General features: G+C 39.9%; 2 protein-coding genes across 2 annotated transcripts; one reads left to right on the forward strand and one right to left on the reverse strand.

Moving 5' to 3' along the window:
- Positions 1-13,776: 13,776 nt before the first annotated feature.
- Positions 13,777-34,224, reverse strand: LOC135490808 (repetin-like). The gene is made up of 4 exons (XM_064776330.1): positions 34,069-34,224; positions 16,642-16,731; positions 16,097-16,201; positions 13,777-15,738 (listed from the first exon to the last, which is right to left on the reverse strand). Exons 1-4 carry the CDS (start codon positions 34,132-34,134, stop codon positions 14,188-14,190), a joined length of 1,812 nt encoding a protein of 603 aa, XP_064632400.1. The 5' UTR covers positions 34,135-34,224; the 3' UTR covers positions 13,777-14,187.
- Positions 34,225-35,554: 1,330 nt separating this feature from the next.
- Positions 35,555-37,552, forward strand: LOC135491628 (glutathione S-transferase-like). The gene is made up of 4 exons (XM_064777600.1): positions 35,555-35,587; positions 36,174-36,249; positions 36,754-36,818; positions 37,442-37,552. The coding sequence occupies exons 1-4, from the start codon at positions 35,555-35,557 to the stop codon at positions 37,550-37,552; spliced, it is 285 nt and encodes a 94-aa protein (XP_064633670.1).
- The last annotated feature ends 34,537 nt before the right edge of the window (positions 37,553-72,089 follow it).

The raw sequence follows: 72,089 nt of genomic DNA on the forward strand, positions 1-72,089 counted from the left end.
ATTTTCCTTTGAAATTTTTTCTTCAATGATATTTTCTAGCTGTTCTTTTTTGAATTTTCTTGGATTTAAACCTAGTCTTTGAGCTAGAACTCTTTTTTCAATTTGTGACAAGTCAGAAACTGGCTGGTCAATTTTCACTTCAACATCATTGAAACTATTTGGGATTTGTTGAAGTCCTTCAATTAACTTTTCTCTTGATAAAGATCCATAATTCTTCACCTTGTTTCTGAAGGCTAAAATTTTTAGCTCATCTGTAGAAAGTCCCTCAATTAGCGGTATGAACGTGTTCATTTATATTAGAAAAATTTTTTAGTTAAGCTCACGTTTAGGGGAATCCCCTTTTTTTTAGTTTCAGTTTCAATAAGTTATTTTATAATCATAAACATGATTATAAGATTACAAATGAACACGGTCATGCCGCTAATGATATAAAAATTGAAAGTAAAATATTTCTCAAACGAACCAGTGAAAAGACTATTGAAATCAGATCTTTTAGTGAATTTTAGATTTCTACATAATCACCACTTGGCCGAAAATGTAGAATTCAGGGCTCACCACACCCATGAGAATTTGTGAAAATCATCATGGATGAGGATTCATTTATTATATAAAGTTTTTTAAATTTCATCTTCTAAAAATTCTGCTGCTAAGGATACATTTTGATAATATAGTTCGTAATCAATTTTCTTTCCCTTTGTCATGTTTTCTTCTTTTGAGACAGGTCTCAAGTTACGCCAGTTCCAACAAAGCTTAAGTTCTTCTTCATTCAAATGATCAAAGTGTGACTTAGATAAAATGTGATCAATATGCCAATAATCACAATAGTTTTCCCATGTCATATTTTCATCAAATTGAAACTCAATCCACTTGTACAGACCATCTAGAGAACAGTCCATAACTTTCTCAAGATTAGATTTTTTCAACTTTTTATGAAGACATTTGTTTAATGTTGATGAAAGGTCAGTTGAATTTTTAAAAGATTCGTCAACTAACCTTTTGTCAGTTTTATAACTGTTTAAACATGGTTTACATCTATAACTTCTACCATATTTACATTTTTTATTCTTTTCAAAATCATCCAATAATTTCTCTTGAGAACACTTTGTACAATCTCTAACAAGGGACTCCATTTCCAATAAAATAATTTGTATTAGATATAAGATGAATATAAGTTTAGTCCAAAAGATTAAACCCATAGAATTTCTTACCTTGTTTTGTTTCCTTGACTCCTGTGAACCTTATATAATTATGAGCTGGATTTAATTTTTGTTTGATGACACTCGTCGCCCACACGGTCACTTCTTTCGATTCTGAGTCAACAAGTTCAAGGATGGTTGATTCGCCTATCTTTGTACTTATCGTTCTAAATGAGTTGATTTTGTACCATGTGTTCACTGGAAGATCTTTAAATTTTAGATAATCTGTTATGACTCTTGATTCAAGTTCTTCGTTTGACGGAAAGTTCATTTTATTTACAAGAAAATAATTTCTATTAAGTTCACGTTTTGTTATTTTTGTTATTTTTTTAAATTTTTGATAATTTTGATAATTTTGATAATTTTGATAATTTGGATGATTTGTGACTTGACTGAAGTTTGACTGGAAACTATTTAGACTAGGATTTGACTGAGACTCTTTTGAAACGTGTTGACTGGGATTTGACTTGGAGATTTTGACTGGGATTTGACTCTGAGTTAGAACTGTCATTATTACACTACTGGCTTCTTCCTTCATTTATCAAAAACTGGCGTCTTTTGCAACCGCACGATCGACGAAGTACAGTCCGAGTCACAATTGACATCCTTCCCGCTCGTTCGCACGCGCCAATGATCTCTCTATGTTTCTCTACGCGCGACTTACGCGCGACCCATGCGCTAGATAGCGAGTAAAGTCGCGCCAATGACGCAAATTAGGGTATGTCAATTGTGATTTGGGCTTTACGATGTACATCCTGTGCTTATTCATATACTCGACACGAGTAGATCATCTGTCAGACTTAGTCGTGGATTGAATTGTGTTGCAAATTCCAACGATTATCTCGCGGATAAAATGCATTTGCACATACTTCGTACTTCGTTCGAAGAGGAATCTTTTAACCCCTACTACGAACTGCAAAGATGTCATCAATGCCTGAACTGATTCATTTGCTCAACAATCGTAAATCATTTACCATATTGATCGAGTTGTACGAGGAATCGTCGTTCTTTCAAAAAAGTCATCGATAAATTACATTATTTGAATACTTTGTACTTCGTCGTTCGGAGCTCTTCGAGATGGTTGCGAAACCCACCTAAATTTCCCGGTGACATATCATACACATGTATATCGCACGATTCTTTTGTGACAATAAAAAATAAAAAATATTAACATGGGTAAATTTTAACCCTGACAAATAATCATTCATACGAAACTACTAGTTTTGTCCGGTGATTGCTTCTCTGCAAAGGAACGAATACTTTCTGTTTTGAAGATAACTCACATCGTGATTTAGTCGTTTGTTTATTCAAGTTTGTAATCGCACATTTATCAAAAGCAATGATAAACTCGCAACGTTGCGCTCTTTCATCATAAACGAATTGTGATTTGTTCTTCTTCTCTCCTTTCCAATAAGTGTATCCTTCCTTTGCACACCAAAGTTTTGATTTCGACTTGAAAGCACTAATCAACTCAGTTTCGTCGTAATTATCGTGTTTGATAAACCAAAGTCGCTCTTAGGTTTTTAAAATCATAAAATGTGTCAAGTTATGTTTATAATAATGAGAACATTTAAACCTAAGAAAGAAGTTTTATCGTAATACTGGGTCCACTCACCAATAAAATCCCAAGACCTACAATACCTGACTTCTACTACAGCCTCGATGGGTAGAGCCTAAACAAGCGGGCATAATTGTAGGCCTTTCGCAGCCATAAAAAGGATGGGATATTTTGTCTCCGTTTCTTTCAATTGGTCCTTAATTGTAATATGAAAGGTTCCGCTGTAGAGTCATGATTATTCACGACGATTACGTTGTTAGACTTTACCCGTCGAAGCGGTGTAACAAATCGGGTATTGTGTGGCTTGGGATCTTATTGGCGAGTGGACCCAGTATTTGATTAAAAAAAATAATATACAGATTTTTTTTCCTACAACAAAAAGTACATGGGATTCGTGGTGCATATACAAAGGTAGTGCACGGTGCAGGAAAAACAAATAAACAAGAAATAACCAATTTAAGGACCTAAATTACTTACATATGCATAGTGGTTTACAACATATACTATATTGCTACCTTCCACTAATTCACCCGACACACAATAAACTAATTATGTCAGTAATTTCCGATCGATTCAAGATCTCATTGCCCGCATCCCTCGTACCTAGTAACTCCCAGATGTTAACCCCCCTCCGTTCAAGCAATTCATTATGAGCATAAGGAACCAGCTGCTTTTGCATCAGATCCTGATGAACCTTCCTATCGCAACTGTATTTGTGACACACATGAGTGAAAGTATCTTCGTTCAAATTGACCCCAAAAGCCGAAAACGACAACAATACAAAAACAAATTTGTAGAAACGTTTGTTTGCTAGGCCTATTTTCCTAACAGACCACATTAGTTCAAAAGTTATCTTTTACCTACCTCCGCGTCGTGAAATGACTAAAACAAGAAGCAAATATGTATTGACTCATAACACACAAAGCGTCTAATGCGTCTACTCGATTTTTTAGGAAAAAAATGATTATTTCAAAAGTTTTGTGCTATAATTGGATTTTAGCCTTTTGCAAGCATAACTGGGCGTTTTTCTAATTTGGTGATCACATAATTCGGCAATCACCAAGCAATGGTTTGTTGCAAATTAAAAAAGTTCCGTTCTTGAATAGTTGATATACCCATTTTCCCGTTATTTCCGGCCAACGGCAGGACGTAACTTCTCGCCATTGGGGGTGGTGTCAAATTACTGATTTTTCAAAACTAGCCTGGCTGGTCAGCGTGACCGGCGATTTAAACCATTTGTCGCCCAGAGGAACGATTATAGTTGCACGTAGCAGCGAAAAAACCGCTTGTTTTTGCCACGCTTGTAGGAATACCACACTAAAAGTGCGGATTATCAATATGCTCTGCGCCGTGAAAAATCCTTTTCCAACAACGTTCATCAATGATAAACCAATTAAATGGCGAAAAAATCAGTTTAATGTACCAAGTCGTCAGAAGTCACTAGGTCGACATTTCTCGGAAGCTTCTTGATCAGGTTCACAACGAACCCAAGGCTACACGTACAGCTTTCTTTAATTCTCTTCGAGCATGCATGAGCACTGCCTGGCTGACGAGCAGTCAAACTTCGACGCAAGGTGATTTAATTTCGACAGTGTTGCACAGAAATATCTTACAAGCAGAACAAAAGTTCACCTTGAAAGAAAACATCAAGAAACTTGCAGATGATCAGTTTGCTAGTTTCGGATTGCCTGCAAGGGAGGCAGATAGACTCCGATACCTGACAAATCGATAACTACGTCCAACAATTCAATTTGACGCGCAAAATACGTCGTGTTTGCAAACTTTTTATGGGCAGGAATTGAAGAAGAAAGTAGTATTTCAGCGAGTCAGGAGTAAAAACTTTTGAAATTGAAGTAGCAAACAGTTTAGTAGAAAATTTCTCTTACTTGAATGATTTATTCAAATAGCTTTACCAGCTCTAACCAGAAAATGAACGAACGAGCGAACGAACGAACGAAAAGGAAACTCCTCTCACTGTACGTCTCCAGGTGATACCTAAGGATCCTAAGCAGACTGTTGTCTTTAGCTCTCAGGGATCGCCCGGGGTCGAAGGATGGGAGGAGCTCAGATATGTCAGCAAGTCCGTTTTTGCTTTGTAGATGAGTAGCATAGCTGCCTTGAACTCTGTACCTTTACAGATTGTAACCAGTGGAGACTTCTCAGCACGGTGGTAATGTGTTCGCGTTTAGATGTCCCTATCATTACTCTATGCTGCATGATTCTGCACCTTTTGTAGCTTGTCAATGTGCCTTCAAAGAGTTTTCGTGGATTCATCCACCTTGCAACCCCCTACCGTATAGTTCTTTAACAATTTTTGATTTCCTGCTGCCTACTATATCTAGCACTGAACTAGACGCAAGGGCCCAAAGCGCCGCGTAGCGGCAAAAAAGCGAAGCTGGCGAAACATTTATAACGGGTCACCGTCACTTATTATCTATTGGACTTATAGCGCATTTATGGGGTTGCAACTATTTTGCTTGATAGTGTCACCAGGAAAGAAAAGCATGCGACCTAACGCCGATTTATTTGTATAAAGTGATAATTGGAAGGTATATAGTAGGAAATATCAATAAAATAATCATTCCATGTCGTCGTTTGAGGGCATTTTTGATTGTAAAAAAATATATGTGTACGTCACCGGAGTCTCTGCAATGATAATTTTATCACAGCAGTCTCGCGCAAGAAGAAGTTCTTTACCTATTAGTTCCTAACTTATTAGTCTCAATGTCTGGCGCAAAGCCAGACGTTTTCCATTACGATTTCACTACGATGTTTGACAAGAAGGAGCAGTGCGCGAGATATGCTAATGAGCCGACTTCCCTCGCTTGAGTTTCAGAAGAATGTTCCATATCGCGCTAAGCTGACCACTGCTGACCATGACAGGCGTGCATTGGACTGGTACAGGTTGGAACTGAACATTGAATATGCTTGTGGTGACGCTTTCTGATGAGAAGTTGGTCGTGACTGATGCAGTATCTTTGGACTTGTCCACAGCATCGTTCAATCATTGCTCTCTGAGCTGCCTTGATTCTGTACTTACCCAAATACAGAGACCAAATGCCTGTTGACTGTGCTTTTAGAGATACTGGCGCCATGCCTAGTCTCTCTTAAAGCACAGTCAACAGACACCAACCCCCTCAGACTCAGAAACCACAAACGCCAAACCCTTCCTGCTACCTTAATACTTCTGGATCCCGAACGAGTTGGGACATGTCATGCAGAGTTTCTGAGACCGGGTGCACTATTCAATAGATTGGTATAAAGAATGAAGACATTATCGTAATAATGGCGGCGTCGGCATTCACTGGTATGGAGTGTGTGTGTCGGCCCAGTGAACAGCTGTTGCATTGTCCAGTTTTGTGTGTTTTTCCTGTTTTGAACAAAAATCAATATATTTCGAAAATGAGCTGGCTATACTTCATTTTTTGTCGCTTTCTTCTCGAGCATTGGCTATGGTGCTTCACGTGAAAATCGGTATTTTTGATTTAACTCTGAGAACATTTTTTTAAATCGCGGTTTTTAGTGATTATGGGGTCTGGTTTGAGATTTTTAGTTTGGGGTGGCCTCAAGTGCTCAGATTGAGCGTGACCCAAGGACATTTTCATCGGCACCAACAAACAGACTGTTACAGTAATCAGTCCAGTCTGGATATGACCGTTGGTGCACTAGAAGTTTTGTCGCTTCTCGAATAAGAAGCTTCGCATGCGGCTAATGTTTCGGATTTGAAATGTTGCAGACACTAGACTATATACCTTGTTAACCATGATATATATTTCATATATTATTTTCGGAAGCCAATAAAGCGTAGTCAGTTGGTTCGTCATCGTAGTGCATGCAACATAAATCTCAGTTATTTGTATATGTGTTAGAATCATCGCGAGTACTTACAATCTCGTTCATATAGCCTCTTGATCTCTTCTATTTCGAGCTTGGCACGGTAAATTGTCACTCTTGCAATTTTCCCCCCAAATTCATTATATTTGCATTGCTTTTTACGTTTCCGGCATGGACTTGAACGATAGATTTTACATCCTATTACAGTTCCAATTGCAAATCTAGCTCTTCCAACGACGACTCTACTTCGGATCAACCTCAGTGTCCTGCCATTTATTGAGGGGTTGCATGTTAAACTAGACATTTCGCATCTTAAAACGAGCAACAGCCAACTGGCAGCAAAAAGAGCCAACTCAAAATATTGTTTCCTGTTATCAGACCTGTTGCCTGTGAGACGCCGAAGACTTATATGAAGTTCAGTACCTTTTCTTATAAAAACAAATAGCGCGCCGTCTCCTTGAGTGATTTTCATTAGTCCGAAATCTGTCGCACAAACATTTGGTCGAATGTAGAGCATTATACTCATCCAACATGTCTCAAACAGTGCGACATCCGGTACTTTGACACATTGAAGGGATTTATGTTCATTGAAAGACATAACCTTCCCAAATAAAGAAGAATTGACGTATGACGCCTCCGAACTGAGCATTCTGAAAGAAAATTTGGCTTATTTTACTTGAGACCTTTTCAAATTATTGTATATAGTGGTGGATTGGCTCCATCGGGAATCCATTTGTATTCTAAAATCAAGGGACCTGTAGTCATTTCGGATTCCCCTTTGGCCAAAACTCTTTGATTTCGGTCCTAGTTTTGTCATATCCATTCAATGTTGCCTCAAGGACAGTAGGATTTTTGTGTGAGCCTAATGAAGACCACGTTTTTTCGTTTTGTACATCCAGGTTGATTTAACTTTCCATCCAATACACACAACCTATTTTCTCTTCTGTTTCCAGGTTCTATTTGGTTAAAACACTGATAGCAGTTCAAACTGATGTCTGTATAATTAGAACTCCTCAACATAAAAACAACGGTTTCAAAGATTTTAGTTGCACATACATGTATTTTCACTTTTTGAAACACCGTTCACCGACATTCGAAATCCATACTACGCGTCGATATATCTGATAGAAATATGTATTGTACGAACCTGAGATCTGGATCAGAACCATCAAACGCCCAGTTGTAATCAGCTAAAGATTAAAATGATTATATTTATCGTATACTGGGCTGTTAAAAAGATCTCTCACGCATTTAGACTCTTTCACCAGTCTCCACCATTCACTCATTACGGAGACTGGTCCTTAAAGGCATTTCACTCATCATGAACTCAATGGGAATACCAGAGCGCTCAGTATCGACAATGCATCCACTGTATGCACTGAAAATGTATGGCTCGCCTCGGGTAAATCAACGCGGCATCCTCGATCCTCCGCTGCGCGGCGGATAGGGTCGAGGTTACCTGGACTACCACGCATTGTATCTAAACTTGAAATGGACCCGTGGAGAAGTACTTGTTTGAAGAGTGTGAAAAGATGATGGATTGATCATTTACACCTGTCCTGCTGTCGCGATGAGAACAACCATGAAATGACATCCGACGACGTTAGGACCTAGGTCTTCTGCCGATAAATGTTCATCTCCTCAGGTGTATTGTAGTCAAGAACTGATTTGGTCATGTTTTTAGTTTCTGGACGTGCTCATCAAAAGTAGCTTTGGTCAGACATTCATCTCTTCATGTTGGGATACCGGGGGCAACGTATAATATCACATAGGCACGCATGGTCATTAGTGTTTGGATGCATGCCATACTCCAGCGCGGTGATAGAAGTTAAAATGTCTGCTTTGGAGCCTGATTGTATACAACTTCCTTGGGTTCAGCAGGTCAGAAGGAACAGGCTACTCTGCTGAAGTTAATATTTGAAAAGAAACAAAACGTTGCATCAGAATAACATGTGACCAACATCCGTGCCACATTTCAAGGCGATACAACGTCCCTAAGTGAGACGTAACTCGTCCCCCATCCAGTAGTATTATAATAGAAGATATACATGTATAAGGGCAACAAAGGTTCATCTTTCTGTGTGCGTGTATCTTCTTGCATGTATGCCACATACATGAACATTTTACACAGGGAAAATGTGTTTTTTAGACAAAATATCTAAAAGACATATATTTGACATCTCTGATATAAGCCTATTATAGACATCAGCCAGTTGACTCTACAAATGTATTAAACACTTGGCAGATGCAAATGTATTAGGCACCTGACGCTCTGGCAGCAGAGGGAAATATTTCGGACGTTTCATTCTAAGCCAGAAAATCAACATTACACATGATTGACAGATAATTCATGCTGGTATGCTGTAGAATTTTCGAGGGGTAAAACTTTCGTAATGTGAAATAGAGCTCTAGTGTTAGTCGCTGTATTGTAGATGCCTTATGATGTACTCAAATCAACTGTGTCACTAATCCTAGAGAACGCGAACATTGGCATTAGTTAGGTCAAACTCATTTCATTCAGTGGTGCAAAAAGTGTAAGGTGTAATTACAGTCTAAATCACAATTGACATCCTATTTTGGGTTGCGGGCCGATATGAGCTAATTGACCAGCGTATACGCGGGCAATCTAACCCCTACTCCGTATGGTTTACGATTATGAATCGAATTTGAATTCAACTTTCTGCAATACTGAGGTGTGGAATTATTGAGAAAAGCAAGAGATTTTCGCGGCAAAATATTTTCGCGAGCCTGACCTACTTGCAAAATTCGGGAGGTTCTTGACATTTTCAGAGCCTCTTGCGGTTCCATATGCGAAGCCCATACAAATTCCGTCTCCCAGGAATATGGTCCTAAATGGCCATCAAAAAGCTTACGTTTCAAAAGAGCCGTCGCCACAACTATTTGATACATGAATAAAAGCCTCATCCACGTTGTTGAACCCATTTTTAATTGAAGTTTATCCCGTTTGCTTGCAATCATTCTTAGTGCTACATCTCATCGACTATAGTCATTGATAGTTCTTGTCTTCGCGACCAGCTTCTCGCAATATCTAATTGCAGCAGATTTTGGTCTGTTTAGGAGGATTTTCTACTGTTCCCATCAGTCCAGAGTCGCGACGCAATTAGACGTTGATTTTCATGAAAAAAATGGTATTAAAATGCGGTAGATCGGAATAACGCGCCGTGATTTTCTCGTGAGAATCGCGGCATGTTGCCATCAGGAAGTTTGGATGTTCCTCTCGTCTGGTTGATTGTCTGTCCCAACGCTCGCCCGATCAGGCAACGTCTATGCATGGATTTCCCAAGGCTGCCACTCCCTCAAGATGTTAGTGTTGTTGAACTATCTCCAAAATGGTATGGAAATTGATTGGAGGGGCCGAAGATCTTGGCTTGCTCACAAGGATTTCGTGATTGGTTGTGTGAAACCCATCTTCTATTCGGCATGTCCTGAAACATGAATAGATTTTCCTCATTGCGATATATGCCCGCGCTCTCATGTCATTATCCTAGCAAATGCTGCAGAGAACAGTACTGAGCTTGTTAATACAAAATGCAAAATGCAAGTTAGAGACAATATATCATTTCTGTATCCTGTTCTCTTTGTGTTTTTTGATTTATTGATCCATTGTGAAACATTGATTCTGGTGAAATATACTAAATTAATGTGATCAGAAGTGCCCTTATCAATAACAGATCCGTCGAATACATATTTGTACAATGACAACTGAAAAAAATGCCCGAATGCACAAGTCATACATTCGTACGCCTATGTACATGTACGCCGTGGACCCAAGGCTCATTCACAACTTTCTCTAACTTTCCTAGGATTTGTGATTTCGAATGATATTATGAAATTTGTGATTTTTGATATTGTGACCTACATGTATATAACCATGGTCGGTCTGCAACACAATGAGTTGGTGACTTTGACATAGACATCTGCAACACTTCATGCCTAATCTGAAAGGAATACAAATGTATATATCTGATGCATGTTTTCGATGAAGTTCACAATTCATCAAAGCCTCTACCATGCTGGTGTGTGGATTCCCTTGCCAGTATCAATGAGTCGCCGGAATAGTTTGCGCCTGTCGAAACTGAGCGGTGAATGGATTGCATACCACCTCTCATCCCAAACTCCATATTTTCTTGATAACGAGGTTCATGCGATTCTATTATGACCCGTCTCATCACATTCATTCAATTTGCAAGATCATGAATGCTCTCTTTCACAAAACGTAAAATGAACTCTGGGATTCCTAGTCAGAGAAGGCCAAAGAGAAAATGCTGAGGGGATGAATTTTCCGATGTTATACTTTATTTTAAAACTAGTAATGAAATGTACAGATGGAAATAAAACGTATTATTTTCAGCAACAAGAGCTACTTGCCCTTGTTCCTGTATCACTTTAAAATGAAATTCAGAAATAATACTACTGAAATTAGTATTGTTTACTTTAGAAAGAAGTGATATAAAGACGAATATTCAAGAAGGAGTAAGCTTTTTTCCAAGTAAAGAATGTATAGCATACAACACCTAGTAGAAGCTAGTGTGCGGACACCTTGATCGGCCGCGTACATTCCGATACACAGTGTTTTACGCTAGCGCAAGATGTTCCGTATCATGTAGGAGCCAGTTTTCGCGGGTCTTATCACTAAGTGCAGATTTACTAGCTTCCAGCGATTCCATACACGCAAAAGCTTATTTATTACGAAATTTGAGATCAATAACGAAATATCTGGGGTGCTGCGTGGATGTTTTAAGCGTGAATTAATCTTGAAATCGCTCACTGAAAGATCGATGCAGACCAAAACAAATCCGAAGTGGCTCCCCCATTTTCGCGGGTATTGCGCATGCGCGACTGATTGTTGTGTTTCTGTGTCGTGTGCATGATCCTAGGTATTGACCCAGTGTTTTGAACGTAATTAGAGAATTGCTTGCCTGTTTAGGACGCATTTTGGGCGCTTTCTTTGCGGAACGAAATGAAAATCAAAATTCAGAAAATTTCTTCTCTGGAAACGAAGTGACGCGCGAGAAAACGGGAAAAAACGGGTTTTCGCGAAATTGGGGATGACTCGAAATTGGGGAGCAGCACCATACTAGCTGCTGTATTGCGACCTATCCCGAATGAGAATTCAATTGAACAAATCACCTCGAGATGGCATTGAGTGTTACTTCTGTATGTCATGGGATCACACAGTCACATGAACAAGAAACCACTCTCGATGGAAGCTTGGCGGCCCACAGACAATATTGCAAGTACACGCCGGAGGAAGGGAATATCATAAGATCATTGTAATCGGGCCGAGGGAAATTGGCCAAATCCAAGACTTTTTTTAAATGAAGATAATCCTAATGGATTTAATTGCAATAAAACATGTTCTATCGGGTGGGTCACACATTCAGTGATACATGAATTCCCACGGTGAGGAATTGCACTATTTTCCCTCAGACTCAAAAATAAAAAAGTATCAGGATACAGCACTGCTACATTTAATGGTGCAGTTTGATGCAGTTCATAAAAAAACTGTAAGACACTGTTGATAAATGTGTCACCAGTAGGAAGTACTTTTGTTTGAACTAAATTCATAAAATGACTGGTTTTTTTTGGTATTTTCATAAATTCGACGAACTCGCTATAAACCGGGTTCCCTCGACTACACCATGTAGAAGATTTTCCTCCGGGTTGACACTGCTATCTATAGTCAAATATCTTACCCTGATTTCTCAATGTTCCATGTTTTGACACTAACGTAGGCGTTTATTTGACGTTTTTTTCCTTTATATTGATTGGACTCAACGCCAATTTAAATTAACGCTAGCCTCAATAACAACATTTGTTTTGGACAACGGGCCGCAAGTTTTTTTTACAGGTAGGTTCGTACCATTGCGTACATTGACAGCCAGAAATTTATTATTAAAATAATTAAGTAAATGAAAAAAAAAGCAATAAAAACAAAAAGTGCATAATTTTTTGGGTCCTTCCGAGATTCGAACTCGCACCATATGTCAATGTGCATCGCTGATCTTGTTTACTGACTAACAACACGTGCGTTTCTTACTTGATGACGTCAGGCGGTTACTGAGCTCTGATTGGCTGTCAATGTACACAATGGTACGAACCTACCTTAAAAAAACTCGCCAACGGGCCCGGTTTGGCCCGGTTACGGAGACATTTGAATCAGATCAATCTACCTTGAAGTCACACTGAACATGGGGAGAACATATTTACACTAACGTGCTCGGTGCAATACGAAATCATACGTTAAAATTAATTCGACTGTACCAAAACAATTTTACTAAGTGAGACTAGATCATTGTATGACGTCAGTGGTTTTCTTCCGTAGTTTAATCAAACGTCCCAAGGACTGGATCAGTGAATGGTTTGGTTTTACCTTGACATGTCACTCACCACGTCCCTACCACCACTTGTCGAACTTGCTGATGTCATTTTATTCATAGTATCAGGATTCGTTGCTCAATGATACATACACCCAAACAGTGCCTCCGTTGTCAGAGTACGACCGGCTCGCATCGGGTTGTTATAGCAACGGTTGCCTTGACAATCGGTCGTTGACCTTATTCTCAAATTGAGCAAGCACGAACCGGTGGGTCAGCAATTCATCTCGTATTACGGTTAATCAAGAATGAGAACCCATCCTCAATTTGCGAGGAAGGTGGATACAGCACGGCATAACTTGAGGTGAGGAGTCGAGCTCGGAAACCTGGGTATAGAGAATATTGAAATATCGAGTCAGTTCGGCAACGAATAGTGCTACGAAGGAACGTCTGATTGAAAGTCCAATGATCTATATAGGTAATGTCGTTGAAGACGTCATATTAGTTTCTTTCTCACGGCCTGAAAGCTTCACAATATGAACTGTCATTCCGGGCATTATTTTATAGCAGTAAAGCTTGGCGTAATCAATTAGCAATGCACGTAATGACGATTCAGTGATGTGTAATAATGTTGACCGGTCAAAATGCTTTTTGTCATATGAATGTTGAATGAAATACATTTGTTCTACTATATAGCGTATCTTGACTGGTATTTCCCACAAAGATATCGCTGAAATCCAAGTCTTCCGATGTATTCCAAAAAACCCTATAACGAATAGACTTCTGGAGTACAATGAAAGTTATTTCTTGACTCCAGTGAAACTTGCAAGAACATTGAATGACAATTGGATAAATGCGAAATGTGAGAAAATGATTTAATGCACGAAATATTAGGTGATTCAGTGCAATATGTACAACTCCACCTCTAATCCTTTCCTCTGCGATTTTTTTTCTTCTTTAATCTTTGTCTTTTTTAAAACATAGCTTCATTTCTGTCTAAAAAACCCTCGCTCCAATCAATTTAAAACAAAACGAAGTGAAAATGGTTCACTTCTCTCGGGACTTCAGTTCCAATATATCTCACGTTTAAAGCCATATCTTCCTGCAGCATGTGACTCCCTTATTATACTGAGCAAGAAGCGTTTTACACGACCCTCCCTAGCTTTTATTTGCAACATAATCTCTCCTTCATAACTTCGTTATCCTCCTCTGGTTACTATTGACTACCACTTCAGCCTCCATTTCCTCTCCTTCCAAATGTTTACAACTTCGCCATGCTTTCTTTTCTTATCGTCTCATGTCGGAGATCTCGCTTCAGCCTTTTCACCCTCTTCAATTCTTGCTCCAGGAATTGGTTGTTATGCACGTGCTTAATATCCCTTTTCATACGATGCATTGGGCAAAGTTCGTGTGTATTATGGCGGTTCAGCAACCTCAGCATCTCTCTGACGTCAACATGCGCAGAACGGCGTTTATCAAGATGCGCAGAACGACGATGGTGATTCATCTTTCTTAGTCCCTTATCATGATCAAAGTGGACCACGTGGCTTGCACTCTTCCTGTCTCTTCTCTTCAAAGTCCTATGCTTGTCATAAATGTCCTTCTTTTCATGCGTACGCGCACTTTTATATGCAGGGACCCCACGATTTTCGTGGTGTTGCTCACGCTTCAGGGCGTTATCTTTGTGGTCACGTTTGATCTCTGCGTGTGATTTATGCTTGGTCTCTGCGTGTGACTTATGCTTGATCTCTGCGTTTGACTTATACTTGAAAGTTGCGTGCGATTGGTGTTCGTGCTCTCCGACGTCGTTTTTCTGATCCCGTTTTTCATGCTTTGCGCGTTTTTCCTTGTACTCCATTCGTTTTCCAGCAGTGTGCACTTGGTGATCTTTTGGAGCATGTTTGCGAGTTTCGTGATTGTGTTTCTCGTGTTTTTCCTTTCGCTCCACGTGATCTCGCTTCACTTGTTTTTCCTTACGATCACGGTGATCTCTCTTCTCGTGTTTTTCCTTCTGACCCACGTGATCTCTCTTTTCGTGTTTTTCCTTCTGACCCACGTGATTTCTCTTCTCTTGTTTTTGCTTGTGACCCACGTGATCTCTCTTCTCGTGTTTTTCCTTATGACCCACGTGATCTCTCTTCTCTTGTTTTTCCTCATGACCCACGTGATCTCTCTTCTCTTGTTTTTCCTTATGACCCACGTGATCTCTCTTCTCGTGTTTTTCCTTCTGACCCACGTGATCTCTCTTCTCTTGTTTTTCCTTGTGATCCACGTGATCTCTCTTCTCGTGTTTTTCCTTGTGATCCACGTGACCTCTCTTCTCGTGTTTTTCCTTCTGACCCACGTGATCTCTCTTCTCTTGTTTTTCCTTGTGATCCACGTGATCTCTCTTCTCTTGTTTTTCCTTATGACCCACGTGATCTCTCTTCTCGTATTTTTCCTTATGACCCACGTGATCTCTCTTCTCGTATTTTTCCTTCACACCCACGTGATCTCTCTTCTCTTGTTTTTCCTTATGACCCACGTGATCTCTCTTCTCTTGTTTTTCCTTCTGACCCACCTGATCTCTCTTCTCGTGTTTTTCCTTCACACCCACGTGATCTCTCTTCTCTTGTTTTTCCTTATGACCCACGTGATCTCTCTTCTCTTGTTTTTCCTTCTGACCAACGTGATCTCTCTTCTCGTGTTTTTCTTTATGATCCACGTGATCGCGTTTCTCGTGTTTTTGTTCATGGCCGTCCTTGCTTCGCTTGTCTTTTGTATCCTTTACATGAGCATCTCGATGCTTATGAACGTGGTCCGCATCTAGTTCCTGCAATGGAAAAAGCTTAAAGTAGTTCAGTGTTCAGTCGGAGTCATTCGTTTAGGTCACCTACTTAAAAAAGAACGTGCACGCATACATTTACAAAAATCACTTGGTGACCGACTTTACTTATTGGAAAAATGAATAATGTTCAATTATCATTATTATAGACAATGTACTAGTAATCTAAATATAGCCATTTCGCTAGTTTTCCAAACAGCGGAGAAAGCGAAAAGCTTCGCAGGCGAGTGAAGTGTCTCACTACATGGATACTGGTCCGTTGGCCAATTTGTAATCCTTATTATACTTCTTTTGAAGCAGCAATTGTTTCATGACATTTTCATGTTTTCAACTCTTTTCAATATACCTTATCGCTGTGTTCTTTTTCTTCCAGCCCTGTCCGTTTCACACGAAGCAGTGCACGAGCAATGTCTCGCTTCCCTCGTTTGACACGCAACAGCTCTTTCTCAAACTGCAAGAGACATGAATAATTTGCAATCAGTGATGATAGATGGTCTTTCAGGTGAAAAATCCAGATTCGATTCTCATATGACCCCTTGGCTAAGACTGTCAGTTATGGACACTTTTATGTCCGTTGCAAGATTCTTATAAAGATTCTTCATGCAAACTACACAAAACTGAATTGGCTCTTAACGAAAAACATTTTGAATCACATCTGGATTTTCGGCCTGGCAATGTAATCTCAATGATACAATGACTTACTCTGTCGTAGGCGTTATAGGTGCAAAACCTTTCTATCATTTACCTCTTTTGCAATGGAATCACGTTTGTTCCTCTGAAAGCGACCTTCTCGCTTCTTTTTACAACACGGCTTAATGCAATTTCAAGATAACACAACTTACTCATACGTAGGCGCAATAGTCAAGGGTGCTAGACCTCTCTATTATTTACCTTATTCGCAATGGAAACTCGCTTCTGTCTCTGGAGCGCTACTTCTTCGTCCCGCTTTACCCTGTGCAATGCAACCTCCTCACCCTGCACCTGAAATCATAAAACGTGATACCAGACGTCAATATTTACATCAATCCAGTTGATACGCAAATGTTTATGTTCTGTCAGATAGCGCCACGTGACCTCGTGTGTTCATTCTCTCAAAGCTGAAAATGACAAGGCTAAACACCACTAATACATTTTAAGCCATTTGTTTTAGACATCGACTGCGCATGCCATAAAATGTTTTCCTATATGTCATTCGAACCTTATATTTGCAGGGCAAACAGGCCTTACCTAGTGCATAAATTCATAGAATATTTGACACGTCATGACCGTAATGATTTAAGTCTTGGGGAGTCTGAAGTTTTTGGGGTAGATTTTGTCTTAATTTTTTCCGCTTTAAAAAAGCCCACTCGCCCATAAGCCTACCACTGCTGTCTTATCAAAGGGTCATCAGGGAAAAATCTTGATAACATCACCCCCACGAATAGCTTTCGTGGAGGTCAACCGATCAGCCTAACCGGCATCGGCAAAAGAGGTAATTAAACCCAACTTGTACTCCAACGCATGACCATTGGCGTCCAACAGGCGATCAAATGTTAACGCTGATGTATAGAACTAACTAACACATTCTTAGGGGTGCATTTAGCGTGTTATATGCTTCGTTTCAGTTCGTTTCGATGATTTCACTTTGCATTTTACAAGTAGCCACCACATCACCGTGGACGTGCCCCAAACAAATCCTACGATAATGAAAGAATCCCTATCAGTCTGTTCATGCCGAGTCTGCTTTGTGACATTTGATTGAAGCATCGACCCAGCGTCCCAGTTTAATCATCGTCCTTATCTGGCGGTTGACAGGAACGTCACTGCGTCTTATTCCTCCCGGGCTACAATACAACCACCGCTAGATGACCGCGTCATTCAACTGGATAATTAAAAGACGTATGCGATGCTGGGACGAAAATCTGATGACGTTATTAAGGATTTGTGGAGCATGATGTGTAGTGGTGTATTGGTTAAAGGAAACTAAAGGCACAAGCTATGTAGGACACATTAAGTTACACAAAATCGCCAATAGGGAGTCTCTCCTTTTGTGCATCAAAACTATTCACAATTGTACAAGGAATATATTAATCACTGAATCAAACATGACCCAGTCCTCGAAATGTGCAAATCAGTCACAGAAGACTGCGGCCATTTGATCCGATAGACAATATGGCTAGGACTAAAAGGAGACAATATGGCTACGAATTCCGAAACCAGGTCTTCTCACCAATTCTTCCAATCATGTATTGGAGCCTAGATAAACGCATTATTCTCAACCTCTGTTACTGGGGCGCTTCAGTCGCTGTGTGGTTTCTGGTATACAGCAACCCCTGTCAATATTGAGGTGAAACATGCGTTCATTGGCTTGTTGCATGCTTGTTTCTAAAGAATTGTCGATAGGGGTCGCGCCTACAAAAACCAAGTATCGACCTATTCTGGAATACATTTCATACGTGATTATCTCTGAAGACATGGTCAATACAATCGCCCCTACAAACAGCCATGTCATGAGAATGATCCTCCGCCGGTTGTTGGCCACAGCATGATGCAGTTATCCGAGTGGATATTAAAATGGCGGTCTCATGATGTGACCAAAATATGATGACTTTATGAATGCTGAGAGCACGGATTGGGAACAGCAGTAGTCTTGTTCATATTCATCTTAGGTCTTCGCATATATGCGATGTGCCTCCAAATGGTGGCAGTGTATTGAAATATCGACGACGCGTGTCCTTGTGCATGCTATGACCGTGCATGCCCAGGTGAATCACGTACACGCCCGCACTCTGCCAAATGCATCATATCGGTAGAATGTTAGAAATATTCTTGGAAGGAGTGTCCGGGGACAAAGTTTTAACAGTGCATAATAGTATCCTTTGTCCCCGGACCGCATATACCGCAAATATTAAAATCTGTGAGGTCTTTACGGTCTCATGGCATCTACAAAACAAAATACCTCCTTCTCAGTACATAGATAAGAAATGGACACTTTTTTCAGGAGGGACATTTTTGACTTCTACCCCTATATAAGTATCCTTGTCCATATGGAACTATTTCTACTGCTCTATAGAGTCATCGCCATGTTGTATTCATAAAGCAATTCTACATTTTGCTCAGAAGAATACACGAAGGCGGAAATACTATTGTTCTCCAGACGGAATATCTATTTTCACGGAATATTCTTGGCAATTTGTATCCGCAAGTTCGTGTCTTTAGTTCAGGGTAATAGCGACAAATTGCCCCAGTCTGATACACGGTGACTGCTAATGAACGGTAAGAGGAAGACTGGTGGTTAGAGGTAATGCAGGATCGGCACAAGGGACCAATTACGCCAGTTATGATCGGGAAAAACACGAGCAGAATGTCTTCCATTTGCTTCTGGCGCGATCGTAACGAGTCAAGTTAGGTTTGATATGGCCTTAGGGAACTACGGAATAATGTTGGACCTGTTGGTTCTGTTTCTACACAGGGAGCATTTTCCCGGAAACGATTGGAGGTGCGCGGAATATGTTAAATTGGCTGCTCACATTTCCGTGCATCATCCAATATATTGTAAATCGCGTGCAGTCCCCCTTGGCAATGATTATACCAGTTCGAGAGGGGAAGGTTTTCATGAAGAGGAAGCCGTTTTAAAAGTCACATATTATGTCACTTGTCAACGTGAAAACATGACAGGAGTTGACTGGAGGGTGAAAAGTGGCGTAGCACGTTCATTTGAAGGGACGTCTGTTCTAACGTCAATCACATATCGGTACGTAAACTAGCCTCGGACACATGTCTGACCCACTGCCAGTCCGAAGTATCACGGCGAAATCCCAGATGGCCCCAAGGATTCCGCCTGCAGTTCAAAACGACTTGTTTATCACGCTCAACCACGTTCTTCGCTTCTATGTCCAAAGTCAGTTACTGCTTTATTGCGAGCAAAGATTACTCCTTCCCGTTTATGTAGTAAGCTATTTATCCCAACACAGTAAATCACAGCTTTATTGAGTCCATACCAATGTAGATTGACTGTACATTGATGCATATAAGACAAACTTGTATATTGATTAAGTTTAGCGCAGGGTGGACGAACTGATGCTCCGCTTTAGGTCAAATACATGTTACTAGCATTGTACCCGTGGCGCAGGCAGGTTCAAATGGGCTATACCTTGAATAGATTGAATTGCAATGAATGCAATATCAAAGGAGCAATATCGAATAGACAAATTAAACCAACCATTTGTCCACAGACTCGGACCCTGTGGCGTGCTGTATGCGTGCATATAAAAGTAAATCAATTGGTCCGAATGAGATGATGAGGCAATGTGAATATACCTCGTTCCTTAGTCAGCAATATGCCCCTTTTTATACGGAGATGAAGGAGAACCCAGATAGGCCTTCACATGTCGGCCTCCAAATGGCTCGGACCAATTGCACTATCACTACTAAAACTTTAAAATGCGTGCTCCTCCTACATGTAGCATGATCTCGGGCAAGGCACTTAGTCGACAGGCAAGCTAGAAGTTCAGCACCGTGAGCAGCTCCTTGATAAGGCCATGCCAAGTTCAGAGTGCCTCTTCAGATACATCAAGTTTTGAAAGCTGTGGTGAGCACATTAACATACCATTGTAACCTTTAATTTGAAAATCCCTTCATAATCAAGGGCTAGCTCTGGCTAATACAGTACCAATATACGATAGACCATCAATTTGACCCCAGCTCCTTACTGCGGGAAAACCCAAGTCCAGCAACCAAAAGTATCAAAATACATTTTTGTTAACATTTGAACTGCACACATGCGTTTGTTTACAATTTCTTTCCCGCGAAATCTCGAAGATCAGGTGACCTACAATCGTGGATTGAAAATAACATTAACCTTGGTTCAGCAGGTCAACACGTGTACAGGCTGTTCCAATCATCCCCCTACAGCCAGCCGTTCAACAGGTAGTGTTAGTCACCCCACAGGGAGTGCAGGTGATTCATTAATCCCCTGCATAACTGAACAGCAATGGCTTGGCTTCCGTGAGTGATAAGGAGAATTGACCGTGTCCGATTAAAAATCCCTCATTACTGCTCCGCTGAAGTAAATTTCCGAAAATAAACATGACGTTGCATCAGGATAACATATCACCTGCAAACGTGCAAAATTCCGAGACGAAACACGACCCCCAAATGGCACTTTAGCGAGCCGCCTTATAGTATTATGATATAGATTCTTGGTCAAAGCTAACTGATCTGCACATAGACTAATGATGTACATCATTAGGTAGTGCATTGAAGTAAAGCAAATTAGTCGAGTAAGCCCTTCGTGTTGTTCTCAAAGATAAAAGTTTATGCTCACTTTATCTGTTTAGCAACCGTTTGGACCATTATAACTGATCGACATTATGTTAAAGGGATCTGACAGGGTAGACCGAATCGTTGTTGGTGTCAGTGGCAAATAGAATCCCTTGTGCAATGTGCGCAAAGCCCGTGCAGTTTCACAAAGCAGGGCTGGTGGCATGTAGGTCCCTATGCACAATTAACACAATGCTGGTGCCACCTGTCGGCTTGGGACGAACCATTTCCAAGTACTGGTGTTCTGACATATGCGACCCTTTAACAATTCAGCCCATTCATTTGTTATCACTGATTTTCATTCCAGTCCAGTGCATTATTCCATTACCTGATTACCCGCGATAGCACGACTAAACGAACCAACGCTGATTAGATTTTTATAAACATACTAGGCTATAGAGGAGTATGTTTAGCATGTTTAGCTACAAGTACCGGGAGAGTGCTGTACATTCTCTCGAAGTCATAAGAATAGTACGTATAGTCCTTACATGTAGTACAAGGCCAACAGAAGGATACTAAGCAATATCATCTATGGTTATTTCATACAAGTGTAAATGGCAAGATCGTAGCAAAATGCGGTGTAGAAAGCTATGGCGCGCGGCGTTACCTACACCGCGTTTTGCCTTTTCCCTGATTGACCGAATATTCTTAGTCGAGAGTGTTTTAGGCATGGTTGGTATCTAGAGTAAAACAAAAATAAATATTACAGGTTGCTTGCATCAAGGTAACATATCTCATATCCTTTCCATAACACTTCTATTATCATGATTATAGCCAATTAAGAAAACTAGAAATGTAATTCGAAATAATCTTATGATTTTTTTACATCGATTCAATGTTTTCGTCGACGTGGACTTTCTCTTGACCACTCTTTTGCACAAGCCAATGTCGTGACATTGCTTTCGCATATGGTGATGAAGATGGTTAGGCTGTCCGGCCGAAAGTAGATTATAGTCTTGGCAAAGACTAACACAACTTGTCATGATCGTGAAATTTTGGAGAATATTGAGAATTGACGGTAACTAACACAATTCTCTTCATAAAGCGGTGAGTTACATGTATATGTTATGATAAAGAGTGACAGACAGATATTGTTATAGAATGCGACATTTAATACAATAAGACCATCCAAATTCCCCTAGTACGATCGACATATGGCTAAGTGCTTATAGAAGGATAAAAGAGGTATAAAACACTTCGTTTTGTCCCGGAGTTATTCAGCGCATTGATCGCAGTGAACGGGTCAAGTTCGCACGAAAGTTCCCAAAGTAAAACCTGTCGCTCTCTACTCTCTCAGCGATAAAACCCTTCGCAAAATAGGACGGGAAATTCGATAATTTGTTTTCTGCTTAACCGACATCATTAACATAAAATTGTGGTTATTAATGTTTGTTCTGCAAGTAAATGTATAGAGTGCATGAAGTAGCATTTACCATGCTTCATATGAATATCAACAACACAACAATATTGGAGGCCAACTGTTCTAAATATTATTGCTCTCAAGACGTGTGCTTTTTGTTGTGATGGGGCTCTTTATCAGTTAAATCTACGATCAATGACATAACAATATTTTGAGCATATTCGATGAAAATCGATCGTTATGTGATCGTGTCGCCAGCAGCTTCTTTTTGAGTTTCATTCTCCAAAAACACGACTTACCAACTCAACCAAAATATCTTGCAGTACGCTGCACTGATTGGTCAATATTGTTAGATGAGCGTTCTCCTGTGAGTGGAGGGTGAAATATCAACAATCGATACACGTGTCTATTGCCGCTACGTATGCTATTGTTGACAATGTAGAGTGGATATGGGAGAATCCGTACGGATGACAGATTTCTACTTATCAGGTCCTGAGCGGGGCGAAATGGTCGATAAATGTCTGCTACAAGTCTTTATTTGTGTTCATAAATAAATTGTTCCGAGAAAGGATCACGGTAAAGGATTAACTGTGATCATCAAGAACGTTGATTTCACACACTTCTGAGCTGATGCCTTTTGAAGAGTTTAAATAAAGGGAAATGTTGAAACGAATCATTACAGCATAATATGATTAACGGAAGACAATGACCCGTTACTTTCACTCGGCTACATGAAATTCTATTTAAGTCGTGGTAGCTTACTGTTAGGTCATTTCTATCTCGGCAAGTAGCATCTGCTCGAAGAACCGCAGTGGCGTCTGAACTCGGGCTCAGCTTGCGCGAGAGGGACTGATTTTGTTCTAATGTCTGGCGCATGGTCTGTTTGTCTTTATATGAGAGTCCGCACTGATATTAGTGGTTAAAATTCGAAGTAACTTTTACCAGTCGTGTTTTCCGAAGAATATATTATTACACAGTTCTCGTAACCACTTCAAAATTCTGCCTCGGTGATTGAAGTGCGTTGATACATCATTTGAAGGAGCCGACGGTAGCGAGTTGGATTCATAAGAAACCGATCGATGTTGTTGCAAGTAGCACTTGCCTTGCGTGCATTCCTCCGCGTCCGTCGCTCTACATTGATTTCCGAATCACGCACCTGGTTCCGCCGCATGATGAGTCAGAATTATCAACCCTAGAATGGTAGAGTCGGCCTCTTCTTCATTAACTCTGAGTTTGCGTTTGCCCCTCATCGCATGACCAGTCTAGCGTGTATGAAATTTCCCTTCAAAGAGCAAGAAAATGATACTCTGATGACCGAAATAGGTCGGATAGCCTGACATGTGCCTCCTTTGCGGGTTTATCTTACCCGAATCTCAGTTAGGCCACTGTTGCCCTTCTACCGTTTCAATCATTATGCGAAAAGGTGTGAAAGAAAGTGAAGACTTTAGAATCATCACTGAGTTACGACATGTTTCTATACTCTAAGGAACCATGTCAGGTGTGCAACATCAACGACTGTACCCAACCAAATTTCGGACTGGTCTAGCAATGATGTGCTGGTAGGCCATAGAATTCTGGTCTAATCCATCTGAGTGTTTTTTAGGTAGGTCTGGCCAAAGGTACCCGGCGATCTAGATTGATACGGATCGATCTAGATTATATATTAGTCTGCCGTGAATGTGATCTGGTCAAGTTCGATGAACATACTGACGTCATTATACGAGACTTACATCATTCAGACGTCGTGAGCGATGTGATGTGATCTGGTTTGGTCATATCTGGTCTGGTTTGGTCCCATGTAACCAGACCTTTAGAGACCCAATGCTATAAATTACAATGCTAACAACATTTTTTTTAATCCCGGACTTTCTCTCCTTGACTTAGTTCCCTTTCACGTAAGAAGTGTTGCTAATTGGAAGGGAACGGAACGTTCCAGCCATTTCCGGTCCAGTTGCCATGACAACTATGGAGTGATCATTTTTAGATACCCTAACATCATGCGACACACGATCGGAATTTTGATTTCGAGTTATGTACGAGTTATACGAGCGAAAGGTGGATAGCAGATCGAATATCAAAGTTGGCAGAATTACGCAACGTGTATAAAGACTAAGTGTTGACCTTATGCTATAGCTTGATCTGTGTTTGGCAAAGGCGTAAGCTTTTATCGATAATAAGCTATGGTGCCGTACATACCTTGGCCTAAGGGCAAACCAAAAGGTTGCAAAGGTGACATTTACAAAAAAGCATGTTAGCGACATTATTCAACATTGTACCAGTCTTTTTATTTGAAAGACTCTGATTGTACCGAATGGAGTCATCAGTGGTATTTTGCCAAAGCGTACACGCACATGTCAAATTACCAATGCTTCGTCAAACTATTCCGATGGAAATGTACTGCTTGGAAATGCAACAATTAGAAACGCCATCGGCGTACCACACCATGTTTAGTGGCATTTGCTGAATGAATTAAGGCGATTAAAAACCGGAAAATTGGAATGTCAGATTTATAAAAAATCTTTATTAGATTGTCTCGATCAGCTGCATTTTTCGTTTATATAACGTTCTCTAACGAAGCTTTGCAATACGCAGCCTCGTTTTGTGCAGCGACGGGGTATATTTGGTGTAGAAAGAACTGACTGGATGTCATTTCACTCATTGGTCCTGAGGGCGGTACTGAAAAGGTATCAAAATGATTGCCCGTTTTATAAAATGGACGATTGGTTTTTTAAAATTAAGTCGGCAAATGTAAATGCCAGAAATGTACTAGCCGAACTCGTAATATACAGTTGAAACTGTTCGCGTAAAAACTTGAAGGTTTTTTTCTCCATTAATGACTCAAGTGAGTAAGGTGATTCATACCTAAACGCATAACATTTTAGAACAAAACTTGAATAGACCAGTACAAAGACCTGTAACACACTATCCCCATGTGCATTTCAGTTTTTATATATCTCCATGTATTATTCAAGGAACGCCGTCGTGTCCATTACTCTCAACGGGAATAATCTCTAAAACACAATTAACTAAAAGACGAATGAATAATGCATGTCCTCCCCAAATTAATATTATCGTTGGACATGCTGGAAACTGGAAACTATAGCCACACATCGCACTTTAGTGTGCATGTACATGTAAGGTTACATGTAAATGTATGTGTCCCATCTTTTGAATATTCAGAAACTCTTGTAGTTTTGTTTACACTCGGGTATTATGGGAATAACTGGAGTTCTCAACGCGTTCAAAGAAACACGAGGAAGCTATTCGACCCCGGCTCGAACCCGAAAGGTGATGTCACTTTAGAACAATTGGCGACATTGATATGTGCTTAATAAAGCCGTCATTTGTTAACAGTGAGTTCTCGCAAATCCCCGAAACGCCAACGCGAACACCTTTCCTATTGTGCAACCTCCCAATCACGATTTCAAACAATGGGATATGCGTTCGCGTTCGCGTTTCGGGGGATATGCGACGGGGGATACGCTTAAACTCGAAAACGTCTCCCTCAATTGGCCATTCGTATATAACAATAACGTCGTATAGCAGCACAAGAAAATATTTCATGAAACGCCTGTTGGTTTAGATTTCCATTAGCGGCAAACTGAATTAGATGAATTATCAGTGGAGCTATCTTCTCATTATTTCTGCATTGTATCAATTAGGATCACGTTAATGATGATATAGAGATAATTGATGGGAATGCTAGTCGCCGGAACGCCAACATGCTCTGTTGCGGGATGTAGTGGTACATGTATAAATGTAGCGACAATGTGCTTTTGATAATTGGAAGAGTTCCAAATGCATTGTTTGATCAACGCTCATTTTTACAAGCTACGTACGTATTATTCTACAGCCGAGAAGAGTAATACTTGCATAAACATGGTAACAATTTCCTCTAATGAGAGTGTCATTAGAGGCCTAGTCTGTCAATAGTTGACGAGTACATACTGTACCGGGAGGTAAGTCAGTGCCTATTGGAGTCTTTCTCATTACAGGAGAAATAAGATACCTACTAGACTTTAGAACAGTGGCACCTCCCTTAGCGGACACCTCTCTTTAGGACACCTTTCTATTACGGACACTAACTTTGGTCCAGAATTAGTTTTTTACATTCAATTTGACCTCTCTAATCACGACACCTCTCTATTAAGGACAGTACTTGTCAGCCCCGAAGGTGTCCTTGCAGATAGAGATGTTCTGCTATATAATGCATATGCAAATTAAACTTTTCATGGTTTTTGCTCCTTGATGTTCGATGCACTACTTTTGGGCAACCCGATATATTTCGTTTACACCATTGCAACATTACGACCATTAAACACTGTTGTTATGCATTGCCGCATCCCCGTGCTACATCGAGCGAGAGCTAACACTGCTAGCAGGCGCTCAATATGTACAATAAGTCATATCTCTTCAAGAAAATATGACACCTCGACGCCAATAATAAAGACGCAAGCTGTAAAGAAATCCGATGATAGAAATGAAATTTGAATGAAATAGAAGTGATTGTCAAAAACAAATGTGTTGGATCGAAAAAATACCCGTTGGCTGGAGTAATCCTATTGGCACAAGCATGTGATGAGATTTTTATACAGTTTCTTTGTTGAGACAATTTGAAGACCGTTTGCGTCCTCGAGGCAGTGAGACTAGAGCGGGTATAGTGTATGATATCGCATATAAGCTATAAAAACGATACCTATGCACGATCAAACTCTTGTATGTGAAACCGTTGCCAGTTAATCCCCTACTTGAATCCGTATCGCTTCTGCAGCCCTCAAATTGGCGCTGCCTCGAATATTGATAATCCTCGAGCGAGTGTTTTTATATTTCCAACACCAATTTGCTCAGCTTATTAGTTGATCCCCTGTTTGAATCCGTATATCGCTTCTACATCCCTCAAAAAGGCCACTTCAAACACTTTCAAATCAGCGCTGCCTCGATTACTAATAAATCCCCTGCGATTTTTTTTAAATATTTCCAGCACCAAGTCTATCCTGCTCAGCGTCAAACCCCGTGTTCACGAGCGGTCTTTTTGTAGTGGTCTTGTGCGGTTCGACTTATTATCTATATATCCCTAAGGGGAACGGGATGTAAAAATGTCCCGAATCTGTTCATCCTCATAAAAAGTCAGCACAGAGCTCACATTAAAAAAATGTATATAGCCTATACATTAGAACATCTCTATCAAGGACACCCCTAGGACTGACAATGCTGTCCATACAGAGGCGGGTGTCCTGATTAGAGAGGTCAAATTGAATGGAACACGACCAATTTGGGACCAAAACTAGTGTCCTTAATACAGAGGGTGTTCTTAATAGAGAGGTGTTCGCTATCAGGGAGGTTCCACTGAACTAGGTCAATTGGCCACTTCTTTTTAGCTTATATGCAATTCGGATACATGCCTGGTGTGTTTTCGCTAATTATTTGCGATAGAGCAATAAAGTAGGATTTAGTTGTTTGGAAATGGTAAACAAACTGTGCACTCATCATAGCACACCATTCAGTTTTACTGGATAAATCTGCCAAAACTTCTACTCATAACATTGGCTCCCAATCTTTTTAAAAAAAGCAAATCAAAATGCTCTAAAGCAGCTTTTTCAGTGAACAAAAGCCTTTACTCATGGTATGCTTTTGTCGTTCATTCAGTGTTATTGTAAGATTCTGAGCTAAATCTTTAACTAAGAGCCTTATAAGAATTTTATAACGAATGTACATCTACATGTTGACGAAACTGAATAAGAAACTTATGAGAATCCGGAGTAGTTAAGCGTTCAGCCATTAGCCATTCCGCATCCGCCGCCCATCGCGCATTGCTCCAAGCGGAAATTGGTCCATAATCTTCCGTGCTCGATCCGTGAAAAACGAAAGCAGCACTCAGCCGGTTCTTCATAACCGCAGCATACAGTTAAATAGTGCATCCCTTCCACTGAGATATTTTGTATTTCTTGTTTTCTGTCGTGGTCGCTTTTAATTTCATTATAGGTATGCTCTGTTAAAAAATTAGCTGGAGTGAGAACTTGTATTTGCTTGTTGTTGCAAATGATGTACTGGGTCAACGGCTGAGTGAGAAACTGTTGCTGGTAGTCGCAAATCAGTGTTGTAATGTGTTAGTCAGTGGCTGAGTGAGAAATTGTATTTGCTGGTAGTTGCAAATGTTAACATGGTTAACGGCTGTGTGAGAAATTGTATTCGTTGGTAGTTGCAAATGTTAACATGGTTAACGGCTGAGTGAGAAATTGTATTTGCTGGTAGTTGCAAATGTTAACATGGTTAACGGCTGTGTGAGAAATTGTATTCGTTGGTAGTTGCAAATGTTAACATGGTTAACGGCTGAGTGAGAAATTGTATTTGCTAGCAGTTGCAAATGTTAACATGGTTAACGGCTCTGTGTGAAATTGTATTTTCAGGTAGTTGCAAATGTTAACATGGTTAACGGCTCATTGAGAAATTGTATTCGTTGGTAGTTGCAGAATTTGCAATATGTTAAACACTGTGGAAGCAGTTGTATTTTTGGTGGTTGCATAAGTTGTTCATGTGTTAATGAGAGAATAAAAGGGCAAGAAGTTGCCAGAGGTCTCTCCTATCTGATCTAAATAATTCTAGCTGGAATCTATCTAAAAAAAACACACGACCTACTGTACCAAGTACTACATGTGTAATCACAAGTGTTCATGAGGAATTAGTGTCTCTAATTACCTTGATAAACTGTTTCCGGTACACCCAACTAAAGCGACTAGATATGCATGGAAAATTTTACTGATGTCTGGCCTATACTACTCCGAAATACTAGCTTTTCCTCTTCTATCTATTCAGGCAACTCTTCCCTAAAAATGCCTTTATTAGGTTTCCACTGCCATTGAATTATACATTAGGGCGTGCATTGTATTGCACTGCAACTATTACTCCTTCACTGCGTTGGAAACGCAAATGAAATTTCGACAAATTTGCCAAAATCAAGTCTCGCAGCACAACCTTTAGGGGATAGGCAATTCGTTCAAAATGTGAATTGAATCCAATGCTCGGCAAGCGTCTATTCAAGAAGTCGCAAGAGATCGTGGAACATCAATGAATATAGCCAGTTATTTATTTTCGCAATGTATTTTCACTGTAAAATAAGCAATATTGAGTTAATTAAGAGATGAGCGGTACCACCAATAAGCAGTATTCGGTGATTTATAATGTGAAGTAGAAACTAGAAAACCTGAAGACCCCGAAGGAAACCTGCGCTGTCGAAGAGAGCTAGTCGCCCTCTCTTCCACATGAGTATACCGAGCCCGACCGGAAAACGAATACGGGACCACAGAGGTGACCGGCGCCGATATTTCCACTGAGAGTAGGTGTAAGTTATGTCCTGATCGAAGCAACCCGATGCCATAATCTGTCAGAATACAACAGAGCCGGCCACTTTTTCTAGTGGGACATTTTCTACTTCACACAGCACCTTAACTTAAGATTGCTGAAAACCGTATTCACTGCTGCCAGCATCCATGGTCATGGTGCCCCAAGATAATCCTATGTACCCCTATCTCTTCTATTCAAATTCGGTCGTTCTCTAACCTAGGCCATAGGTAACATCAATTCAACTGAGGCAACCCTTGTTGACATTGCATTTAAAAAATATATGAAGATGGCGTATAATGCGAAAACGGGATTGGCCAAAAAACACATCTGCAACTGCGCTGCAATTTCGTATAAACCAATTTTTTGTAAACCCGTGTATATTGGCCCCCATTGAACAAACACATATCGTTTTGTTGGTCTTGGCTCCACGCCAACACGCTGACGTAAAGTGCGAATGATATGTGAATTTCAAATTTTGTCAATACGCACAGAGCCCGAGTGGTGGAATATGCAAAATGCAATATATGTGTATCGCTCATGATGCTGTTGCGCTGGACATGTTGGAAAATGGACTTTGGTAGGCTGGTCTACTTTTTAAAAAACCAAATACTAGTACAGTGGAACCTCCCTTAGAGGACACCTCTCTATTAAGGACAACCTCTCTATTAAGGACAGCACTTGTTAGTCCCAAAGGTGTCCTTATTAGAGAGGTTCTACTGTATGTTATTATATTCCAAGTGATGGAGGTGGCAGAATTCAATTGATGTTTAAAAGAGTTCCATATTTTGTATACGATTTCACCAATAAGGGATCAGCAGAATACTTGTTCAAGCATGCATCAATTATTTCTTTGGAAAGCATTTTGATTTTTATGTGTGTTTGACTGCCAGTATAATTTTCAAAGTTATATTTCAAACGAGGTGCATATGGCGTAGGGAGACGTTCTTTCATGCATATGCAAATGCATTGATAAATCACTTATCCTTTTTTGTGTGACAGTCTTCAAAAGAATCCCGTCTGGAACTCAAGTTTCAAAAGGGGCGAAGGCATATACGTACTTGATCATATATCGCATGAGCCTGATTGATGAGTGTTACAAAGTTTTTTTAGATTTATTTCAACTTTATTTGTTCACTTGCCATTAGCACTTGAAGCAAAATGTACCCACACATACACATTTTCCATTTCATTTTGGTTTCCCAGAATAGGAATCTCCCTTAAAAGGCAATCTTTAACATGTTCAATCAATTATTAAAACGCCTGTTGTCAGTTCAGTTATCGAGCTGTATGTGTGTTAGGCGCTATAAATTGTAGGATTCCGGAGGTCTGCACAACAATGCGGTATTGAACTTTTGACTGAAATTCTCGTTGCATTATAGTTTTACTGATAACCACTTGAGGTTCATAGCTTTTATTTCCCTAAAGGCAACGCCACAACCAACATGACGAATGGTTTTCACGACATGGAATTGAGCTGTCGCCCGAATTTACGGGGATGTAAGGAATCTCCAATTGTAACACTTTGTGTGCGATCTGGCTCATCAGTATACTGTGTCGATGTGTTTTACCCGGTTGAGGGGCGCCTGTACAAAAGGCCTATCTGACGTGTAATTGTTATGTGCAACAAACGAGCCTCAACTGGCTAAAGAGCGTCCACACAGTAAAAGACTGCTTGCTGTGATCATACATGTAATTGGAAACTGCAACTCGTTATCGCTTACAGTGTATGTTTTTTCAATTGTTGTTTCTTTTGACGGCAATGTCACTTGATGTTGACATTTACAGAGACATGATATCGTCGAAACTCTAGCCGGAAGAACCACGTTTGCAGCTATACTCAAACAGTATATATCATATCCGGCCACGAAGTCATTACCTGTCACAAAGCTGGGCTGCTTCTTAACGATATCTACAAAACACTGCATGTATGCAGGAACTGCTTCGCCTCCCGATCTAGAGCGCATTAAACCGTTCGGGCTCGAACATGTCGTAATCCCTTCGAAAGCACTGACACTACTAATGACATTTACAGAATACGGGTGTTGAAGTCGGAACCGAATACAACACGGCTACAGGAGCGCTACTTCCGTCAACAGACTCAGTAAACAAGATTATTACAATTACTAGCTAAATCAATAGCGCTTTTAAAAAACAAACAACCAAATAACTTCTTGTGATAATAGAATCAAAATACCCCCCCCCCCCCATTTTGTTAATTTCACAATTTTCCGCAGAAAATCGGTGATCAGTATTTAGTCTGTTGCTAGATGAGCAGGTACATGGAGGCGAATAGGTGCATTTTCCTCCTGGTCACCTAAATCCTACACCCAAGTTTCCCTCTAAATCACAGTGAGCTATATCAATACGATAAACTATCCCAGCCATTCTACTACAGGACATAAACGAGGCGAATAGACACATTATCCTCCTTGTCACATAACTCTCACACCCATTTTTTCCCTCTGAATCAAAGTGAGCTATATCAATACGATAAACGAAATATGTAGACTTGACTCCAAGAGAATCGACTCGAACTTTAGTGCAAATCCGCCATTGCTGACATCATTGGTGCCACAAACTTAATTTTTATGTAAGTTTTCTAATAGCGTCAGGAGTGTGCCGAACTCTCCCAGGCAATCTACTATGGGAGAGGACAGAAAAAGTGGCCCATCCTCGGTCCTCCCTGTCAATTCATAACTGCCCCACAATATCATATTGATGATTTTTCCTTCAAATTTCAAGAAGTGCTTACAGATTCCTCACCTTTATAAGCTGGCACGATGTAATTAAAACATGGTAAACAATACATACATGTTTGAAGCATTACGTTTTTTAACACGTTTTGCCCCTCTGGCAGTTAACATGGTTAGAAGAATTCCAATACTCGTCTGTTGCCTTCAAAACAAAGCCCGTTTGCACCTAGGCCTAAATTATCATTGTTCTATAGCTTTTATTAATGGGTTATTCGGGACAATCTTGACTACATCGACCGCAACGACATAGCTTTCCGTGGGGGTCGAAGCCTCAACCAGCAAGGGCAAACGTAATGAGAAAATCTATGCAGCAGCATTCTGATGTGGGTTTTTTCAATTGGAAAGATAATTGAGCCAGTGGCCGAAACAGCACATGAGGCGTGGTCACGAAAGACATCCCTTAACATGGTTAAGGACTCAGCGTACCACACTGTTCTGAAATAACTAATGTCGCTCCGTTGATGCACGAATCGACATCCCGTCGATGTGAATGAGAAGTATGAGACCTTGATGACTCTACATACAGCTGCAGGAAGCAAATGAACAACTCCGATCTTATTATTTGCCGAGCTGATTTGTTCTGCGGGATTGCTTCCTTGAGCAAAGTTACGTCCGCCTGGCGCTTCCTCCGTCACCGGATATGAAATATTGTCGTGCTTCAATCAACTTATTACATCATTTCCTTATTACTAGTATCAAAATACATATACATTCATCATGTACAGCAAAGTCTAGTTTCATCATTCTTTGACCCTTTTTTAGAAACTGGAGACATGATATTGTGCATATTATGGTAATTTGATGCAAAATGTTCAAATTGCGTTGATGATGGGGTTGGCGACTCTAAGTTGCGCTACATTTTCTAATGCATCGAAACTATTACATTTAAATGTGATATTCTTTTTGCATTATTGTGACACACTGCGAACACATGACAGATGGTTAGTTAGTCACTGATTGGAGAGGGTAAACGGATCTTGTACATTTGACTCCATTACCCCCGACACAATACACTTGTATTTGATTTATTGCACCTGTTAGCTTGAACCAGATTTTCGAGAATTCACGTAACATAATTGTCCGACAAAGTGTACAACTGCAGGACACAGTTACATTTCACGCAAATCTCACGGTCGTGTTCGTCTGGGAGCCGAGGGTATAGAGTAGGGATGTCACGTGGTTGGTAATATTACACCATGTTTAAATTTGTCGAATTTGAAATTGAACTTATAAATTTCTAATTGCGTAATGACGTGCTAGATTGGATACAAATGTCGGCATTGTCGTTGTAAAGACAGCTATATAAATACCATGAATGTCAAGTTTCAGCAAATTCTTATGCATAAGAACTGCACTATGTTTTTTTACCACTGCAGTTCTATTTTCCTGGATCACCAATATAAATTACGAACGCAGTGGTTTATATCAGACGTGCACACCGTATCTTCTCAGTGATGCGTACAACGCCATCAATCAGCATGTTTCTCAAATATCTGCAGTACGACGTCAAAGCATGAAGTGGAGGAATAGTTGTTAAAATTGTGACCAAAAAACATGACGTACCTCAGCCAAAGCATAAAGGATAACCAGGACGTATCCAAGTAAAAACGCAATCCACATATTCCTCATTTTGTTTGTACTACTCCTGGCTATACCATGCCATAGAATCCACGAGGCTCTCTGCTGATAGACTGATGAAATTGTCTCCCAGCATGCGCCTCACTAGTCGATCTCGTATGCAGGTCGTTGCTACGTGCATTCGTTCTGTTAAATCGATTGGAAATTATGCGGCGGGGCCGTGGTTGTTCAACCAGATGCTATAACCTCGGGGACAGGTCGCTGTTATAAACATCGGGAAAATCGATTTAAGGAAATGAAGCATCGGTTTGGAGTTACAAACCTCGTTGCCACAGCCATGCGTTTTCAGCCATACTATACTTAGCGTTACAGACAGGAACAAAAAAGACAGGCAACAAACGGGACATGGTAATTGGAACAGTAAAATGGAATTTCTCTTATAATGAGGAATCTAGGCTACTGAGGACGAATTATCGACACGCTGGAATAATGCAAGTTAAATTTATAATATCCCAAGAATTACCAAAGGCTTTCTTATACCTGCAACTGACATAGGTCATGACCCGTCGAGGCCGTTGTCCTGGTATTTGCATAGGTATCTAAGGTACACAGAAGATGACAGGCAACATCGGAACACCCCTACAAATGGGCTTGAGCTCCATCAGACAGTATTCGTAGGACCATTGTGTATGGTCACTCCTTCAGCCAAACCTATCACAGGACACACCGCATGTCATGACGGTAACCTGTATCAGCACGCCATTTTAGGGGATGCGACTTTAGACCAAAGATGGAGCCATAGGCACACCGTTTCGGTGGCTTGGGGTCATTCCATAGAAAGTTTTGAAATATAGATGCTTCGATATGCGATTCGGCAAACTGCCGAGCCTTTGCATGCTGTTTCGAGTGCGTGGAATCTGAAATCTACGTACTCTTAGATGCGATTTCAGGTCGATCCTGATGATACATGAATCAAGTATTCGTTGGTTGCCGTAAGCTTGGGATCTTGAACCCCTGGATCCGCCCCCCCCCCCCCCCGGATATGATCCTTAAACTTTGGCCACCTGTCATGCATGTGCAAATGTCGATCTCCAAAGCAAACATATCGAGGAAAATGTTCCGCGAGACATTTACAATATACATGTAGTTAGTTCATTATGCAGTTGTCTGCTATTATCGTGTCCGATTCACTGTACATGTATATCGAGTGGGCCACAAAAAAAACGAGTAATTTTAGGTAATGCTGTAAATGCCATAGACATGTTATCCGATTGACCCACATTCGTTAAGAAAACAGCTGCTTCAAAATTTGACATATGAATATATGAAGACTACGTTGAATGCCTATAAATTATCACGTTGAAATCGAGTCGAACCCCATATTTGACAAAAATATACCAAGGCCTGGTCTATCGGCCTATACATAACTGCGTTCACTGACTGCTGATCTTTGCGCAGTAAAGTTGGGAGGATGCCTGTTCTCGGTTACTGGGACTCACGAGGGGTAAGTAGACCTTGTAGAACATCCCGGTCCGCTACTGGCTGGGCAAAGACCTTGCTGGCTCACACACATTTTTACCCGTTGATGGGGCTGTTGTGCCCGAACCCGGGCCAGATTTAGGATCGGGATAGGCCTATGTCTCATATTACTGGAAGGTTGCGACTTTTGAATATCGACTCGCCCGATTTGCCGATAAAAGTGCAACTGTCAGTGTATATGTATGTAACTGAAAATACTAGATTGAAAAATATTTTGCGACCCAAAAACTTGGTGTACAGAATTTTTTTTCAGAAACGACAATATCTGGCCGATCACAATTTTTTCTGAAGGAGCCCACCGTGCAGTATCGGTTTTGTTTAGATCAAGATGCGTCAATGGTTTAGCATTTGAGCATCCATTTTTGTTCTGGGTGACATTTCAATTGGTCAGCCTTCGACGGGCATAATTTTGACAATGTTTCATGGCTTGGCCTATGTAAAGCTGGGCGGGGAATCATGTTTTAGTTCTTTTAGGGATGGTGTAGGGGCTATTTTTGGGCTTTAATCTATACGAGATAATCTCTTGTCGAACATGCTGCTTAATTTTTCAGTTGGGTGGCCCTATCCGCCTTCTTCTTGCCTACTGCAAAGAGGACTTTGAAGATAAACACTTTGTGTGTGGTGATGGTAGGTCTACGTCAGTAGACGTCTAAAACTCACAAAATTTTCGTGGGCGTCTTATTTTCCCGTATTTCACGAAATACCCAAGATTCGCAAAATAAAAATCGTTGAAGAAATTTGTAGAGGCGCTGCGGGAAAATTGTGTGGTTTCCCGTAAGGAAAGGTTTTGTTTGTCTTTGTGATGTTTTCTTTACAGACGAAATACGTTGATCGAAAATTTGACCCTTTTAAAGTTAACCTACATCCTAATTCTGTGTTACAGATATCTATTGAATATCAATTTGTAGACAAAGAGTCAAAAATCGTTTTCATGCCAAGTTACATTGCACTGGCCTATGTAATTCGTATATTGCGACAATCGTTTTTATTGTAAATGTTGTGGGCATCAGAACGTACACTGGTACTCGAGCGATCACTGTAGAACAGATTCGGGCATGTCTGAAAGTTTATTTAAATGCAATATCAATCATGTCATTAACACTATGAGATTTCGAATGGTTATGGTTCCAGGTCCTGAATTCAGCATGGAGTGTTGGCACAGCGTGAAGGATACCCTTGGTCTACCATTCCCAAATGTAAGAAATTAAAAAGGAATCGAAGTTATGTTTGTGAAGTCTAGGGCGTCTCGCGCTGAAACCGCCGGACAGACTTGACATCATCCTTGAGAATCATATTCGTCCTTTTCAAGTTACCGAACAGTCGTGCCTTGGGGACTGAGGCCTCGGGAAATGTATGCATATAGACCGAAGAAATTAGAGTGATTTTTAGGAGTTGACTAATTTTAAAGCTACAAATAGCTCAGTCAACTGATCCAGCTTTGTGCAAAACTTTTTTAGATGAGACCCATTAGTACAGGCAAGATCATGAGTTGTGTTCTGAATCGTGTTCGGATTCAACCTAAGCTTTTATTTGATGTTTCACAAGATTTTATGTTCGATCAAGTGTCCTAGTTTCTAGTGTTAGTAAATTTACTATTGAGCCCGTATCTTGGCCATATTCTTTTGTTAACCAAATTTATCGCGAAAATCATTCTAATAAATTTCGTTTGATGATTTTGATGTAGCAACTTAATCTGAATTGAATATTTCAATGGGATTGGTTAAGTCTCGCCCATCAAGGGATTCTCACAACTTGTATAACATGCATGAGAGAAAAATGATGATTTCAATGTATTTTAGTTGCAAAATTTATTTCCCAGCTGCCGTATTACATTGATGGGGACGTCAAGATAACACAGAGTAATGCCATCTGCCGCCACATTGCTCGCAAGCATGACCTCTGCGAGTTTAAAATAATAGAAAAAGGATAAAAAATAAAGTTAATGCATTATTGCTCGCAAGCATAATTTCTGAAGGATAACTGGCTAGGAGTATGAAAGCAATTTGTCACTATAATGTAAGTTTTTCGCAACAGCGCAATCTTTGTAAGTCACGTGATATAGACACAGGGTTATGCAATGCTCACACGGGCAATTATAATTTCAGTGAGAATGTAGGCTAATAGTAATGCCATCTGCCAGTTATACGCGTTATATAGAATCAGAGTTATGCATTGCACACAAATATGATCTCTCAGTATGAATACAGGCCTAATGTACCGTAACGCCATCTACCATTACATTTGCTCGACAGCGCAGCCTCAAGTATGTCTGTTGTTGTGCATACAGATATTCAGATGGTTTGTGGTATTCGACTCGATGACTCGACGGCGCGATGACTCGATGACGCGATCGAGTTGGAATCTTTTTGAAGAATATCACTGCTTGGACTGTAATTTATACATAGAATCATAAGTGGAGGGAAAAAAAAGAACCGATCATTACCAACCCCTTTCCAGCTGTTTTCACCGTATCTAATCCGACCATTTTTCGTTTCTCACAAGTTCGCATTTTTGATAAAACCATGCGCCATGTTGCTATGCAAGCCACTAGTATCTCACCGTGAATACAGCTAAATACACCTAAATAAAGCTGGTTCAGATCAACCTCCTACCCAGGTTCTTTACAAGCAGAAATTCCAATGGTAAAATGACACACGAGTTCCTGGAGACAAGGTTGGCTCTGGATATCCGTTCAGCACGGCAATATTACATGTCCTATACACCTTTCCAGAAATTGGGCGCTGAGTGTCCGAAATAGTGATGTCATAAGGGGAAACTGGTGGAGGGACAAAGGATATAGTCGTGGTTGATGTCTTGGGGGGGGGGGGGGGCAGATGTCAAGGGACGGAAGAGGGACTGAGTGACTGAGTCTAAAAAACTGCACATGTGCGAAATTCCGATTGTTGACGGACTACCACATGACATCTGACCTTGGCCACTAGAAGCTTGTTTGTCAATTAAATCTCCGGTCATTTTGCATGCTATGAAACTTCCGCGAGTCCTTTAAATATCAAAGTCAACCGCGGGGACCAATCTTCAGTTGCCATGGCTGGGGGGGGGGGGGGGCACATCCTTCCACATACCGTAGCTGGGTATGGGAAGGCCGAGCTAAAACCTCTGCTATTGGAGCGGTAGCCCGGAGACCAGGATCATGGGATTCCGTATTTTAGCAAAATCCATAGCAACGATCGCGTCATCGAGCCATCGCGTCGTCGAGTCATCGAGTCGAATACCACAAGCCTATTCAGATACCTTATACACCAAGCTTCAGTAAATTCGTATGCATGAAGACTGCATCACGGTATTGTGCTTTTCTATTTCCTGGACCACCAGTAATTACGAACGGCGTAGCCCTTTAAACCTCATTTTTTTGTATTTTAATTTCCATGTGACTGCGTGCACCGTTTTGTATGTGTATAGGTTGTATTTTTCACAAAAGGTGGCAAATGTTTGCTTCAGACCCATGTCGGAATCCCCAAAGTGCCTTGTACATACAATTAAGACACATGAATGTCAAAAATACTCTTGGTGTCACTCTTGGGCATTTAAAATATTGGATAAATAAACAAAATATTCGGCAAACAGTAATCTAAATATTGATTGTTTGTAAATTGAAAGCCAAATTTGTTGGTATAGTACTATTTTCTGAAAGCATGTCATACACATCATGAATTCAAAACTTCAATTATGTGTTACAGCACTTAACCGATCAAACCACTTCCTCGTGCTTTGTTTTCGAGCGGGTTTCAAATATATCAGTGGAAGTAACTTTGTACTGTTGGGTAAGTATCGCTGATGTGTATTTTCAATCAAGGTCGTTCAATCGAAGCCAGAGTCAGTTTTGGACAAAGGTGCGTTGACGCACTGCAGTGGACAGAGAGACTCCCGTGGGATTTTAACACATTCAACGAGTTTTTGTTGCTGGTGGCAGTTAAGTGTGTTTTAGCCTTTAGCGAGCGTGAAAGTGGGAGCGTGAAAATGGCCTATACTTTTCGCACAGTGATGTTCGCATTGATAATGTGCGGAAGATCCTATTGTCTGACAACGGGTAAGAATGTTAGTTGTTTCTTGAAATTGATAGTGTTCATTCCTATTGTCGGACAACGGGTAAGAAAGTTAGTCATTCTTTGATGTTGATAATGTTCATTCCTATTGTCGGACAACGGGTAAGAATGATAGTCGTTTTTTGACATTGATAGTGTGCATTAAATCCTATTTTCGGATAACGGGTAAGAATCTTAGTCGTCTCTTGACATGCATTAGATCATATTGTCGGACAACGAATAAGACTCTTAATCATTGGCACTGATATTGTCTACAATTAATGATGACTGGTCTTTTGTAATTTATGACAATATTGACAGATACTACTGTAAAACAATAACAAGAATGTTTAACTTAGTAGCTTACTTTTTGCCATGGCTAGTAGATTTCGATATAAACCGTTATTTGTTGCCGGTCGTTCCCTAACATAGTCTGGATAAAGATATCTGCCATGGTTTAAACCTTACACGACAATAAAAGACATGGGCCTACCCCTTCTGGTGTTTTAGGGATATTTTGAGCAATGCGTGTCACAAAATCTTGACCAGTCTTTTGTGTGTTTCAATTTTGTCTTCATTTCATATCAAAGGTAAGAACACATTTTTTTTTCATGGCAAATCATTACTTACATTTCCGCTGTACATAAGAATATTTCTGTGTAACTTTGTAAGCAACTTCCCCACAGCAAGTTCATTGTGCTCCAACAATAGCAAAAGAGACAGGACCATTATTTTTAGATGAAGCTTGGCACATTGGAAGATTAACAGAGGGAAAAACTGGATATTTTGTCAAAATAGCACAGATGAGAAAATGCCAAAATCAATTCATCAAGGTACGCGAATGCATACAAAAAATTGTTTCGTGGTGATTTAAATGTAAAAATCCTCTTGGGTCCCAAAATTTAATTTAGGAAAAGCAAACTTTGAAGAAATCGACCTCGTGGTTTTCGTACGGCAGAGCAAAAGCTTAGTGACATTAACTTTATGAAAAATAAAAACAGATCGACTAGCACTTTGAGAACATTTAACTAACATTTTGAGGATGTTAATAAAGCACTTCAAACTGCATCAACAATGACCACTTCGTCAGATTAGGCAGTGCCGTGTCCACCAGACTAATAGATACAAAATTTGGTCCTCGATCTGTCCTTCAACATTTATCTTTTCCTAGTAAATTTATAATCATCATCATCATAGTGAAAGTTAATGGCAACCCTTTTGAGTCTTCAACCTAAATAGCTTATATAATTTATTTATTCGTGTAAAATACATGTACAATATTTGATATAACATGACAAGACATTGGATTATGAACAAAATAAAACGTACATGCATTACACTGGTAACCATGTAGGTCGAGACCTATTATATGGCACCAGATAATATGGGTTGTGTCGTCGGGGTGCCGGCGACATGCGCACTAAGTGGGCCGACAGTTTGCACAACGGCAGAAAGTGACGAAAGTGCACATGTCGTCGACATCCAAACGATCCAACCTGTCAAAATAATAAACATTAAGGGACGATTTAAAATGCATTTTTTTCAAATTATGTAATTGGACCGGGAGGCTGTTCCACAGCTTCGGTGTCCTCACCCAGTATGAGGCACCGAACGTCTCCGAGTGGAATCTCGGCTGCGCCAGTCGTAAACCGTCGCCCCTTACAGCCGGGGTTATATAAAAACGTGCATTAAAATCCAGGACATTATAATAAGAATCGTGCATAAAAACTAGATCCTTGATTTCCCGACGGTACGACAGGGGCAGCAGAGACAACGCTCGCAGACGCTCCACATATGGCATATCAGGGCCTAAAATGTGACGAGTCACCCTCCGCTGGACACGCTCTAAAGTTTCAAGATCACGTCGCACATGTGTGTCGAATACCACCGTACCATATTCAAGGCGACTACGCACAAGTGATTTATACAACATGATATTCAAATTAACGTCTGCAGTACGCCCGCATACACGCCTGATCATACCCCACATTCTACTTGCACTGCTTGCAATACCATTGACATGAGATGACCATGACAGGTCCGAAGAAAAGACAATACCAAGATCCTTGAATTTATCAACCCGAGGCAATGCAAAACCATTGATATTGTAAAAGAAGTGTGTCGGATTTAACTTCCTAGTAACACTCATGACCATGCATTTGCTTGGGCTAAATGTCATGCCCCACCGTTTACTCCAAGCGTACAATTTATCAAGGTCGGTCTGAAGTAGCAGACAGTCGGTTACAGACTCTATCTCCCTACACATTTTGGAATCATCAGCAAAAAGATCCATGGCAGTACCGTCACTAACGACCTCAGCAATATCATTTACGTACAATAAGAATAAAAGAGGGCCTAAAATTGACCCTTGCGGCACACCAGACAGTACATCTAAAAGTGATGACTCCGAGCCATTAATCACAACTCTCTGCTTCCTATTTGTAAGATACGACGTTAACCAACTCAGAAGACGTCCACAGATTCCAAAGGAACGAATCTTATGTAATAAGAGGCAATGGGGAACGGAATCGAAAGCTTTAGCAAAATCCAAATATATAACATCAGTTTGACCCCCACTATCTAAGACCTGGCCCAGTCTATGCTGGAACTGAACAAGCTGAGTGGCCGTTGACCGCCTGTTACAGAAGCCATGCTGGCCTTTATAGACTGACGGACTTAAGACTGGATAGATACTGTTATAAATGCAACGTTCCATTACTTTAGAAACCACAGATAGGAGAGACACGGGTCTATAATTTGAAATCAAATGCTTGTCTCCCTTCTTGTACACTGGCACAACGTTAGCGATTTTCCAATCGTTTGGTAAAACACCTGTCTGCATTGAAACGTTGAATAAAAATGCGAGTGAAGAACACAGTGTAGAGGCACACTCCCTCAGAACACGATTAGAGACCCTGTCAGGCCCACAGGCCTTAGTCTTGTCCAGCCTGTTTAATACCGATTTCACCTCAACTGCTGTAAAGTTAACAGAATCAAGGTTATAATTATCATACATGGTAACATCAGGTTTTCTCAAGTCGTTGTGATGAGAAAAATTGGAATAAAAATAACCATTGAAGGCATTTGCCTTGCGCAGAGGAGTCACAAAAGACTCATTGCCCAGCTTCGCTGTCTCTGGTACAGAGTTTGATTTGGTTTTTGCGTGATAGAAGTTCCAAAAACGTTTTGGGTTTCTACGCACTTCTGATCCAAGATTGTTTACATTCGCTTTGTATTTGTCACGGGTCAAATTTCTGAGTTCATTGCGCAGGCGCCGGTATTTCCTCCAACTAGAGTCACTGTTCCTGTTTTTTGCGCAGCGGCGGGCAGCATTCACTTTTGTTGACATGCGTCTCACTTCGCGGTCAATCCATGGCGGATAGCTTTTGTCACGAATAGTTTTCCGCGGAATAAAGCGGTCTAATCCAGTGTTATACACACCTAGCCACTCTGACCACAAATTGTCAATGCCGTCCTGGCCATTTTGCAAACAGAAATCAGAGTTGGGACCAAGCTCGTTACAAAGGAATGACCTTAGACCTGTGTAGTCCGCACGCGTAAAGTCATAAACAACGCGCGAAATTCCAACACGACGGGGCATTCTAGTACGGAAATTCGACACTACGGGAAAATGATCAGAATCGTACATTCCTGGCCATGTTTCCGTGTCACTGAATCGCTCTGGTTGATTTGTCAGAATTAAGTCGAGTATGTTTCCATGCTTATGAGTAGGGTTGAGGACGAGCTGTGTTAACGAGAAATCGTTCACGATATTACAAAACTCCCCAGACACATGAGAGCCATTGACACTAGACACAGTGTCCCAATTGATGCTCGGAATGTTTAGGTCGCCTGAGAGACAAATATTGCTGAATTCTCCCTCACAACTTTTGAGAACGTCCCTGAGGTCCCCCAGGAACGCCATCTGCTCATCGACATCATCCGGTGGATTATAGCACACAATAAGAGCAAAAGGCTCGTCAGAATCTGGTTTGACCTCGCACACAAGAATCTCGGATTTTTCTTTTTCCAGATCAGTTCTACGGTACGACGGCATGTCCGATCTACATGCCATTAGAACGCCGCCACCACGTTCTTGTTCCTGCGAGTTGCGGTCCCTTCGATGGATGGTGTACGAAGGCGGCAGTATTTCACCGTCTGCTACCTCTGCGTTTAACCAAGTCTCCGAAACACACACGAAATCAAACTGATTACAAAGCACCAACTGCTGGAATTGCGCCAGCTTATTTTTCGACCGATTTACAGTTTTTAGACTACGAGCGTTCAGCAACATAAATGAGTGGCCATCCCTGACTGCATGTTCTCCAGCGGAGTTGTCTCGACACATTGCGTCATCCTAGCGGTTTGCATTCGCTCCACGGATAATGTTTATATCATGTCAGTTTCAGATGTTTGCATATCAAGAAACAAACCTACAAACCAAATATCGACAGGATATGTATGGATATCAGACATGCGAAAAAGAGTTCTTCTTCCCGCAAAACTGGCAGTGGATGGGAACACACGGAACAGTCTCGGGGAAGAGCACTGTTCCTACACCACATCCATTGCTAATCCCTGGTGGTACGTGGACCTTGGCCAAAAGTATCCCATCGGGGTTATGTTCATCTATGTCATGCGGAATGGAGGTAAGCATACAAGGATTTTGGCAGTCAACGTGATTATTGATATATCTTGCTTGAACAATGGCAACCCACGCGGGTCCTTTGTACACTGTTCGCCAGACCAGGTAAGCGTGTTTCTCATACATACGAAACAATATGCATTGTATGGCACTAGTATTGTGTAAAACCACATCAAAGTTATTCAGAATGTACGAGCAGCAGATCACCTCGCCATGGTAAATACTCTGTTTCCTCACGCATACCGTCTTTGGGCTCTATATTTAAGAGGCCCGAAGGGGTGAACGCCTCGCATACCTAATACAAAGGTACAAAGGTTAGGCCTAGTGGATTGGACTGATTGGCTCAGATCGTGGCGCGGTCCTATGACCAGAGACACCCACTACCATTGGTCAATGGGATTTTAAATGAATGGAATAGGCTGTGATACCAGACAATCTTGCTCGGGCTTTATTGATGGCGTGACCGAGGCGGAGCAAATGGACAAAACCCATTCATCACGTGAGCAAAGGAAAACCGTCCCGCATGTGGTAAATCCTATTGCTTATGAGTGGTATAAGAAGACGGTGTACGTGAGGAAACAGAGGACAGGACAATAGAGACTTTCAACATGGACAATAGAGACGTTCAGCAACGTTTAATCGCCTGCCCACATAAGGCTATACGTATCCCTATCAATTTTGCGTACGACGTCATCAGGGTGTGTAGTTTGGGCTACAAGTGTAATCCCATAAGTATACGGTAAAACGCAAGAACGGCATTCCATGCGGGAAGCAATACGTATGATATTCAACAATTTAACTAGCATTTGCTGCTGAATTGAGATTTCTATCATCATCTTTCCATCTCTATATCATGGTTTGAGAAATATTGTAGATTACGTTGATGATGCTTTCGTTTGTGAGGTATGCTTCTTTGGGAGAAATCCGAGGCGTTTTCATTGCAGCGTATCTCTTCAGCTGTTCACAAATTGCACACGGATGGACTATCGATGCTGAAGCTCATTTTATGTCCTACCTAAGTACCACCTACCCGTAGGCGCCATACGTATTTTCCATACGGATTTGTGATACGTTTTGACGGTGCTGAAAGTCACTATTGCTGATCCAAAACACAACGTGGTGACCATGGCCTTTTTTACAATCACACTATTATAATTAAAGCTAGAATGGAAAAGTCAACAAAAACAAATGTAAATGTGAAACCTGCACAAAATTTCGATACCATGCGTGAGAAATAAGAGGGCGACGACATCCGGCCGCATTGATGGCTGAAAATGGCGCCAATATCGCCCCTCACAATCTCTATTGAGCGAAACGGGAACCAACATGGAATCAGTGAGATCACTTTGGAATAAATGTATGTATCGATCTTCCTTCCAGGTCAATTTGCAAATTTCGATGTCGTGATAACAAACGACAAGCCACCTTTAAACTGGGAAAGGGAGTCTGTGTGCTATAGGCACAATGGCGCCTCACAAAATGGCCAAGTGTACAAGATACACTGCAATTCACACCGGGGGCGGTATGTCGCCATCCGCCTGCGATCTGATTCCCCAACCAACCTTGCACTGTGCGAGGTTGAGGTGTTTGCTGATGATGACAAGGACATTGACTTCACTGAATATGATAACCTCAAAGACGGTGAGTACACTTTACGTAATATGTGTTTCGGACATTTACTTTAACCGCTGTTTGGGAGTGTAGGCGACACACTGATTTTCTCAACACTTCCTTTGGCATTTTCAATAAAGACCAGGTTGGATGAACGCTGCCGTTCCAAGCAGATCGAGGTTTAGACCCTCTTCTAATTCTATTACATCATTAGCGTCATGGCGTGGCACAGGTGCGGACAACACATCCCACCAATTGATATCCGATCGTCAACACAGTAAGTAGCGATCGTAAAGTCCCGACAAAACCAACAGAAACATATACCGGTAACCCAGTTCCCATATTGTCTGCATCAGTTAATTCTGGGCTGATCGAGCGGCATCATTTTGGTATCTTAACGCACCTGCCACCTACGCCACATTTCGTGAGAAGTACTGGATGATCCAAAATGGCATCCTGTTCGCGTTGGTACTCACGCATCAACGTGGTTACGTGACTGAGCAGGAGCCAAGGAACCCAGCTGTAAATATAAGGGCCGTATCATGTCTGATGGATTTTTATTCAGAGTTGTAATTGAACAGAATTGCTGACGCGGCGAAAAACAGTTTAACACTGACGCCACACTGGCTTTGTTAAGATGCGTAGTAATTATTCCAATGCATTTCCTTCAGGGATGCTCGACAGCCAATACGCCTCCGACCAGCAGCTCGCGTCCGAAAAAAGGGGATCATTCCGAGCCTCGACGAAACCAGCCCAGACCCACCTCGGGTGTGCTGTACAGTGTTCCAAGCTCCGCTGGTGCAAAGGATATTCCTTCAATAAGGTCCACGCGATTTGCACAATATACCGTTTCGTGTCCCAGTCTATCAGGCCCAAGAATACGCCGGTGGATATGGACCAGACTGGAACATCGTTAGTGTACCTAAATGTCGGACTCAAGAAAAACGGTCGTGGATATTGAACAAAGAATATAATAGTTTCTAAAAGTATTCTAAAATATTATGAAGGTCTTCACCAGTGAAGTAAACTACTAATTTAGACTACTAAAGTATCATGATCGAAGTATGTAAAAGTTCGACAACATAATTGTACAAAAGGCTTAATCGGTAGCTTCGAGAAAACAATAGCACATGATGATAAAAACGATGTTCTAACAGGTTTGATTATTATGACTAAGTATCATGACCAAATTATGTAAAACTTTGACAACACAAATGTACAAAAGGCTTAATCGGTAGCTTCAAGAAAACAATAGCACATGTTTATAAAAACGATGTTCTAACAGGTTTTATTATTATTACTAAGTATCATGACCAAATTATGTAAAACTTTGACAACACAAATGTACAAAAGGCTTAATCGGTAGCTTCGAGAAAACAATAGCACATGATGATAAAAACGATGTTCTAACAGGTTTTATTATTATGACTGAGTATCATGACCAAATTATGTAAAACTCTGTCAACACAAATGTACAAAAGGCTCAATCGGTAGCTTCAAGAAAACAATAGCACATGATGATAAAAACGATGTTCTAACAGGTTTGATTATTATGACTAAGTATCATGACCAAATTATGTAAAACTCTGACAACACAAATGTACAAAAGGCTTAATCGGTAGCTTCAAGAAAACAATAGCACATGATGATAAAAACGATGTTCTAACAGGTTTGATTATTATGACTAAGTATCATGACCAAATTATGTAAAACTTTGACAACACAAATGTACAATAGGCTTAATCGGTAGCTTCGAGAAAACAATAGTACATGATTATAAAAACGATGTTCTAACAGGTTTGATTATTATGACTAAGTATCATGACCAAATTATGTAAAACTTTGACAACACAAATGTACAAAAGGCTTAATCGGTAGCTTCGAGAAAACAATAGTACATGATTATAAAAACGATGTTCTAACAGGTTTGATTATTATGACTAAGTATCATGACCAAATTATGTAAAACTTTGACAACACAAATGTACAAAAGGCTTAATCGGTAGCTTCGAGAAAACAATAGTACATGATTATAAAAACGATGTTCTAACAGGTTTGATTATTATGACTAAGTATCATGACCAAATTATGTAAAACTTTGACAACACAAATGTACAAAAGGCTTAATCGGTAGCTTCGAGAAAACAATAGTACATGATTATAAAAACGATGTTCTAACAGGTTTGATTATTATGACTAAGTATCATGACCAAATTATGTAAAACTTTGACAACACAAATGCACAAGGCTTAATCGGTAGCTTCGAGAAAACAATAGTACATGATTATAAAAACGATGTTCTAACAGGTTTGATTATTATGACTAAGTATCATGACCAAATTATGTAAAACTTTGACAACACAAATGCACAAGGCTTAATCGGTAGCTTCGAGAAAACAATAGTACATGATTATAAAAACGATGTTCTAACAGGTTTGATTATTATGACTAAGTATCATGACCAAATTATGTAAAACTTTGACAACACAAATGCACAAGGCTTAATCGGTACCTCGATAAAATTAATCATGGTAGATAATTATATAAACAACGTTCTAACAGGTTTGTTCACGATATCACTAAAAGTTAACATGCAATGAAAAATGTGTAACAAGTGAAAGACTGTCAAGCAAAATTGAACCATGCAACGACAGAGCTTCTGATTGAAATGTATGTTGAAAACTTTTTAAAACGACACCAGGCCTTTTAATTGATGAAGCATTTGCATGCGGACCAAAGCTTTCAAAAAATAGTTCAAACCGTCCAAATGTGCTTGTCACCATATTTCTGTTTCCAAATCAGCTTAAATTGCATTTGAAATTATGGAGTTACGTACGTTACACGTAATTATCGTTGTTGGCGTACAGAGGGCGATAGCATAAGGCTATTGAAAAAGCAGCAAAATTCATGTATGCGCCTAACGTTAACAGATATAATCAAAAGCCCAGGCTACATTTTCTTATCTCCACAAAGAACCCTTAATATTTGATACAATGTATGTAAAGTTTCCAAAGAAAAGAGAAATCCCTCTATTAAATTCGACATTTCTAACCAAGCAGAAAACTCATCAATTTAAATGCATGGGAAAGGAGACCAGCTCCTAAAATTATAATGGCCAACTGAAAATACAAGGATCAATGAAAATGGTCAAGCCGTCGGTAGAATCCCAAGATATTTGATCCAATTTTCAAGCAGTGTTAGTCAATATATATTGACTTTGGTGTTCTTAAAACCCGGGATATTGTGACTATTATGCAAGAAATAGTATTTTATTATTATCATGCCTGATATCTAAACAGGTGGTGACCATCGGACGTGTGACGTCAGGCTGCCTTTCGAGGTAACGGAACTCCGTCACGGCGGGAATATTCGTTTGTACATTTATCATGAAGTTTTCACTGATAGATAAATACATGTAATTGATAAATTATATGATTGGCGTAAAAAAAGTCTCATATGTCCATCAGTGAGTGGTCTTGTATGTATACATTCGAGTATCATAGTTCTCTGGCGGCGTACCTGGGGACGAAAAAAAACCCGAAGTGCATGACGTATCCGACGGTCATCCCTGACAGCTAAACAACGCAGCAAGACAACTTCAGTCAGAGTTGCATACCACATGCAGTCCTCGATTATGATCGCATGTATTTACAAAACACGAGCTAAATCTTTGTCGGGAAAGTGGGTCAACTTCCTGGTAATTGTTTGAAGTATTGTGTGCGTTGAGTATTTTTGTCATTTGAGTAAATGTTTTGGCACAACCGTTGTGCTGCTTTGTCAAATACTAAGTATGGTATAAGTTTTGATTAAGTGGATTAAATGTATATCACTATAAATTCACTGGGACACAACTGCGCGATTATATGTTTCTTGTTTCTAACCTACATGTATATATCAAAGCAGTAGCCACACATAGCACCAATGTTACAGACGTACAACCAAATGTATCCAGCGTCTAGAATAATCTAATTTCTTTTTTACTCAACTTTTACATGTAAATTAAGTTTAACTTATTCATGCATTTATTCTCTTTTTAATTTCAGGTAGCGTTTTTTGCAATAAATAAATAAGTTAATTTGTTATACAATTGAAGCAGTAGTGTGCATCTACGGCCAACATTCAAATAAATTAACAAATAACAGAGAGGTAGCCTATTCATAATCAGCGCTTTGGCTTTTGCTACATGACAGTGAAGAGTTCCCCGTATGCTATTTTACCCGGTTTAGACCCATCGACCGCCATGAAAGCTGTTGCCTGGGGGTTTTAAGAGGGTCGATGTAATAGGGGTGGCCCTGAAAAACCTTCGATAAGACAGTAGAACAATGCGAATTTAGTCCTAGGTGCGATCGGACTTTCATTAAAGGCAATAGACCGTGTATTCGGCTTGGCCTTAATTCTTTTAGAATAATTTACGGTCACGTATGAATAGCCATACCCTATAATAAATAATAAGCATGTATATGATACATACGAAACAATATGCATTGTATGGCACTAGTATTGTGTAAAACCACGTCTGAGTTATTAAATGCACAGTACGCCCGCATTTTATCAAAAGCATCTGTTCCGTTTTTGCTTTTGGCAAGTCCGCTTGGTTCTAGCTGCTACCGGCAGATTGAGTGGCGTTGTAAATACTCTCAAATAACTGCGCGTAACCACGGAGTACTTTTTGCGTGTCCCGCATGATGAAGTAGGCCCGGTTATCTCGCATGCTTGTCTCGAGTTTGAAATTGAGATCTTTGAAATAAGTTGGAATTGTTGTATTTGAGTTGATGCAGTCAGGGGTGGCCATTCCTCCTGCCCTCATCTCGAGCCGGAACGTGCATAGCTGGTTCTGGTAGTATCCGTCCATTTCTTTGAACCGCACCACAAGTTTCGAAGGGGTCATTACACCGTCGTTTGTCGGATCGTCTTTGTAAATCACTTCGTTGAAGACCGCTATAACTCTGAGGGCGTGGTTGGCATTTCTGATGACACCCTGCTCCTGGAGAAAAAATAAACAATAGCGTTATTTGTCGAGTGTATGACATGGCATTCTTACATAGCAGGTTTGGTATTGATTAACAATGTTCCGCTGAGTATGAATTCCGGCGATCAATGACTTTGACTCCTGAACAGGAGCAGATATTTTGCCATTTACCATCGCATCGGATAACTGCAAGATTCTTTGCAGCGCGCTATAGTTAAAACTACGCAGTTATCACTGCAAGAAGCTTACATCGATTATACAATGTAAATTACATATAAGGTTCGCAATTACTAGCAGTCCAGGAAAAAAGAAATGCAGGTAAACAAAATGCTTAGTAAAGTTGTCATGCATTCGAAATTGCTGAAACTTTGTTTCCATAGTATTTGTATCGGTTCACACCTGGGAATTGGAAGTTTTCAAATTCAAGCACAAATTTCAAACCTTTTTGCGAACGCTGTTTACGCCTTTACACTTATTTTAACTGGCCTGAAAATGCCAAATGTACTGGAGCAGAGTCTTTGTATAGAAAGACTCTGACTGGAGTATCTGCGATCCTTGTTTTTTTTCAGAATTTTTTTTTATTAGGCTGGGATAATTTTTTATGCAAAGCGCCTTTAAAGGGGTACACCGTTCGTAATTACTTGACAATGTGGTCCAGTTAAATAGAAATTCACTAATACACAATGCCGTAGTGCAGTTATTATGAAGACAAATTTCTTGAAAATTGGTATATATAGTATTTGTATATCTGTCTACTCAAAGGCAATGCTGAAAATTATATTCAGTAAGTATTTTCGCAATTGAATTCGTATTCAATTTCAAATTCAAAATTTTTAACGAACGGCGTAGACCTTTAAGGTAGTTCAGTTTACAATACATGTACATATAAAGTGCTATTGAAGAATTTTGCACTGACACTTTGCTTTAAAGATAAAAAACCTGAACGAATGTCCTTTGAATATCATAACGTACCGTTTCATTCCTATCCAATGCGCTGTCTGGTATGGGTGGGAACCCTTCCACCAATGGAAGATTAGCATCAAGATCTCCTGCATACGATTCGTTAATTCCACTATCAATCATCTGGAAATTAAGTTAAAAAGACATGTTATAAATGACTGAAAATATCATCTGAAGAACGATCTTTAGAATTAAAAGATGCCGGATTACAAATTACAAAGGAATGCGACTACACTCTGAGACTCACATGCATAACCAAACCGGTCATTACTAGCTAGACTCTTCCAAATGTCGTTTGAATAGACATTTACCTGTACTAATACAGATAAAGAAAAATACTCATATTCTCTTTTACACATTAAGAGGTCAGTCCTTGTAAACTTGGTAATACCATCCACTATTATTTATTGGAAGGTCAAATATACTAATATAGGCCCTATATCAAGCCCGACTGGTCAGAAATTCATGTACATGTACCACCTGTTAGCCTATCTCTTTCTTTCACATGAGTTCACGCTAGTCTGTCGGGGTTTTGCGAAATCCCTACTGTTCAGTTCTTCGAGTCGCCCTGCATCATTCTGACTGTTGTATATGTGCCTTCTAGAATCCGGGCCGTGTCAAAACCCAGTCCGAGGAACTCGATTACATAGTTTAAATCATAAACTTACAAATGCCATCTTTCTCCATTCCAAGTTCATGACCATCTTTGTGAAATTTACGGCCCGCTGTTTAAAGAATTTTGCTCCTTTCGAACCTAGCGCGGGACCCATAGGCTTATCACCCTCATTGCACGGGTCATTCCAGTAATCGTATGAACAAGTCGCGAGCGGTACTGGCGCCCCACAGACCAGTCTTGACGTCATCATGGTTGATGCGACCATCATTATCGTTTGGATTATCGATTTGAGATCTGTAGAAGTGAGAAGAGATTTTGTTGGAATTTTGTTTGTTTGTTTGTTTGTTTGTCACAGTAAATGTCAAAATCAAAATCACTAAAACGTTGGTTGAGTTCCAAAACATGTAAGCCACGTAGGCAAGGCATCGGCGGTACCATAGGAATACTCGCAGTTTGCTTTCAAAACGACTCGACTTCAGTGTTGACAGGAACCGAAACTCCGCCATTGGTTTCTAAGGTGAATTCCACCATGGAGGTATTCACTGAATACATTTGCCATACATTATTTATTTCCCAATATTGGTCAACTATTAATAGGTTATCTCAGTACACGATGAGGAAGTACAATCATGCATATAAAGACTGACATATGACATTCTTGTTTACAAGAACCGAAACTAGGGCACTATATAATCATAATCACACTATCAAGGTCAAGAGAAATATGTACTGAATTAATCACATTGCATGATGATTCAACGCCGAGGTGGTATCTAACGGGTGCCTGGGAATTAGATAATTCCGTGATTTATGATGATTGTGATGGAGAACATCACTGTAGTTATTCGTCAATTATCATATTAGGCCTTATTCTTGGCAGAGCTTTGAAATTCTAAAAAGCTTCTCCGTTGGTGATGACATAATAGATAGAAACCAGTAAGCACCTTTCAACACCATTGTGTCAAGTGAAACAGTTCCGATCCGGTAAGGTTGGACCTTAGGCCTTTTTTTTCCGTTGTTTCCGCGTTATCAGTTTCAATGGAACTGCGGCTCAACTACTACTCCAGGTAAATGGCGTCATCATTATAAATCAACCATAATTGGAGGCCATGTCACCCTGGCCAATCATTCAATAGTTTTGGGCATTACACAATTACCACAACAGGCGAGGCGGTACTGTTGTTACAACTGGGCCTGGTTGATCAAAACAACTTTTGTCACTAACGCTGGCGTTAACTTAACATAGCGTTATCTCCTTCAGTTTTGCCCTTAGACTTTATAACGCCAAGTTAACGCCAGCGTTAGTGACAACACTTGTTTTGAACAAACGGGCCGCTCCATGATGCTGTGAGTTATGAATGGTCACTGGATTTAAGATAAAGATAAAGGTTTTCAACTTTGAAAAAAAATTAATGTTTTTATCGGCCAACACCATACACCCCGTAAAAAAACTTTCATCGAAGTGAAAACTCGGCGTAATCTACAAAAAAAAAACTCAACGGGGTGCGCATTGTGTTGGCCGAAAAACCTGTATCTTAACATGATCGTGTAAAATTTCTGAAATGAGATACATGTACCGCCTAGACTTGTCGGGGCCTATCATAAAAGCAATTGTTGAGAATGCATTTCGAAACGTTCTGAAGTATTTTCTAAGCATGCATCTTAGGCAATTATACATTGCAATAACCATTATCTACGACTCTCTATTTCTTGGGTACCAGTATGTAACATCATCAAATAATGAGACTATTGGAAATATTTGTAATATTTATGAGTTCCAACCAGTGGCCTTACATACTAGGGACAGGGGGTTTAACTCTACATTTACTTACCCATTTTCAGTTAATTTCTTGCAAATGAGTTGAGTTTTCACGTTGTCGAATGTCCGATTTTCGTCAATAAAACACGTCGTTGTGCAGCTTTTTGACCACTGTTTGGCGTCTTGTTCTCGGAGAGAACTTCGGTAACTTTCAGCTCTATCCATCTTGGCCATCGTATTTATTAGGTGATGTATCGAAATCGAAACTTTTGATGCCTAAACCAAACTTTGCAACCAAGCGAAGTGATCAGCAGTAGCAGCCAGATTTGAATCGAAAATTCGCATGTGGGCTCCGGAAGTGGTAGTTCGCGCCGGAAGAGTTTCTGTTCCGGACTGGAAACTACCCAATCAAATCAGCGCTTCTTGGCTGCCTCCTTCGCTACCAGGGTCAGCAGAGCAATCAAAATGAACTTGCAGTTCCGGACGGGATTTTTTGTGTGACAAATGTGAAACCTCTTAAGTGTTTTGCAAACATGAATTTAGGTTGAATACCTCGAAACGAAAGCTGCGAGTCGTATAGTTTTGTAAGCGGGTTTGACGTATGTAGCTTAGGCGCATTCACCGAACAGTGGTGATTGAGAAAAACAAAAGCAAAAGCATGTAATTGATCAAATTGGAAAATTATTTCCGAAAATTAGAATAAATTGAAATGCTTACGATGTTTTGCTAATTTTAGTTCCATTCGTCATGTATTGATGTGTCTGTTCGATCAGAAGTCAGGATAATTTTCATTGCTTTCTTCAGCAGAAAACGAATGGTGGACGATTTTTATCCAGTTCAGCAGTTCCATAACAAATCCACCTGTTGCTCCGGATAGAAATGCAAGATGGTCCGTTGGCACTGACTAAAAGATCGAGTATGTCGCACCGGGTGTGTCAACATCTAAATGAAATGTTCAAAAAATTAAATCTATTTGAAAGATACATATATGAAATTATATAGAAGTCTTTATTTTTTTTCAACCAAGTTATACATGTATCAATGGTCGTAAACGTTAAAAAAAACCCGTATGATGAACACTTACAAACCTTCCAAAGTTATGGAACTTACACTTCGTACATCGTCTTAGGGTGTTCCTTCCCTACGAAAAAATTATCAGGAATTCAGGCCATTATGAGGTCCTCGGTTAACTACCCCACCTATTTAAAGCAAATCTCGGGAAAATAAACATGCTTTTGTGATAATGATTATATCACCATCAATATAAAATTAAATTTGCACAATGGTCAACGTGGTGCTATATAGTGCATCAGTGCTTGTACAACAATTCCAGGTCAAAAATCAATTCGAGAAGATTCTTAAAAGATATATTTAGTGAGGATAAGTTTAGTGCATATGTGAATATACAACCTTTAAAGTATCCTTGTAAGATTACAAACTTTACAAGATCCGTGTAAGATTCTTTCTTAAGATCTTAACTTAGAATCTTATAGGAATCATGGCACGAATGCACACTCTCATGTATATTGTACACGGAAGCTGAGATGATAATTTTAAAGAATCTTCTTAAAATATTATCTGTATTTTCGACTCGAGAAGAGTTCAAGCCAATTTCTTTTGAAACTATATAATGACTCAGAAATTGCTTGTAGAATTTTGATTTTTTTTTCTGATTATAGTACATGTACTTACATGTACTTTGATTTAACATTGTTTTTTATAAAAAAAACTTTTAAACAATGTTTTAAATGATATGTTGGTGGACGACCACACACCAGAAAACGAGAAAAATGAAAATCGCGAAAAATATATTTCTGATTGGGAAAACTGAAAGAAATGTTAGAATTCGCAAAAATTGAAAATCGTGAAATTTAAATTTTTCCAGAAATTTTGAATTTTTATTTAAATAAACCTCACACTTTTAAAAGAAAACTTCGCCTATTCCCGTCGCATGAATAAATTACGGTCACCAAAACTGATAATAAAATCACTATCGCAGGCTAGTGTAGGCAACATACTTGGGCGACATTCTCCGAATCAATATTTATCAAGACATTCTTGGAAGATGGCCCACTTTCAAACACGGTAGGCCAAATCAATTTTTATTACATAAATGATACATGTATGTCAATCTCAGATTGAATTGACAAATACATTGATCTTAACAGCGTCATTAAAACATATTATTTCAAATATCATTTATTTCGTTTGTTTTTATTCAAGAAATGTAAATTCAGTGTGTTTTTGAAATCGGCCTACCCCTACAGGATTCTGAATAATATTGAGAGGCTGCAGTGCTACGTCAAGCGCCCAGTATCGTAAAATCTTTAAGCCGCTTCGTTACTCATAACTCCTACTTATGCTCTTCATTGGTAAATTGGCATAAAACTAAACCAGGAACAAGCATAACCATATGTTTTGACTGATGGGGCGGCATTACAGTTTTATGATACTGGGCCCAAGAAAGATAAATAGGAGGTCAGGCTGAACGTCAGGCCTATGAAATTGCAGGCCCTTTGAACATAATTATTCAGACCGAATGAAACGCCTAATCTAAAATTGCGTAAACTTCGTGCTATTGATTTCTTTGAGTGTCATTTGCAATTTTATTTAAAGGGATGCTGCCCCAACTTTCTTTTAAACTGTGGAACCAGTGATGCTTTCCCACGGAATGACACGATAAGGGCCCGGCAATCTGTCCCGACCCTCCCATCGTCTCTCTCGCGCTTCATTGCTAATGAGAACACTCGTGCCAATAAAGACTATAATTGGCACCACATCAAAGTATGTCAACAGTGGAGTAGACCTAGTCTTGTAGATAGTGGGTCAACTTCCTAGAAGGTTTTGGACGAATTTGGTTTCGCCGAATAGGCCCTTGTTACGTTGCCCCTAGCAGTAGTGAAACGTAATCAATAAAATATCGGGCATTTGGAGTCTGTTGGATACTGATACTGATACAGAGTTGTAGGCTTCCAAAATAAGAGACATTTATTTAAAATGAGGTAGGTAATTTGGCCTCTTTAAAGTCCATTGCAAACCAATTGCTGCTAGGGCCTTCTCAGTGTTTTCACCAAAAACTCGTTTTTCTGTTGGTGACATGCAGGCTTATCAGCGGAGTTCGTGAGTCCTAGGGTCATTGTCAAGCCATTGGGCTGACGAACAACGCTTGATACATCGGTATGCAGGGAGCGGTAATCGTAGCTAATGAGAGCAGTTTCATAAAGGCAATATTCATCTCTCTATGCCTGCAGAACTGCTACGAGCAGCACTGTCTACCTGATCAGAAGTTTATTTATTAACCCTGCTCAGTCATTGCACCAGTCAGTGCTTATATGATCAAGCGGCGTCTGTTTAATATGGGAACCTCGGGAGAACCAGGTAAATCTATTAAATACATGCTCATAAGGGAAGAAGGCCCAAAATAGCAAACGCAACAAGTATTTATCAATCTCGTCAACGAGTAGACCATCCAACGTTTAGATTACTATAATAGTACCGCTTTTATGACCTAATCCTATTGAAGGAATGAGCTGATTCTGCAAAGATCGCAAAAGAACCGCTTGAAACAAAAATCTTTCATTCGGCGATAGGCCTATCCTGGTGATCTCTGAACCAGGGATCGGCAAGGGGCTTGTGTGGGGATGGCCCGACCCCAAGTTCACTCGTCAATGAGTGTTAATAAATCGACAACTCTGACAACAGTCCAGTCAAATATAAATAATGCAAGCGCCTATTATTTTACACATAATTCTAAACAGCAAACATTATTTTATGGTGATTTTAGAGGTCATATTCCTCCCCATTCGACATTTCGTAAATCCTCCGAAACACATTTTCGTAACCTCGCACGATATTCTGGGAGTCCCGGATCATGAGAAATTGGCGGTCATGGCGCCTGGCAGGGTCGTGCTCCGGTTGTGTTAGTGCGCTTGGAATGACGCTGAAATCCACACAATTCGGTGTGCGTATCCGCCGCAATCTCATCTCTACGCGTAACTCGCACAGCTGGTGTTCATAGTAAAATTCCATTTCATGAAACACTCTGCCAAGGCGCCAGGGCGTGGATTTAGGAGGTGACCGTTCTCGTTTTAGTTCTCTGACAATGTTCCTATTCAAGACTGCAATACCCATTAGGGCATTCGTGGCGTTTGCTATGACATCTTCCTTCTAAAAAAAGGAAAAGAATTCAACGATTGCAATTGCAAAATGTGCACGCTGTTTTACCTAGGCAGGTAGCCAATTCAATGAAAGATGTGCAGCATTCCATTGCCCTATGTTCCTATGTACAGTGACAACGTGTGTGTAAATTTCATTTAAATGTTGTCTTTGGTGTTCAAGTAAGGTAAAAAGAGAAATGCCAGTCAAAATGTCAACAGTATTGCTCAAGAGTCACCTATAGAAATTACACCAATGATAAATTAACCCACCATCCTGTTTCCATGCTGCCCTAAGCCTCTTCTACCTCGCATTAACTGATGGAAATGTTGTTTTAAACTATGACCTTTATCCGTCCAGAACAAAAACAGATCCAGAAATAATCATACAGGTGCTTCATGGCACTTGATTGACAGATATCACTTGAGACACCTACAAGCAACGTCTCGAGGACCATTTGGGACATTGCAAGTTTTGACAAGTTTTCTTCAATTGGCTGTCCAATAAAGGATGACAAAGTTTTCTGCTCCATATTCTTAGAATGAGCACAGAAATACCAGATATATATATACGGACTAAATATTATTAACATGCAAGAAACGAATCAAGATAATCAGACTTAGAAGTTTGGCGCATTGTTTTCCATTTGATATAAACCGTACCTCAGTGTCCACACCAACCGTCACCACCGGTACTGCCGGTAGCCCGGCTAAGTGAGGTTCATTCCTACTCAAGAGATCCAGGTATCTTATCTGAAAAAGAATCACTCAGACATCAACTTTTATGCACCATCAAGAAATTTTACAATTCGGAAACGCGAAATATTGCTATCTCCCTCATAATGGGATATTCTTTCCAATTGTGTTTCATCCCCCGATAAGTCAAACCCGATATCCATGCTTAAAGCTACCAGGTGACACAAAAAAGGTTGTATGATTTTGATCTTGAATTACTCCGAAAATATAAATTTATTCTAACAACAAAATGTCGGCCACATGGCGCTGAGATCAACACGTTTGTTTTAAAGTTTGTTGAGACGACACCAATGTTTGAATATTCCTAGTGTACATTGCTTATTCGCAATGTATGATGTGATGAGTTGTACCAAAATGCATATCATTATGTACGATATTTTGATTATAATGCCAGGCCTTACTAATGCTCTATTTCCAGAAAAAGCTGATTGATACCTGATATCATTTTAAGCAGTTTAAGCTGGTTACAGCTGACTCGGGCCCAAGGTGACACACTTGAAGCAATACAAACATTGTTAGCATAAGGCCAGGTCAAATTTGAAATAGGATTATCGTCACAGCCTTCACTTAAAATCGGGAAGGGAATTTTTTTCAAAAATTCAGCTCGCTCTCAGAACCAGCCTAAATGATCACCTTTCAATCACTGTTGATTCTGCTGAATTGTAAGTCACACGAAATAAGAAAATGCACCAGTTGCCTTTTTGGCATATATGTTAAGAAATGTCAGTGTTATCTTAAGTTTTTTAAGACACCCTGTAAAGAAAAAGTCACCACTGGCTATTTTTGGCATGATGTTAATAAATGTCAGTGTCAGCGATTTTTGAGACACCCTGTGAAAAAAAAAGAAATGGAAGATAGAAAATATTTTCGATGCATCAGAGAAAAGGGCGAGTTGTCACTTTAACCTGGCCTTTTATCAGTTTTTAGGCGCTTTTAAATTGTGTAAAATCTTCAAGTTGAGATTATTTTGTTAACGTGATCTATCCTTGCATAAGAGGTCTTTGTATCGTTTCTGACATTCACTCCATCAACGTTCGAGTGCATTGAAAACCGACCCGGAGTCCTTTAGCGGGAGGGGGACGTTATCGATGACCTATGGTTTTTTTTCTAACAGATAAGATGAGATTATGATCCTACGATATAATACGTTACAAATTATGATCGATGAGTTAATGGCAGCGTGGCCAATCTGAACGGCTCGGAGGCGCTGTGCTGTGTAACGCAGTACCATTCGGTCTATTTTCCCGTTAGATAAGCTCTAATACTAGTACATAAGTTTTCCTTACCTCTGAATTTGGGATAGGATTCTATTAAACATGTTAAAGGTTAACGATGATATGAATGTAACACCCAACAGACAATGAATTTTATCACATGTACTATCAGAGATGTATGAGGATGTCCCTATGCATTTTTTGTATGTATATTGTATAGTTCCACCTATCTCAGGCCGGTACTAAATATAAGATTCAAGCCAAGTATTATGAACTTGGTCGTTGGATGCATTCAAACACGTTCAATTTCGATAAATACGCTGACAAGTTGTCCGATGCTTATGACGCCATGATCCGGCTTTGCCATTTTGCCGGTTTTGCAACATTTCTCAAAATCTTGGAGCAAATTATGGTACAAACTCATGATTAATATCAAGAATTGATAATGACTAGTCTTTATTAAGTCTTATCAATATGCATTGAAACATTTGATGAAATAGCAGTATTGACTTCACAAAACCGAAAAGAATCCCAACTGTATCATTTAATACTAATTTAACTCACATAGTACTCCATCCTCCATTCCAAATATCCAACGATTCGGCGTAATGCGTCTGCCATTTCAAGAAAGAACACATCGCCTTTCGATCGTTGATTGGGGTCTGCTGGGCGACCATCATCGCCACAGGGGTCATTCCAATACCCTGAACACGACCCGGTGGCTGTTGACGTCGGGGCCCCTCGGACACCTAGTGACGTCATCGTGGCGGATACAAGTAGCACCGCGCAAAAGAACTTTATGAAAGCTGTGGGTGCAATAAATGATTTAAAATTAAGAGTTGGGTCTGCCAGATACGGTAGCTGGGAAAGGTTAATGATTTTTGTAAAACCTTTGAAAAAAGATCCAGAAATGTTTCGATCGATGGTCTAATTATCTCCATAAGTGTCCCGGCGTTATCGTTGTACCACCTTACCTGACAATTTCTCATTTATGGGAATGAGCAGCAGTGTAGCAGCAGTGTATACACTGCTGGAATAAGGCATAGTTCAAATATTACTGGTCAAAAATCCTGTCACGGGTATCGTTTTTCATTGCAGAATGTTAAACACTCGGGTTTAGGATGTTGGGGGTGCAACAAACGAACACATGAAATAGTATTTTCAAAAACATCGCGGTACTCACCCATTTTAGATGAATCTGTGACAAGTTGTCTGTCTTTTCAAGGGTTGCCAAATGCACGTTTAGTCGATAACGTCAAGACTTTCGTAGGGAGATGGTAAATTTTTATATACTTCTGATCGTTGCTATAATTTCGAAAATTTGATACTTCTTCCATTTTTGACACGGTTTTTATATGCTGGTGATACGAGTGGAAGTGAAATTTTTGGGTGTCATCAAATGTTGCACAGGTGCAAACTGATCAGTAGCATTGTTGTGAGTGATGGAAATTGAAAAACCGCGTGGGTTTAATGATATAATCAATATGTGTTATTGGAAATTGCACGTAGGATCCGGAGTTTTTGGTTCCTGACTATTTTTTGTCAACTAAAGATATCTTAATTGTCAGCCATAGGAAGCCAATACGTGCGGTAGTTCCGGTCGAATGCCTGCACTCCTATGACGATGTCGGTTTATATATTTTTGTCATTATACTCATATCTTCTTTGATATAGTCATAAATATTCAATATATTTGTAAATTAGCATCTTTATAGGCCGAATTGTTCGCCGGAACCAACTCGGGATTAATGTGGATTAAGATGATTGATGGAAATTCGGAAATTTTATTATGTATAGGTGCATTTTAACACAGATGGCCTACAAATTTAACCAGATTTTCAGGAAGATGGTAGGCAAAAAAGTGTAAACACATTTAAACAGTACGGTTAAGGCAAGGAGGATTCCGCGGTGACGTCACGGCTTTTCCAAGATGGCGCTGCAGATTGTAAACAAACTCGATGAGACAAGACCACCATTGATTTTTTAAGCCTTTTAGCAGTTAAATTGTCGATGTTTGACCGCGACGCATCAAATACTGCGTGGGGTTGTGAATCTGAAATGTTGATATGAAATTCCGGACAGTCGGGCAAGTAAATGGTGAAAAATAAACTGGTAGCTGACCACGGACATTTTTTGATAATCGACAAATTAGACATACATTGATATTTCCACTCTTTTCAGCCAACTGGCAGAAAAATCTCAAAACACGCCCCCTATTACCAAATTAGCAAAATTCCAAATTTATTTTTTCATCAAATAATTTCTTTAATATCTGTAGACTTGCCACAACAAATATTTTTTCAATACCTCTCCAAATATGTACTTGAAAGTTAAAAACATGCACTCGTATAATTGATAGGCCTGGACCGTCCAACCTATGAATATTTATTAGTGGTCTTGTCTCCGATCCACGGCCAAGGGAAAATCAAGTCATCAAATAAGGTTAGATATTTAGCATCAAATCAGAGTTATTAGTACTTTTCTGCTATGAAATAAGTCTTCAGAGAATAAGTTATCATTTGAATAATGAAAAGTGCTGTTTTGATGGGGAAAAATAGGGTTTTTTAAACCAAATAGCCGGGCACCAATCTTCCAAAATTAGCGATGGTTTCAAAACAGTCTCCCAAATATGGGGCAATCTCTTCATTACCATAATGGGATTTGGAGGCGTCGTTACAGATTTTACAAGTTCGAGACCTGTAGAACCTAAAACTCGCATAGATCCCCATAGATCCCCACTATTTGTCGAGTTAGCGCCCCTGTAATATCATGCATTTTCGGACACCAGAACGAAATCTTCCTGCGGATATCGCGGTTTCGGTGATGATTTAAGGGGAAATTGACTGTTCTTAGTGTTGTATGGGACAGAAATGAGTTCATACTTCATGAATATATGAATACTAGCATTATACCCGTGGCGCAGGCAGGTTCAAATGGGCTATATCTTGAATAGATTAAATTGCAATGAAAACCTAATGCAATATCAAAGGAGCAATATCGAAGAGACAAATTAATCAAACCATTTGTCCACAGACTCGGACCTAGCTGTAGCGTGCTGTATGCGTGCATAAAAGGTATATCAATTGGTCCGATAGAGATGATGAGGTAATGTCAGTATGCCTCGTTCCTTAGTCAGCAATATGCCCCTTTTTATACGGAGAAGAAGAGGGAGAACTCAGATAGGCCTTCACATGTCGGCTTCCAAATGGCTCGAACCAACTGTACTATCACTACTATAACTTAAAATACGTGCTCCTCCTACATGTAGCGATATCTCGGGCAAGGCACTTAGTCGACAGGCAAGCTAGAAGTTCAGAACCGTGAGCAGCTCCTTGATAAGGCCATGTCAGGTTCAGCGCGCCTCTTCAGATACATCAAGTATTGAAAGCTGTGGTGAGCACATAAAAAGACCATGGTCACCTTAATTTGAAAATCCCTTCATAATCAAGGGCTGGCTCTGACTAAAACAGCACCCATAAACAATAGACCACCAATTTGACCCCAGCTCCTAACTGCGGGAAAACCCAAGTCCAGCAACCAAAAGTACCAAAAATACATTTTTGTTTACATTTGAACTGCACACATGCGTTTGTTTACAATTTCATTTCCCGCGAAATCTCGAAAATCAGGTGACCTGCAATCGTGGATTGAATATAACATTAACCTGGGTTCAGCAGGTCAGCAGGTATACCGGCTGTTCCAATGATCCCCCTACAGCCAGCTGTTCAAAATATAATGTTATTCACCCCACAGGGAGTGCAGGTAATTGATTAAGCCCCTGCATAACTTAACAGCAATGGCTTGGCTTCTGTGAGTGGTAAGGAGAATTGACAGTGTCCGATTAAAAATCCCTCATTACTGAACTGCTGAAGTAAATTTCCGAAAATAAACATAACGTTGCATCAGGATAACATATCACCTGCCAACGTGCAAATTTCGAGACGAAACACTACCCCCAAATGGCATTTTATCGAGCCGCCTTATAGTATTATGATATAGATTTTATGATATGGGTGGGCTTCTAAGTCAAAACAATAACAAACTCAACTGCATCTCTACCGTGTATCGCGTAGTGCATTGCCTAGTGTATTTCGTAGTCGATTTTAGCGGAGACATTATTTCCGCACTTTGGCCACGCCAAACGTCTTTTTTATTCGTGGAAGTTAATCTGCTCTGTAAATTTTTTTTACACAGGAAGAATCCATACTAGGTGTTGCAATATTTCATGTCTATTGGTGTTTTTGTGTACAGGAGCGCACCAGACAGTGGGACGTGGAGATGAGTTCAATGCTGGTGCTGTCAGTAGACTGAATCTGATTGGCCATAGCGATCAGTAATGGGATGTGATCACGTGATGTGACGTCACCGCGGAATCCTCCTTGCGGTTAAGGTATAGAAATCAGTCGTTAGAAGTTCATAACTTTGTAACTTGGCTTTGTTGGTGTGCAGTTTCAGCGGAAATATTCACAAATAAACCAGAATATATTTTCCAAGCGCAACGGAAGAAACTGGTTTCTATCATTGCTTGACCAAAAATTCCGTTATTGAGTTACGAAATATCGTAAATTAGAAGTACGAAGTTTGTTAAACCCGCTATGTATATATTAGCTTGTTTAATCTTAGTTCGCAGTGGAGTAACGGCGATTCAAATATGAACTGTAAGCGATCGCTCCAGGCTAGTTGGCTGCCCACGACAAAATTGTCAATCCAAGTTTTTGAAGATGATGACTCAGGGACGTATACACCTTTCCAGAAATGGGGCGCTGAGTGTCCGAAATAGTGATGTCATAAGGGGAAACTAGGCCTTATGGTGGAGGGACAAAGGAGATAGTCATGGTTGACCAACACACTTGAATGCCTTTAATGACGGACAAGGGGGGAAAAGTTGGTTCCAATGCAAGCCACCAATTTCGGGAAGCATGTATACGGCTTGAAATTAGCGGCCTACACGTGAGACATTAATCAGCAATGATGATAAATTTCATCGAGCACTTGAGAGACGAAAGGGGGCAGGAGACGTGTTAGCGGGCGGTAGAGCTTTCAAGATGGCCGCCATACACAAATGTCCGGTTGGCATTTTACCTCATGCGGCGGACAATGCGAGCACTGTACCCCCCCCCCCCCCCCCCCACCTCCACCACGGAGCAAACACTACGCCAGACTCGTAACTGTTGCTGTCACATAGATTTGGGGAAAATTCATTATCCGCGCAGTTAGAAAGTTTTGGTTGACATATATGGCTAGCAGTGTGTCCAATAATTAAGAAAAACTAGTTTTATTGAAGAAAACCTGGTTTTCTTCTTTCAAAACTTAATTTCATGGAAGAAAACCACGATTTATTCAGTGAAACTAGGCTTTTAAGGAAAAAGCATAGGTTTATTATAAAAATCACGTTTTCTTTGTCAAAAACCAATTTCTTTGGCAAAAAAGACTATGTTTTCTTAAAATTAAACCTATGCTTCTTCAAATAGGGGTGCAGAGGTTTACAGCGCCATTTTTAAAAACCCTGTGGCGACAACTTCAGATTATTTCGACCTTTACGCCTAACACACGTAACGGGGGGGGGGGGGTATTGCTTCCTCTCGACATGATACTTCTTCCACATGTTAACTTCCCGACAAACAGGGTACAAAACCATACCTCTGGATGGCCAGATCGAGATAGAAGCAATGCAGGTGTCTTGCTCAAGGTCCTGGAGATGAAACAGCTTTGGTCCTTCCAGGAGTCAAACCTGCGGTCTCACAATAATCAGCCCAGTTTAACGTTTTTGGCTGTTCCCAATGTTTCAGTTTCCATGCCATAGACAGCTAAAGCGACCATGACTTTTAAAGAGGGTGAAACAGAGAAAAATCTGGCCATATCTTTTTCAGTGTCCCCAGACAACCAGGGGAAATACTCAGACACGAAAACTCTCACAAACGTTACACCGACCCTCTACCACGAGGCCCCACTGACGGATCGCCCCTGGGCATCGGTCTTGGTCTGTTACCGTCATTTGAGGGACTCCAGAGGACTGCTTGATAAGGCAGCGCAGGTATCTCAAAATAAAATGAGTAAATGCAAATTTGGAAAAATATACAAAAGAATTTTTATTTCCTCCTGCACCATAGAGTACAAACACCAACAAGACAAGCACATAAAATGTATTCAAGAAGTCATCGGTTACATATTTCATGTTTCATTAATACATCGAAAAAATTAATGATAAATGATTAAATTATCACATCTTACACCTAATTCACAATTTGATTTTGCATACATATTTTTTAAAAGCTTGATTGGAAGCATTAAGGGATATTAAAGAGCAATGCCTGAGGAAGAAGACATCGATCACCGGTCGGCTACCAAGTGTCTCGATCAGTTTGTCCATGTCTTCAAATATATTTAGTCAAATAAATTCATAGTCCATGATTTGTACTGTCGATGCATCACACGATTAAAGGTGACCTGAAACGCTTTTATTATAATTTCAACTTGGGTTGTAAATTATAGGGCATAACATAAGAAACACAAGTGTGAAAACCACATAAATATCGAACTACTCATCTTAAAGTTATATCAATGTGTAATTCAAACATTCCAGGTGGTACAAGAAGAACAAATTGATGATGTACATTGTGCTGTACTGAAATAAAGTTTTGATAGTTTCATGCTTATACCTTTAAATACCTTTAGTGAACATGTTAAGGTCCAATTTTAGAATATATGCATCAAACTATAAAAAAAATTATTTCTGTACAGCACAATGTACATCATCAGTTTGTGCTTCCTGCACCACCTGGAATGTTTGAATTTTATACCTGCCATAACTTGAAGATGGGTAGTTCGATATTTATGCGGTTTTCACTATTGTGTTTGTTATCTTATGCCCTATTATTTTTTCTCTAAGTTAAAAAGTTTTGCATGTGACCTTTAACATTGCTAGGACCTAGTCCATACTAGTTATGACCAAAAAAAACATTGTCATAAAAAAACTATTTGACGCTACTTTTGCACTTAGCATTCTAAATTGCATGCAATTCAAAACAACTTCTTTGCAAAACAATATGAATATTCAAAAGAGGCCAGCTCCTTAGAATTATCTAACACGTTAGTATTTCCACAAAAAAAATGCTGACTTATACCAAACTCAAACTCGGTAGATTATTGTACAATGTAGCACTCGGTAGAATTAACATCATATAAACCATTTGCACCTCACCTCATTTGACGATGCATTATACAATAAGAAATTGACAGCAATACTTATGAAGTGACAAAATGAAAACAAAAAATGATGAAAATGAAACAAAATGAAAACAAATAGTGGTTTGGAGTACATGACATTGTGCGTGGGAAGGTTAGTCTTGGACTATTCCTGAATTCAACGGTTGACCATAGCATAGGCAGCACTATTTTTGTTAGAACGTGAAATCCTGAAGCAATTAGAGCTCCTCCAAGTGAATGTCAATTTCAAGGGTTTGAGTTGGTTCTCTGGCATTTGGCATTCACTTTGTTTTGAAAGAGTTCTAGTTGTTTTCGGATTTCGAGTTTCAGCCAAAATGGTGGTGTCTATGGTCAATAATGTGACATGTCAACAAGCGACTTCTACTATACCCTGCTTGCCTCTATGTGTCTACAAGTAGGCGGCAGCAACATAATCCAGTCCGATTTCTTGAAATTTCATTTCAACATACACTTAAGAAAATACAATATTTTGTGACAAAACGAAACCTAATGAAAATTCGTAAAAACTTAAATTTGGGAATAGTCCATCAATTTGTATAAACCTCTGTCAAAGACCATTATTTATATCAACAAAAACAAAACACTTAATAGTGTTTGAAACACAACTCTATTAACAAAACAAATAAGGATTCGTATTCTGAAATCGACTCTATGAGAGACGTGTTGGTTATTTGTATCCGTACAGCTTATCATACCCACCCAGCTTTTTACAAAATAGCTCAAATTTGATGTCTTAGAATCTTACAATGTCCATTTTTCATTTTCGATAAAATAACAAGCTATCTGATGTCTTACATATCTGAGTCGATTTTAGAGTAATCTAAATTTGTCAAAGTTCAATTGGAATATACAATGGATATACTCGGTGGACATCGGCGAAATAGCACATAACATGCGTATAGCAGAATGATTAGAAGTTAACTAACAGTTAAATATTTGAGAACGAACCAATACAGGTGTAGGCCTACAACTGTAATAAAAAAATGATTTAGAACTCACCGGAAGAGCAAAAATGCCTCGAAATAAGAAACTGACTTGTACAAACTGTCGGTTTAAACGGAATGAGCGAGAGCGTTTAAGCCCAGATTCTGTCCAAAAATACTTTAAAAAAATGCAGGTATAAAAAATCTGATTGAAAGGACTCTTGGTTATTATTTGTGCTATATAAAACCATTGGGAAAATATGATGCCTGGGTTTAAATAGTAGGGCTTTCGACCTTTATATGCTCTGGACGGGCTGATTATCACCAAGGAAAGACCAGATTAGTCCCTTATTGGCATATCATATGAATATCACGACATAAATATTGTCGAGTCAAACCACACACCAAACCCACCCGTGCTTTGGATTTTGTCCTCGGGCACGAAGTTTTCCCAATGCAATACTGTCAAGTAAAAGGCACCAATTACATAAATGTACACCAATCTCTCACAAAATTCAATCATCTTCCCCCCCCCCCCCCCCCCCCCCCCCCCCCCCCCCCCCCGTTGCATATGTAGAGCACCTATTGCCCGTACTTAGTCTGCAAACATGATACCGCGAACCGCCGTTGTCCGGTTATGCTACATGTATTTGAGAGAGTCTACCGCGTCCCCAAGCCCTATAGACAAATTAACCTCGTGCCAATATTTTGTTTGCAGACAGATATAATAGACGACAGCACGTTACTAAAGGATCCCACGCATGATGACCGGTATGATTGCCAAGAAAGTGGGTCAATATTATCGAAATGTTTCGAGATACCACGATTCGCTGAATGCACGTTCAGTGAATTGATGTAGTGAAGGGCATTGATACTGATACTGAAAAAGTATCAGCACAGACGGTGGATTTTATCATGATTTTTTAGGTATGTATTTGAATAAAGCCAACAATAGCACCTCTGATTTTAGACGATAACTACTTTGAGGGAGAACATTTTTGAAAAAAAATGTCAAATCATAATTTTTTGTTTCCAAAAAAGTGGCAAAATGCTACCGCGTATAATGTCCGAGGTAAAATGTTCTTACAGTTTTGTTCTGTACACTACGTGCATAGGTGGGAAGTAGTATATCGCGGTGAAGTATTCGTCGTATTTGGTTTAAACAGGCCGCTATAACTCAACCGGCTCTGAGCAGCGACCTTCGTCTAATTTGGAGGTCACGTTGGGATTAGGCAGCCAAATAGTTCCATAAAAGGCCTTGGACTTAAAATCGATTGTTGATCATTAAAATAGATAAAGTATGTAATACATGATAAAAAGATACTACCTTGACTACACTGTCAGAAAAAAAGGTTTTTGAGCTCCTGCAAAATCATTAAACCTTTCTCGGCCAACATAAATATGCATCCCGTATATAGAGGTTTTTTGGTGGAATCGAAAATCCCAAGTGGTTTTTGAGATACTGAAAAACCTCTTAGGGTTTTTTACTTCACTGAAAAACCTCTACGGGTGGATATTCGTGTTGGCCGAAAAACATTTCAAGCTTTTTTCAAAAGCTGAAAAAAAATCTTTATTTTTAAGAGTGTATGTCAAAGTTAGTCATAACTGCATATTTAGCAGTTGAAATTAAACGTTGTAATTATTGATCAATCACTATGTCAGCACAACGTAAGCGAGATAGCTGGGCCCTCAAACTAACAGAAACCATACCAAATGACATCTCCGTCGTCATATTTAAGCTGTCCAATCACCTACGACAACCCCCAGTTCAACTTGAGCAGCAAATAATATCACTCGGGTTACAAATAGCTGACAGCTTATTATAGGATGATAAATTGGTCCATGATGTTTAAAATAGCATGGGATTTTTAATACATGTATAATGAATAGACAAAAGTGTGGCTATTTTGACTTTTCGCATAGAACATCATTCAGCTAAATTCCGATATTTGGCAAAATACATGTACTTTCTATACAGGTTAGTGCCAAAATATTATATTCTTTCACCGAAAGAAACTTTGTAAGAGTATACTACATAAAACCTTCATACTCTAGACTCACCGATCTGACACCGTTTTTGAATATGCAAGCCCCGATGCCATTCAACATAGCCGATAGAGGGGCCACACCTAGTTGTCTAACATTTCTGATGTTCATGACATCATGTCCCGGTCTTGACGTTTTTTGTGTCGATATCACAGCAAGGGTTCAGCATGACAGGAAGATAGGCCCTTGAGCCTATCAGGTATGTGCATTGTGCGGGGGGAGAGGCTTGCCCGGAGAGAACCGGTGATAGATCGGTGAGTCTAGAGTAAACATTGTTGTGTATTCTAGGCCTGTTTTTCCGTTTTCTGGAATGCTTTTTGAAAACATCTTTTAAATAGTTTTGTGTACACATACATACGTAACTACCAAGTAGCCACTTTTCTCAAATAAGTTAAAATAAGCATATCTTATAGCTTACAATAATACATTAAACATAATAAATAACTCTACATGTCTTGGTCAAGGGGAGATGGTCTCAGAGACTCTCAATCGTGTAAACTGTAACCTGCCAAAACCGAAAAGATATTCGTGGGAAAAACCGAAACATATTACGTATTCTTCCAAAATGGTTTTTTTTAAGTCTGAAATTAGGCTGTTTACTGTATGTTCGATTGCCCTGAAAACGTTCCGATACTGCTCCCTGTTTCCAGCTCGACCTCTCCAAGACTTCTTGGATTTCTAAGACGGCCTATAGCGCCATCTAACAAAGAAAATAGTTTGAAACCATGCACTTAAAGCGCTACCTGTTAACTGGAACCCAGTTATATCAATATTGCGACGATCTGATCTCCCAAGCAATGTTATTCCCCATGCGAATTGTATGAATTTTTTTTAAATGGTTTGCTGTGCATCACCAAAAACAAAAGCTAATAATCCTGTCAGTCTCACTTCCTTCCAGTTTGCGAATTTCTCGGCCCAGTCTCAGCGTAAATTCTTGCAAATTGCATTGAATACCCCCGGATTATTTTCTGCGAGTCCCGGATGGCAAAGTAGTCTCGATCGTGTCGACTGCTTCGGTCGTCCTGCTGCTGTCTCAGTGCGCGTGGAATGACGCTTAAGTCTTGGCAATCCGGTGGGGCCATTCGCCTCGCTCTCATCTCTTCACGCAGACGACAGAGATTGTCTTGATAATATCCCTGCATCTCTTGGAAATATTTCGCGAAGGGCGAACTTGGCGCCTCTATAGCTATTTCATCAATGATGATTTGCTCATTAAACACGGCGATAGTCATGAGATCTCTTGTTGCATTTTTGATAACATCTTTCTCCTATAAAGTAAAGAGGAAATCTGATTAAAGGAAATAAATAAGGAACTATTTTGTATTTTGCGCCCACTATTAACAGGAAACATTTTCTGAGTAGACACTTCCTGATTCGACAAGATGTCGTGATTTTGCTTGTTAACGGCAGACGAAATACGGAGTCATTCTAAATCACCGAAATCCGTGTACTTAGGTAACCTTTAGAACACAAGCGAATATGGATTTGACCATAACCACATTTTTTGGAGTGAATCAAGGAGTGGAGAAAGTCGACATCTCCTG

Source organism: Lineus longissimus, chromosome 7, assembly GCF_910592395.1.
Source record: "Lineus longissimus chromosome 7, tnLinLong1.2, whole genome shotgun sequence".
Classification (NCBI taxonomy): domain Eukaryota; kingdom Metazoa; phylum Nemertea; class Pilidiophora; order Heteronemertea; family Lineidae; genus Lineus; species Lineus longissimus.

Excerpts from the sequence above, each read along its gene's own strand:
- LOC135490808 (XM_064776330.1), bottom strand. The coding sequence starts at position 34,134 with ATGAGGAATATGTGGATTGCGTTTTTACTTGGATACGTCCTGGTTATC. Across the intron at positions 16,202-16,641 it reads GAGTTTCCATTGCGAATAAG|TTTGAGAAAGAGCTGTTGCG; the intron begins GTAAATAATAGA and ends TGTCTCTTGCAG. Across the intron at positions 15,739-16,096 it reads AAAAAGAACACAGCGATAAG|GAACTAGATGCGGACCACGT; the intron begins GTATATTGAAAA and ends TTTCCATTGCAG.
- LOC135491628 (XM_064777600.1), top strand. The coding sequence starts at position 35,555 with ATGCCTGTTCTCGGTTACTGGGACTCACGAGGG. Across the intron at positions 35,588-36,173 it reads GTTACTGGGACTCACGAGGG|TTGGGTGGCCCTATCCGCCT; the intron begins GTAAGTAGACCT and ends TTAATTTTTCAG. Across the intron at positions 36,819-37,441 it reads TTGGTCTACCATTCCCAAAT|CTGCCGTATTACATTGATGG; the intron begins GTAAGAAATTAA and ends TTTATTTCCCAG.